We start from the raw sequence: 69,665 nt of genomic DNA, 5'->3' as shown, positions 1-69,665 counted from the left end.
CCACTATGTGATGGTTTTGGGGGGAGGGGGTTGGGTCACCAAGGGTGGAGCCACTGTGGAGGGATTGGTGAAGTGTCACTCGTCCCTTCCACAGTGCAAGGTGCAGCGACCAGGCGCCCCCTACAAGGCACAGGTTCTCACTGGACAGCCAGTCAGCTAGCGCTTTGATCTTGGGTGTCCCCACCGGAAGAAATGGATGGGTGTGGCTTGTGCAGCACTCAGCCTGTACCGTGCCCTTACAGTCTCCAAACGAGCCCCTAGCACTCCCTCTGTCTGTGTGCGTCTTGGCTCTGTGCCCCCTGAATGCCGGCCACCTCCCTCTCTCCTGGCCCCTGCTAGACTGCTTTTCAATGGCCGATTGAACACCTGCTGTGTGCCAGGTGTGGGGGACAAATGTGAATGAGATAGACCTGGCCTTGCCTTTGCTCACTACCTAATAAGGTAGGAGAGAAGAAACCCGGATAAGGTGTGATAGATGCCATGGAGAACATGAAGGGAGGCTGGGGCAGGCTTTTGGTACAGAGGTTACGTTGCTGCTTGGGATTCCCATTCCCCACGCCTGGGTTGGAGTCCTGGCTGCGGCTCCCGGCTCCAGCTTCCTGATAACACATACCTGGGAGGCAGCAGGTGATGGCTCCCACCCATGTGGGAGGCCAGGATTGAGTTCAGGGTTCCTGGCTTCAGCCTGGCTTGGCTCTGGCTGTTGTGAGCTTTGTGGGGAGTGAACCAGTGGATGGGGAGATCTTTCTTTCTCTCTCTCTCTCTCTCACTGCCTTTTAAATAAAATAAGCAAAAAATTTTAATAGCAAATGAACGGGGTGCGGATAGATAAGCAGCCACCCGGTGTGCTCCCGAGGGGTGTGTGAGTGACACGCGAGCTGCAGCTTTTCTGCAGGTCACCTGGAGCTTTGTAGGCCTCAGGGTGTGAGATTCCTCCAAGCCTCTCCAGCAGAGGGGTGAGGAGATCTGGTCCACACTGGAGGAAAATCCCTGAAGATCCTGTGCGGACAGTGGGGTCAGGCAGAAGTGAGCAGCATGGATTGGCAGGGCCAGGTGCACAGTTCCCGGCCTGGGGAAGGGAATCCACAGGCGCCACCCCCAGGATGGGAGCTGGGTGGGCAGAGAGGTGAGGGGCTGGCTCCCAAAGCATCAGGGGGAGGGTAGGCAGGCAGGCAGGAAGAGCTGGGCATGGTGACCACAGCGGCCGTTCAGAAGGGAATACAATCAGCTCTCCCTGTCTGGGAGCTCTGTATCCACAGATGCAACCAACCATGGATCAAAGCTGTTCGGGACAAAATCACACCGTGCTGAATGTGTAGAAGTCTTTGCTTGTCTTTACGCTCTAAACACTACAGCGTAATTACTGTACCCTCTACTAGGTAGTTTGCTGTCTCCCCTTAGGTTCCAAGACCTCCAAGGGGTGCCCCAAGCCTCAGATCCTACCTGCCCCACTGTCTCCTGTGTTTCTCCAACATGCCCCGTAATGCTGTCTCGCAGAACCAGTTCATCTGCGCTGCCATGGTTTGCGCCCTGGTGCTGATCTACTCTTGTGCATTGGGGCCACTGTTATAGAACCAGGGTGACCTGAACCCAGGCCCTGCAATAGCACAACCGTGGAGCTGATAACAGAAACTGCTACTGGGTCCCCGCAGGTGTGTGGTGCATGCAGTGTGGAGATGGAGCAGGATGGAGTATGCGGTCCCAAGCATTTGGGTCTTCTTCTTCTTCTCCTTATTTATTTATTTGAAAGACAGTTACAGAGAGCCAGAGGCAGAGGCAAAGAGAGAAAGAGGTCTTCCATCTGCTGGTTCACTCCCCAAATGGCCACAATGGCCAGAGCCAAAATGGCCAATCCAAAGCCAGGAGCCAGGAGCTTCTTCCAGGCCTCCCACGCGGGCATAGGGGTCCAAGCACTTGGGCCATCTTCTACTGCTTTCCCAGGCCATAGCAGAGGGCTGGATTGGAAAATGGAGCAGCTGGGCCTTGAACCAGCACCCATATGGGCTGCTGGCACCGCAGGCAGCTGCTTTACCTACTACACCACAGCGCCGGCCCCGAAGAGCATGCAACTTCCAGGTGTTGTTTATTTCTAGAGTTTGTCACTGTTTCTGGCCTGTGGTTGAGGGTGGGGAACAGACCCTGTGGGTGAGGTGGGTGCACACTGAAGTCACCTGGGGATGATTGGCAGGAGCCAGGAGGGTGGTCCCAGGCTCCGTGCCACTGCTGCCCTGTTTCACAGGGGGGACTCACCCCCGCGTGTTGGCATCTGCCAGGCCCTGGTTTCAGTCCCTGGCAGGTGCCAAGGGAGCATCGGATCATACAGATGAAGAGCTTAAGAAGACGAATGAGAGACCCTCCCCACTGAGGACACGCAGGGTTGGGTAGGAGGCTGCTCAGTGCAGGGCTCACACAGATGTGAACAGTGGGGGACTCCCCTTCCCTCGAGAGGCAGGAGGAGCATGGAGGAAGAGGCAGGAGTATCTGATAGGATTTCTTGAGGCTGTGAAGTCCATGTGGCCCAGCCTGAGAAAACCCTATAGAACCAAAGACACAGATCAGAGAATTGAAAAAATAAATAAATAAAAAGCAAGCAGTGCCCTGGGGACTGGGGTGGTGACACAGTGGCTTAAGCCACCGCTAGGGACTCTGGCATCTGATATCCAAGCAGTGGTTGGATTCCCTGCTACCCGCTGCTTCTGATCCAGCTCCCTGCTAATGCTGCTGGGAAAGCAGCAGAAGATGGCCCAAGTGCTTGGGTCCCTGCACCCACGTGGGAGACCTGGATGGAGTTCCTGGCTCCTGGCTCCTGGCTTCTGCCTGGCCCAGCCCTGGCTGTTGTGGACATCTGGAGAGTGAACCAGTGGATGGAATCTCTCTGTCTGTCTCTCTCTCTTTCTCTCTCACCCTGCCTCTCGAATGAATGAATGAACGAATGAGTAGGTAAATAAATACAAGAGCAGAATTCTTTGTATTTCTCGGTTCATGACAGGCACCACCCGCACTCTCCTCTCCTGCCCATGGTGCTCCCACTTTGTTCCAGTTTGCACAGAATCCTCGTGCAGCCCCGAGCTGCTCACCTCCGGTGTTTCTCCCCCACCTCCTTTCCTCCCAGAACTTTCGCAACAAGTGGGGAGGGGAGAAGCCGAACAAAGCAGCCCCCACTACGGAGGCAAGAAAGGCTGGGAACGCACTCGTATTGGAACAACTGTGGCCCCGGGGGCATGGCCCGAAGCCAGTTCCTGCAGCCCTGGGAAGTAAGACCCTCTTGGGATATCTTCTCCAGCCCCGTCTTCCTCATCCACCACGCAGCCATGTGTTCAGGGGAAGAGACAGTTGTGGGGGCCTCCTTGGCGCTGGCGTGGGGAGCTCTGGGGCAGAACAGTGAAGCAGAGATGGTCCGTGCCCGTGGGCAGCTAATGGCTCCCCGAGAGAGACAGAGAAGAAAGCAAACAAACAAACAAACAAAAACACTACAGGTGAGCTAGGGCTGCCAGTGCAGGGGTCAGGGTTGGCTCTGTCAGGGAGGGCTTTCTGGGGGAGGCCACAGGAACAGGGGAGCAGGTGTGACCCTGGAGCCTGGCGCATGGGTGAGGGACATTCCAGGCAGAGAGACACACGTGTACAACAGCTATGGATCTCAGCCCAGACACCCAGGCATGCCTGAAACAAGTTGGTTTCCCCAGCAACTCAACATCTACCCGGGTCCCTGTTCCACTGGAATTCCCCTGCCTCACCCCAAGATCATGGCCAACTGCCAGGGACGTTCCCCCTGTGTTGATGGGGAAGAGGCACAGAGCCCAAGAGTCCACTCCCAGAGCCTTCTGTGCCCACGGTGGCCCCTGCTGGGTCCTCCCATCCCGGCCTCCTCTGTGATGCTTTTTTTTTTTTTTGACAGGCAGAGTGGACAGTGAGAGAGAGAGAGAGAGAGAGAAAGGTCTTCCTTCTGTTGGTTCACCCTCCAGTGGCTGCTGCGGCCGGTGCACCCCACTGATCCAAAGCCAGGAGCCAGGTGCTTCTCCTGGTCTCCCATGCAGGTACAGGGTCCAAGGACTTGGTCCATCCTCCACTGCACTCCCGGGCCACAGCAGAGAGCTGGACTGGAAGAGGGGCAACTGGGACTAGAACCCAGGGTGCTGGCACCACAGGCGGAGGATTAGCCTATTGAGCCGCGGCGCCGGCCCTCTGTGAGGCTCTTATCCGGCTCTCTCAGAGTGATTCGGAGTCCAGCACCCCTCCCCCGGAGTCAGACCTAAGAGCTGAATCAGACTGCCACCGACCCACCCCAGCCTTGACCCAGCCCTGACCCGGGGGTCTTTCTGGACGCCCACTGAAGGGACTGCTCGGGACTCTGCAGCCGGGAAGTGCCAGCAGAGGACCTTGGCAACCTGACTCTCCACCCTGCTTCCAGACCCCCTTCCTCCACCTCTGCAGCCTCACCGAGGTGAGGAGACCGCGGTGCCCCACGTGCCCCGAGGCGGGACAGGAGCAGGGTGGCGCTGTCTGAGAAGAGAGGCTGGCGAAGCTGGGATGCCTCAGATAGTGGGAGATGTGGGTGTGCAGGGCGATCAGAGAGAACGGGAAGGGAGCCGTGAGGGAGGGGCTCCTTCGGAAGATGCTAGGATGGACACTGATGATGACAAAGGGTCAGCTTCCGTGTGAGCCGCACTCTGCTCTGTCCTTGCTGGCTATGCTCTGTGGTAGAGCAAGCTGTCGGCAGACAGACTTCCATCCCAACAGTGCCGCCAACCTCGCACGTGAGCTCTGTGATGACTTACTTTCTTTCTTTCTTTCTTTCTTTCTTTCTTTCTTTCTTTCTTTCTTTCTTTCTTTCTTTCTTTCTTTCTTTCTTTCTTTTTTTTTTTTCAGGCAGAGTGGATAGTGAGAGAGACAGAGAGAAAGGTCTTCCTTTTACTGTTGGTTCACCCTCCAATGGCCGCCACAGCTGGTGCGCTGCAGCCAGCGCACCACGCTGATCTGATGGCAGGAGCCAGGTGCTTCTCCTGGTCTCCCATGGGGTGCAGGGCCCAAGCACTTGGGCCATCCTTCACTGCCTTCCCGGGCCACAGCAGAGAGCTGGCCTGGAAGAGGGGCAACCGGGAAAGAATTCGGCGCCCCGACCGGGACTAGAACACGGTGTGCCGGCGCCACTAGGTGGAGGATTAGCTTATTGAGCCACGGCATCAACCTGTGATGACTTTCACTTCCTACCTTGACAGCAGCAAATCACGTGGCGACCGTAGTTTGAGAGTATGTGAAGGACTTCCAATGCTTTGGGCTCCTTTTGATCTGGCCCAGAGAAGAAGCCCTGGTGGGTTTCAAATACTGCAGTGTGTTTCAGAAGCCGGAAGGTGATCAGAGGAAACCCAGCCTGGAGAACTGACATGCCAAGTGACTTGTGGGAAAGGCACGGGAGGAAAACACTAGATATTTCGGCTTGAGCCTAATACTCAGGGCAGATGTAGCTGATTTTCTGGTTTTCAAACGGTTGCATTGCAAGGAAAGGAAATGTTGATGTGTTGTTTGAACTTTCAGTAGCAAATAAATGGGTATGTATAGGAACTTAGAAAAAAAAGACATGGTTAATATTTTAAAAATAAGAGCTTTCCACATTTGTCTAGGCAGATCACTTTATTTAGGGCATGGTGAGGTGTGTATGTGTGTTGGGGGGGGGCAGGAATAGGGGAGGAGCCTACCCGCTACACTTAAGTGCCGATCCCTAAAAGGTATTGTTTACAATGAAATATTCAGGGACCTCCACCTGCAGCGCCAGCATCCTATATGGGTGCCAGTTCGAGTTCAGGCTGCTCCCCTTCCTATCTAGCTCTCTGCTAGAGAAAGCAGTGGAAGATGGCCCAGGTGTTTGGGCCCCCACACTCGCGCGGGAGGCCCTGAGGAAGCTCCTAGTTCCTGGCTTTGGATTGGCCTAACTCCAGCCTTTGTGGCCATGTGGGGAGTGAACCAGCAGGTGGAAGACCTTTCTCTCTGTCTCTCCCTCTCTTTGTAACTCTACCTCTGAAATCAATCAATAAATCGTGAAAAAACAGAAATATTCAAATGCTAATTTCCAGTTGGAAACCAATGTCCTCTCCAAACCGGTTCCCTGTGCCCATGTTGGTTACTGGCCCGATGGCTCATCCAAGCCGAACAGAGCTGCCCCAAGGCCTTCGCATATGTGAATCCATCTGCCTGCCGAGCCCTCTGCCCCTCCTCCACCTGGAGACCATCTGCTCCCCCTTCGGATTCCCCTCAAGCTTTCCTCCTCCTGGAAACTTGCCCTGACCCTGAGCTGAGGTCAGGGCTCCCACAGTCCCCCGACTGTAACCCTGGCCGCTCTGTCATGGCACCTTGCTTCCATTTCTGTCCCCATGCCCGCGGCGTGGTTGACGAGGGCGGAGATCGGCCTGTGTCGGATTCACTGCCTCATTCGCTGGGCTCCGCGTGGCCCCTCCTCTTCAGAAGGTGGTCCTCTCCAGTCACTTCTCACTTCAAGCCCCTGTCCACGCCCTTCCTGCATTAAACAATGACACTGCTACCATAACAACAATATTTTCCTTTTAGAATTAAACAAATTTACATAGAAAAGCAAAAGACAATAAAACAACTGCAAATTCACCACCTCGGGCCCTCCCTCACGAAGATGTAGGGGCCGGCGCTGTGCAGGTAGCAGGTTAAGCCACTGCCTGCAGTGCTGGCAGCCCATATGGGCACCCATTCAAGTCCTGGCTGCTCCACTTCTGACCCAGCTCCCTGCTAATGGCCCGGGAAGGCGGCAGAGGGTGGTCCAAGTGTTTGGGACCCTGTACCCACATGGGAGACCTGGGAGGAGTTCCAGGCTCCTGGCTTTGGCCTGGCCCAGCTCTGGCCATTGCAGCCATTTAGGAGAGTGAACCAGTGCGTGCAAGATCTCTCTCTCTCTCTCTCCCTGTCACTCCACCTTTCAAATAAACAAATAAATCTTAAAAAAGATGACCTTTCTTCATGTTTCAGCTTTTTTCCTATGACTGTGTATTTTAATAACACCATATAGTGAACATATAGGGGTTGTAACTTTAGTATTCATTTAACAACTTATTAATATTTGTCCCAAATTAAAGTTAGCCCAGGCCAGCATCGCGGCTCACTTGGCTAATCCTCAGCCTTCGGTGCTGGCACACCAGGTTCTAGTCCCGGTTGGGGCGCTGGATTCTGTCCCGGTTGCTCCTCTTCCAGGCCAGCTCTCTGCTGTGGCCCGGGAGGGCAGTGAAGGATGGCCCAAGTGCTTGGGCCCTGCACCCCATGGGAGACCAGGAGGAAGCACCTGGCTCCTGGCTTTGGATCGGCGTAGCGCCGGCCATAGCGGCCATTTGTGGGGTGAACCAACGGAAGGAAGACCTTTCTCTCTGTCTCTCTCTCTCTCACTGTCTAACTCTTTCTGTCAAAAAAAATAAATAAATAAAGTTAACCCAATGAGGATCAACCTTGGGTCTTCTGCTGTAAGGACAGAGCAAGAAGGCCATGGTCTGAAGCTGGAAGGTCATGACCCCAGCCTCACCAGGGCCATGAAACACAAGGCAGTGAGACAGCGGGATGGCGCCATGTCTGTTAGACCTGCCCGGTCCTGCCATGGTCTTTGCAGCTGCACTGGTCCACACCCTGCACCCTGCCACGAAACACACTGATGCTGCCAGCATTTCTATTTGCAAGAGTGAGAGGCAGATCCAGGGCACACGTCCCAAGTCAGCTGGGAGACAAGTAGCTCAAGTATTGGGTGGACATCTATTTAACTTTTTAGCCAAATATTGAGTTTTAGCACCATTGTCACTTCTGTGCATATTTGAATGTTTACAAAAATAGTGCATTTTCCCTTTTTGCTTTATTCTCTTGTGCCTGGCGCATGGTCTGACATGTGGGTTAAACTGAGCTGGTCAGATCGTTGGTTGGTGCTGGGGGCCATCTCCGTGCACCATCTGCATGCAAGATAGAGTCTGTAAAAGGATTCTTTTCCATCCTGGCCCTGGCCCCAGCCTCAGCTCACCCAACTCCAGCTCCCCTGAGCTCCAGCCTGAGTCTAAACTCACATGGAACCCCAGCCCCAAAATCTCCTGATATGCTCTCTGCACCTGCAAGCTCATTCCCCGGCTTGGCTCCCAGAGGCATCTGCTGACTCGTGGAGGATGTGCAGGGGCTGGCGGAGGGCACAGAGGATTTCCAGCCTTTGGACCTCGCCTGTGAGCCAATTTCTTGGTCTGTGCCACTTCTCATCATAGCCACTAGATGGCGACCAGGCTCTCTCATCTAAAAGAAATCGCCCAGTCCCTCCCTGGCACAAAGAAGAGCCAGCCTTGGGACTGGAAGGCTCATGGCTCTATTTAAAGGTGAGGAAAGGGCCGTCTGCAGGAGATGGGGCCCTCTGCCAGGGTCATCCCCCCACCCTACCTCCCGAACCTCTTGGGCTCTTCCAAGAACCCTCTACCTGTCCGTCTCCCCCTTTCCTGAGCTAGGGGAGCCTGCCCAGGGCCAGCAAACAGCAGACAGCAGCATGGTGGCACCCTCTTTCAGTGAGAGTCGGTTGCTGCCGAGGGCAAATGTCTCCTGGACCTGGGCCCCATGGGGCAGCTCCTCCTCCATACCACTCCCTACCAGCTTCGTGGCTCAGGAGTGCAGGCCAACCTCTGCCCAGTTGTGTGCTGTGACCTCAGGCAAGACTCCCCCTATTCCCCGGGACCCCTCTGAACAGCAGCTCCAACCACAGAAGTTCAATGTGGAAAGAGCAAGGTCCGGTGTGAGGGACGGCTCCGGGATCCCATCTAGACAGCCCCGATCCCCTGCCAGAAGGAGCCGGGGACCGGTTGGGTGGGGGGATGGTCAGGGGGTGGGACCAGAAGAGGGAGCCGCGAGGGAGGCTGAGAGTGGATGGGATGGACAGACAAGGGAGGTTTCAGTGCTGGGGGTGGGGGCAGTTGGGGATCTTCCCCACAGCTGTGTGTGGGGTGGGTCCCCGGGTTCCTCCAGGTTCCCAGGTAGCCTAGTACTGAGGCCATGGGGGCCGTCTGGGGTGCAGACAGCCCCTGCTCTGCTCTGTTGCCGCTGCCGCAGGCCTGGCCCTTCCCACGCCTCTCCCACCTCTCCCGGATTGCTGGGTGGCCCCTGGGAGTTGAGTGAAAGTGTGACTTTCCCTCTGCAGCGGCTGAGGGCGGTCAGCCTCCCAGGCCCGGGGCCGCATTCTTGTCAGGGAGCCAAGACAAGCATGGGCGCGCAGGGTGGGGGGTGCTGGGCAAACCCTTCCCTCCTCCCCCGTCTGATGGCCGCTTGCTGGGTTCCTTGTGGGGAGGAGGTGTCTGAAGGCCAGGCGGTCCACCCTGGGTGGGGGTGGGGTGGGAACCCGGAGGAGCCAGACACTGCGTCACCTGCAGACACAGGCGAAGACCTCGTGTCCTGGGGCGGGATGGAGCCTACAGGGCTGAGATGGAGACAGGTCCCCCGGGGCCTGCGGGAAAGCAGAGCTAGGACGTGGCAGGGGCGGTGTGTGTGTGTGTGTGTGTGTGTGTGTGTGTAGCAGAGCCTATAGCACTTGTGACCACATCCCTGCTATCACAGGACCCCCCCAATGGGTGCCTGAAACTGCGGATGCTGCCCACCCCTCCCCGCCTTGCAGGGTTAAGTGGCACAGCGCAGTTTGTGCCCCAGAGGCTTCCTGTGCAGCTCTGCTCACTCTCAGCAAGGTCAGGGTGACTGCAAGATCTGATTGCGCGCACTGCAGCCCGTGACTGGCAGGCAGACGGTGTGCACGCGCGGAGACGTGGGACTGGACACAGAGTGGGGCGGAGCAGGATGTCACCCACTCTACTCAGAACGATGCACAGTTGAAAGCGCAGGCATTGGTTATTTCTGGATTGTCCCATTTAATGCTTTTGGTCCCAGGTAACTGGAACCGGAGACCGTGGAAACACGGATAAGGAGGGGCTGTGGTACTTAGCACCTAGAACCACAGCTGTTTCCTGGCCCAGTTCAGCCTGCTGGAATCCATGAGGAGGTTGACAGGCCTCTCGCCCTGAAGACCCGGAGACGGGGGCTCAGAGAGGGTGAGCAGCTGCCCAGGCCCCACAGCAGACCCCGGGTTCCTCTGTGTCCTTGGCTGGAGGGAACTTCCCGGCTCCACGCTAGGCTGCAGCAGCGTGCAAGCACCCGCTCCCCCCAGGGACTCCGCACGTAGCCCTCTGTGGGCCTGACGTCTCCCAGGAGGCTCCCTGGCCCAGATCCTGGGGTGGCGCTCACATGGGCCTCTGGAGGTGTGTCCCGCAGGCTGGGCTTGCTGGAGGCAGGGGAGCGGTTGTGCAGGGGGCAGTGCATGCCGTGTGGGTGGGGGAGCTGTTGGGGGGCTACAGGCCGAGGCTGAGGAAAGGGGCTCCTGCGGCACCGGGTTTTCATGCAGCCTCCGCCTCGGGCTTCTGGAAGCTTCTCCTGGGTGCGTTTGAGAGCCAAGGTCAGGTCTTGTTCCCATAGCAGGATGCCTGGAACATTCTTGTTTTCCATGTCTCCGTGTGGGAGTCCAAAGCAGCTTCCCCGAGCCAGGAGAGCAGCTCCCCTAGGGAAAAGCTCCTGTCCCCAGGCTGCAGAGGAGACCGTGTGTGCGTCAGGGGACCATGGGCGGCTTCTCTCCGCCTTTCTGGCTGCCCACTCTGGAGGGATTTCTTCTTCTCTTTGCCCTCCTTTCCTCCTCCCCTCCTTCTCTCTCCCCTTCCTCACCCTTCTATTGATCATAGGCCCACAGACAAGCTGGAGTAAGTAGGAAGAGCCAGTCCAAGGCCAGATCCTGGTCCCGGGGCTGGTGCTGTGGTGCAGTGGGTAGAGCCGCTGCCTGCGATGTGTGTGCCAGTTCCTCTCCTGGCTGCTCCACTTCTGATCCAGCTCCCTGCTAATGCACCTAGGAAAAGCAACAAAAGATGGCCCAAGTGCTTGGGCCCCTGCCACCCATGGGGGAGACCCGGATGGAGCTCCTGGCTCTTAGCTTTGGCCTGGCTCAGCCCTGGCTGTTGCAGCCACTTGGGGAGTGAACCAGTGGATGGAAGATCTCTGCCTCACCCTCTATCTCTCTGCAACACTGAATTTCAAATAAATAATTTTTAAAACTCCTGGGCCTACAACTCCCAAGCAGTGCCATTTGGGGCAGGGTCCTGCCCACTCTGAGCCTCCCTTTCCTCATCTGTAAAATGGGACCACCACAACCACTGATGGGTTGTTCGTGGAGTCAGTGACATCACAGGTGTAAATGTTCCGGGCCCAGTTGCTCTTGCTGAGGTCCTGGGGGAGAATTACAAACAGAAAGGGCAGAAATCCTTTAGCCTCAAAGAAGCCACACGGAGAAGGATGAAGTCACCGATTTTTTCGGGGTCTTGGTTTTCTCTTTTATGAAATGGAGGTAACCACGGGACCCGCTCCAAAGAGCTGCAGGGAGGATTTAAGGTGCATGCTGGAGACATGATCAGTTATCACCTTAGGGGAGCGCTGTCTACCTGGCAGGAACCCAGGAAGCGGGAGAAGGGGAGGCCTGCACACACACATCTGTCCACACGTGGCCTCGCCCCTCTGCCCTGCAGGGGCCACGGGCATTTGCACCACTGTGAACAGCCCTCGTGATGCCATTTCCACACACTTTTAAAAGTGCCCACAGTTGATGTGCCAGGGAGCATGGGCCAGGCATCGAGACGGGACACACATGGCCAGAAGCAGAGGCTGAAACAAATCGGCAAGTCCCACAAAGCCTTGCCCCCTGATCTCGAGCTGCCCTGCTCTGAACTCTACTTTCCTTCCGGGTGGGCTGGCTCTGGAGAGGAGGCCTGCATCCGGCTTGGTGTTGCGTCAGGTGTGGACATGTGACGGAGATGGGTCCCGATGTGAGTGAGAAGCCACCGGAGGCCGTCTGTGGAGGTTATGATCTCTCCCTCTCCCTGCAGCAGAGCCGAGAGATCGAGGACAATGCCCCAGGACCTCGCTGTGCAGGCCCTCCTGAAGCCACCGGGACTTGTGTGAGCCGATACCTTCACCCCCTCCCTTTTATTTATTTATTTATTTTTTTTTTTTTTTATTTTTGACAGGCAGAGTGGACAGTGAGAGAGAGAGACAGAGAGAAAGGTCTTCCTTTGCCGTTGGTTCACCCTCCAATGGCCGCCGCGGCCAGCGCGATGTGGCCGGCGCACCGCGCTGATCCGATGGCAGGAGCCAGGAGCCAGGTGCTTTTCCTGGTCTCCCATGGGGTGCAGGGCCCAAGCACCTGGGCCATCCTCCACTGCACTCCCGGGCCACAGCAGAGGGCTGGCCTGGAAGAGGGGCAACCGGGACAGAATCCGGCGCCCCAACCGGGACTAGAACCCGGTGTGCCGGCGCCGCTAGGCGGAGGATTAGCCTAGTGAGCCGCGGCGCCGGCCTATTTATTTATTTTTTAAGATTTATTTATTTAATTGAAAGGCAGAAAGTTACAGAGAGGCAGAGGCAGAGAGTGAGAGAGAGAGGTCTTCCATCTACTGGTTCACTCCCCAAATGGCCGCAATGGCCAGAGCTGTACTGATCCGAATCCAGGAGCCTGGAGCTTCTTCCGGGTCTCCCACGTGGGTGCAAGGACCCAAGCACTTGGGCTGTTTTCCACTGCTTTTTCCCAGGTCATAGCAGAGAGCTGGATCGGAAGTAGAACAGCTAGGGCTAGAACCGGCACTCATATAGCATGCTGGCACTATAGGTGGTGGCTTTACCCGATATGCCACAGCGCCCCCCCCCCTTACTCTTAAGCTGAGTTTTTCTTGAGTTATTTCAATCTCTTATGAACCAAGGAAACTAGATAAATATGGTCCTTTCTTCTTTATTTTATTTTTTAAAAACAAGTCTTGATTATCAGATGGCACCTATGAGCCTGTCCCCGGGCCTAGTGGAAGCAGGGGGCCTCAGAGGAAGGACACTCGGGTGGAAAAGGAGCCTGGGTTCTTGGGGGGGACTCTGCTCCTGCACAGACCTTGGAGAACGCGTGTAACTGTGCCGCTGACAGATTTGGCCTCACCTCTGAGGCAGGTCCAATCCTACTCCTACCTTGCAAGAGCCCTGCTTGCCTGGCCAGGAGGAAAACACTGCTGTGCAGATCCACACTGCGAATGCCGTGAACTCGTCTCTGTGGCTTGATGGATGCAGCTTCCCTTCTACTCCAGCACTGCCTCGCAGAGCAGCCTGGCAGCTGCTGCTCCACCCCCCCACCCCCCCCCGCCCCACCACACACACATTCAAGACGCCACTGCAAGGCTCCCGCCCAGAAATCTGGCCCGAAAGCCTGGTCTGGGGGGAAGCACAACCAAGCTGGTGAGCTTGGCGGGGCCTTATCTCCCCCTGGACTTGATCTGGGTCTTAAAGCACAATCAGCCTGGGAATTCCTGACAAAGTCCAGCTGGGGCCAGCTGTTCTCCTTGGTTTGATTTTTTTTTTTTTTTTTGCAAAGGAGGGGGATAATTTTTCCCCCTGCAAGGAGCAAGTTTAAATTAAAAGCCATACTTATTCATTATAGAAAATTTGGAAAACACAGGGACAAGAAGGCCCCACCAATAATGCCATCGCTCAGACACGGCCCTCGTGGGCATTTTACTTCTTTTCTGCTGGTCTTTCCAATACACAGGCAGGTTTGTCTATTTTTCCATCCTTGAGCCCAGAGTGTACGTGCCACTTTATACTTTGATTTTCCCACCTTATTTTAACATAGCCACGTTCCTGTATTCTAGACTCTTCCAGCAACTGTGGCTTGTTTCTGAGTGTGAGATGCTGTGCCGCGCACATCACTGGCCTGATCTTAATAAGGCTCACACCCATCACTCCGATCAGAAGCGATCAGGATTCCTGCTTTTCACGAGAGGGAACCGAGGCACAGAGAGGCCCCATGTCTCAGTGAGGGTGAGAGTCTATGAGCCACGCACATGTCTGCATCATGGATCAGTCAGTCTTTCTCTACAGGGACGTCTGTGGCTTGGGCCTGCCCTGCGTGCACCCTTCATCGCTGCAGCTTTCCCTGGGGAAGCAGCTCCCCACTTCCGGTGCACAGGGTTCAGCTGGGGGCAGGTGAGCGTGCCTCCTGGGTCTGGCCAGTAGAACCGGGGTTCCCTTGGTTTCGGTGATTGGCTCAGGAAAGGACACCAGATCTGAGGTGTCCTACCCAGGGACTGCTCAGAGGTGGGTGCACCTGCCAACTGTCATTCTGAAAACCTGCCTGAGAGTGGGGCCAGCATGCAAGAGGGCAGAGCGGGCTGGCAGCCACCAAATCCTGACGCAGACTGCCACTCCTGGATCCACTTACACTTGAGCCTTTTACCCCCTTAAACCTGTCCCTGTTGGGTTCCTGTCACTTGTGACCAGGAGTTTTGGTGAGGATGTTCTGGTCCTTGGACATTAGGGTTGCTTAGTGTTTTTTTTTTTTTTTTAACCATTATAAATACTGCTGTGATGAACATCTTTTAAGCTTAATATTGGTCAGAATTATTTCCCTGCAATAAGTGAGTTATTTGGTGAAGCAGCCCAGCACTGCCAAGGTCTAGAGGCATTTTGCCATTTCCCCAAGGTGACAGCGATCCGAGTCCCTCCACTCCCCAACAGGTGCACAAGTGTGACTATAAAAATGGAGTTCTGATGAGACTTTTTTAACAAGCCAAAGTTGTATTTGTTTTTTTAAACAGGAAAATTATGTTAATATAAAACAGATAAAAACAGACAAAAATCAGAACACACAACACACAAAACCACAACACACAAAGGCCAGTGCAAACCCCTCCCAACCCGCTCCTCTAAGTCTGAAACCCTTTATTACAGATCCCCGAAGATTAGACTGTATGGGAGTGGTCACAGCATTGAATCAGAAAAAGGAGGAGAAAAAAGGACAGATTTCCAAAGGCCTGTACACAGGTAGTGGGGCGTGGGCTGGGGGCCGGGCACCTTTTCACGGCAACATCAGGATCAGAATGTGGAAGAGTTAGGTGCTCATCACAGATTTCCAGAATCCACTCCATCTGCTGGTCCCCCGCCCACTTTTTAAAAGTTGTTTTACAAAGGATAAAAAGTGCACAGACACTTTCATAAGGCACCGATTGTTGTACAGGTCATTCCACTGACGACTCGGCTAAGTCAGCCAGACAGCGAAACACTGGGAAACGCTGGCAGGCCGCGTGTTCCTGAGCCGGTGGGTCCCCCTTGCCCCTACCCAGCTGGAGCTGGGGCAGGGGTGGGACCGAGAGTGGGAGGGTATGGCCTCTCATTCCCAACTTTGCACAACTCTGTTCTGAACCGGCATCACACACTTGGGGTTCTCCTGGGGCCTGAAAGCAGCAGGTGGCCCCCTCCCCACAGGGTCGCTATGGCAGGCCCACGGCCGCCCTAGGGGGCTCTGCTGAAGGCGGCTTGGGCAGCAGCTCACTGGCCGCAAGGGGCCCGGCACCTCGAACAAAGCATGCAGGAGGCTGTGGACCGGGCAAGCAGTCCCTGGGCACGCCCCAACATGGACCTAAGGCAACAGGAGGGCCGAGAACGCCCCAAGGACTGTGCCCCAAATATCTCATGAACCTCCTAAGGTTGCCATCAATGGCATCAGAGCTGGGGAAGTGTCCTCCTGCCCTTCCTCCCAGCACCCCACACTTGGTAGGTGCTCAGCATGTTTGTTGAGTGACTTTGTGTGTGTTATGGAAGAAGCGCTGTTTGACCAACCCTCCTGACCGCTCATCACGTGGCTTCCACTTGATGGGTAGACCTCTCCTGAGTACCGAGCACACGCTGGCCCGGGACCTCACACCACAGGGCCAGAGCCACGCTGATGAAATCTGTCCATGTCCTCTGCACACTGAGCTCCGGCACGGCTCTGTCATCCGCCCAGAACACGGCCCATGCTGATCAGTGTTCCGTGGGTGCTGAGTGGCTGACAAATGTGCTGCAGTTGGGGGACCTGCCACCCCTGCTAAACCCCAAAGACTCACTCGGAACACACTAGAAAAAGGAGCTTGTCTCCCCTTGCAAACAGCCCTGCTCACAGCGAGCAGTGCATTTGCTGGCATCCCCCATCCTGGCATTGCTGCTGACGCTCCAAGGGCACCCCATGGGCACAGCTGTTCCACGCGGGTGCCCCAGTGTAATAGAAGGTCCTCGGGCTGCAGCTGAGACCCCAGACAGCTCAGCTCCCCTTGGAGAAGGTGAGTACACACAGTGGACCTGAAGGCACGGACGTCTGTCCTAGTGGGGTGTGTGCAGGAGCGTGCCCAGGCTCCTCTGCGTGAGCTTCAGGGAGGAGGACTCGGTCTGGGGCTCTCTGGGACCCGGGGCCAGGCTGTGGCCAGCACGGAATGCGGCACCAGACTCCCAGCCCTGCCACCCCCGGGTGCATGACTATGAAGTCACTTCACCCGCAGAACCTCAGTGCCCCTCCCTACCACCCTTCTTCCCGACTCTAAGTAGCACGTTCTCCTACACCAGCACCTCTGATGGGAATGCACTGTCCAGTGGTATCTTACAGGCAGGGCTGGCTGCATCTTGTCCTTAGTGGCACGTACATTGGTGGCATTTTGTAATCAGCAATGTCTTGCATGGACTCGGAACGGCCCTAAGACCTGCCTCACAGGACTAATGCAGGCAGGCCCTGTTCTAGCCCAGTGCCAAGGCACGTAGTAGGTGTGGAGTTAACAGGTGGTCCCCCCCCCACCCCGCCCCTTCTCAACAGAGGTGGGGTTTGAGCATCTCCTCCTTAGCTCTGAACGACTCTGCTCAGGACAGACACCCCCTAACTCCTCTTAGAAGCAGGAAAGTTATTAAAGCAGCTGCAGAGCAGGTTCAACAGGTGACGGTGGCCAGCACACTCCTGGTTTACCCGCAGTCACTGGTTTCCTGGTGGCGGCTGTTCATGACCTTAGCTGAGACTCAAGGTGGCAGCTGGGGGTGGGGTGGGAGAGGGGGCAAACTGGCTGTCCCTGGAAGCAGCCCACCAGAGCCAGCGACGGTCTCCATGGGGCTGGGGGGGGAGGGGCAGTGTCTGAGGACCCTCCCAGCCAGGGACTTTGTCCACTTCCCCCTGCAGCCAGCACAGGGGGAGGCCCAGAGCTCCAGCTGTGCCCCCTGGGCTGCCCAGAATCCCCAGCTCTTACTCTGGCAGACACTGGAGTTCCAGGAGCAGCTCCTCCAAAGACCTGCTGTGAAATCAAAATGTGGGCACGCTCCCCAAATTCACCAGGGAAGAAGAACCCATCACAGGCTCCAGCCAGTCAAGAGAGCAGGGTTTCCTCTGAAGGGGAGGTCTGGTCAGAAATCCATGCCTACGCCCAGGCAGAGAAGCACAGCTCCGGCTCAGACCACCCTTGTGGGAGGCATCTCGAGAGAGCCTGGCCTGGCCCTGGGCACCCACCCCCTCCGCAAACAGCCAATGTTTGGTGCTTCATTGCTAACTCCCTGAATACCCTCTTCTCTCACCTTCCTCAGCAAGAGACGCACAGGTTAGGAATGGGGATAAAAATGCCCACTGCCCCTCTCCAGGCGTCCCCAGCCTTTGAGAATGTCGTGCTGGTCCTGAGGGCCCTTGCACGGGTCAGGTACTAGACTTCTGACTGCTAACTGAGAATCGGAGCGGTCAAAGCACTTCCCTGAAGGTGCAGTAAGGGCAGATGGAGGGTCCAGAACTGGGGGCTGGGAGGGAGGGGCAGGCCTGGATCAGTCAGCCAGCCCAGGCGTGTGCTGGAGCCTGCAGAGACCACAGGCAGCGGTGAGCGGGCAGGAGCAGGGCCAGCTTCCTAGCAAACATCAGCAGATACACCCAGCAAGGGGGAGAAATCCCAGCGTCCACATTTTCAGTAAAAGTCTCAATTGCTAGTTAACGCGCTTTTCAGGGAACACCCTGGTGACTGGCAAGGGAAGCTTCCTAAACAGAGAACCAGAACAAAGACCAGTGACCAAGCCCTGCTTCCTCTGCCTTCTGGAAATACCCACAAGTCCCTGTTGGCCAGGCCTGGGGTCACACTAGGAAACAGAGAGAGCCACATGCGCAGGAGCCACCTGCCTCTGGGAGCATCGCCCACCCCCAGGACAAGAAACCCTGCCTCCTGTCTGCTTCCTGGACACGGGGAGGGAAGTGACAAGATCCGAAAGCATCTAGACAAGTCAAGGTGCGGTGTGCTTATTACACTGTCTTGGGCGGAAGGGGCGAGAAGACCAGAGCTCAGCCACGCAGCAGCCACCAAAATCGCAGTGCAAGATGGCGCAAGAACCCACGACGGCGGATTGCCCCCCGATGTTCTCCACTCACCTCCCCCGAGGAGCTGCTGCCTTGGAGCTGTAAACAATGAGTTTTTTTTTGTTTTGTTTTGTTTTGTTTTTTGCCTCCCCTTAGAAACGCTGAGTGTCTCTTTTTTTTTCTATAGCATCCAAGGAGTTCTGTTTAGGTTCAAGCTTTGCTCGTTCAAAACCAGCTTAGGTCACGTTCAGGGAAAGTGAATGATTTCTAGTTACGCTAACATCTGGGTTCTGCATTGCACATTCCTACCTGTCCATCTCCCACAGCCAGGCTCCCTGCATAAAACACCCATGCGCTCTCGTCTCGCTCTGCGCCCCGCCTCCCTCACACACACTCAGTCCCAGCCCCAGAAATAAGCTTCGCACGGAGGATGCTGTTTCCCGGCTGCAAGGTCACCGAGGGACAGGGCACTCTGCCAGGCAGTTCCTGAGCTTGCTCTCGGGGGCAAAGCACTTTAGAGCCGGGGTTCAGACCCCCCAGGGCCTCATCTCCACGACTGGACGCCACTGGAGAGTGGCAGATGACACGGCCGCTGCCTTTGGACTCTCAGGCAGCCAGGGTGCTTGCCCAGCCCAGTGGGGCTTCACAAGAGGACCTTGCTCTGGCCAAGGCCCGGCGGCGGCGGCCAGGTTATGGCCTGTAGATCTTGATGACATCCTTGATGGGCCGCCGACAGATGGGGCAGCAGGCCCGGGCCTGCCTCTTGAGCCGCAGGCCACAGCTGTGGCACAGGCACATGTGTCCGCACGTGTAGATGACCGTGTCCACCTCGCTGTCAAAGCACACTGTGCACTCACTGTTCTTGCTGCCTGCTGGCTCCGGGGGCAAGAAAGCAGGGGACACTGGGGGGCTCAGCGGGGAGCTGGGGGCTGTCACTGCCAAAAGCAAGAACAAGACACAGGTTAGTAACGTGGTTCTCTGGTGGGCTCCCACGGGCCAACCCCAAGAAGGCTGTGTCACTATGGTGGAGCCGCTGCAGGGAGCACTTCTGGGAGGTGCCAATTTGGGTTCACTTTTCAGGATTCCACCCTCCTCTACGCTGCTATGATGCCAAGCACCAGGATCAATGCTGCCATTGTGCCCTTTGGGAGGCCATATCTAAGGGTCTCTCCTCCCTCCAATTGACAGAAGAAGATTCCTGCAGCGGGGAGGAGACCCCGGAAGGCCACGGCCACTGGCACAGCTGCAGGAGCCAAGCCAGCTGGCCCCACGGTGGGGGATGGGGGTGGGTAGCATTTCCTTACCCAGGGATGACTCAGACGCCGAGGAGGACTGGTTGACACTGAAGGTCATGTCTGAGTCGCTATCGTCTTGGGAGCCGCTAAAGGACCCGGATGGAGTTGTGGTTGCAGGACTGGACTGTAGGGTACCTGAGGGCCAGAGAGACTCCATGAGGGGCAGTGTGAGGCTGGCTCTGCCTTGCTAGTCCCCACTTGGTCAGCACTGGGTACCAGAAGGTCCCTGTGTGCCCCATGAGAGGACAGGAGCTATGTCACGGGTACCTGCTAAGGCCTGCACAGCTCCTGCCAAGCCCGGTGGACGTTGGTTCTTTGCTTGCCTGTCCTCTCTTCCTGCTCATCTCAGACACAGCACGAGCACGTCCTTTTGGGACAGGACTGCTGCCCCACCCCCCATGCATATGAGCCAGCCCAGCCCAGTGAGAACGTCCACTGCGTGGTCTCAACAGTGCTTTAGGTAAGGCTGCCAAGGCCCGATTCTGTCACTTTTACTAAAATTGTTGGGGAAAGACAGGACTTTGCCCGTGGGGAGGTGAGCCTGGCGCTGGCGGAGTCACCCTGCGGCAGGACCCCAAGTGAGAGTGAAGGCAGCAGAGCTGCTGAGATGTTGGTCCTGTCAACGCTGAGATCGGCTCTCCCTGAGTTCACGCCTAGACCTCTGGGCTGTGTGCACCCTACAAACTCCCCGTCTAGCTTGGGCAGTCTGGATGGGGTTTTGCCACCACACGCTGCCTGCTCACTCGTGCTCAACATGAGCGAGTTACCTTCCCAAGCCCGCTTCCGGTCAGGAGGGAGAGTGCTGGCTCCTGCCTTTCCCACCTGGAGAATGCCAGACAGGTCAGGTAGCGCTGAGGCTGCTGGGAGGCAGGAGTCGGGAGGGCAAGTCCCCTCCTCTGCACCTTCTCCTCCTGGCCTTTGGAGGCTTCATCCCCGTTTCTCCAGAGGTGCCGGGGAAGGGCCTGAGGAGGACCCTAGGCCACCTTCCCACAAAGCCCTAACAAGACCTTGGGCAACTCATGTCAGGTTGCAATCACCATTATGTCTGGTGGTCCAAAAAACCCACAAGAACAAGAGAACTTGGCCCAGCGCCCACCACTGGAGGCCTGCTTCTCCTCTGCCCTCGGGCAGCTACAAGTTACCACGGCCCGCTGATCCAGCAAGGGCCTCAGACAAGTGCTAAAGCCATGGTAAGCAGCCTGCAGCATCACTCTCTCTCCAGGGAAGGAAGCCGAGGCTCAGGGAGTCTGCGACCTGGCCAGCACCTTCGCGGCTGACCAGCAGGAGACTCTGGGGCTGCCACTTAATCTCTCTGTGCCTGAATTATCTTGTGGATGTAGAGAGTGGTTTCCTAGTATCCCCGGGGAGGATAAAACGCAGTGAGATGAACACCCGAGATGTTGACGGCCTTGCTATCTGCACCTGTTTTTTCCAACCCTGAAAACGGAGCTGCGCTCTCTGCAAAACTTCCCTGACCACCACCCTCCCTCGGCCACCGGGGGATTCAAAGGTCACCCATGCAGCTGTCTGGGACTGGGGGCCTGTCCCCTGTGCGCCCTGTCTGACGGCCCGGGTCTGGCCCGCAGCCAGTCACTTGCAGAGCCTATCAATGGCGTGAGCCAAGGCCAGAATCCCCTCCAAACAGCAGAGATCAGGCGTCCACTGCGCCATCCGGGGACAGTAGCTGAATCTCCTCTTTCTCCTACACCGAACACGCAGTGCATGTCACTGCCTTTTTAACAGCCCAATAGCCTCCATCAGAGCCACAGGAAGCCGGAGGCGCACCGCGGGGACAGGCACGCGCTCTCGGGGTGGGGACCGCTCTCGGGGCTGGCCCTCGGGCACTCACCGAGGAGGCGCAGCTGGCCCGCGGCGCCGCCGCGCACGGCAAAGAAGGCCCAGAGCGCCTGCGTGGTGTCGACGCACAGCAGCCGGCCGCGCGGGCGTCCGTTGACGCCCAGGAGCACGTCGCCGCCGGGCCGCAGCGTGAAGCTGAGCGCGTCGCCGCCGCTCGCCACGGGCCCGGCGCGCGCCACCACCCAGTACTCCTTGCGGTCGAGCAGCGCGTCGGGGTCGGCGGGCAGCTCGGCAGGCCGCAGCGCGCCCGGGTCGCACGACGTGATGCCGAAGGCCAGCGCGCCGGGCGCCGCCAGCCCCGGGCGCCCCACCTCCACGAAGAGGCTCTCGCCGGGCCGCAGCGGGCGCTCGCTGAAGACCAGGGTGCGGCCGCCGTCGGGGCGCGGCGCGCAGGCGACTTTGCGGTCGGCCGACAGGCTCACGTCGGGCCCGCGCGTGGCGTGGAAGCGCAGGTCGGCCTCGAGCAGCGCCGGCGAGGACGCGGGCCTGGCGCGCTCGCGGGGTCCGCACGGGATGGCGGCGGCGGCGACGGCGGCGTCGGCAGGCAGCGGGCCCGGGGCGCGGCCGAGCGCCAGGTGGCCCAGCTTGGCCACCACTTGGTTGTTCTCGAGCTCGTTGTTGTCGAAGTTGGCGGCGTCGTGGCTGCTGGGCGGCAGGCAGGCGTTGAAGCGGGCCTGGCTGAGGCGAGCCGGCGTCATGGTGTCTGCGAAGCCGCTCTCTGCGCGGGACAGGACGGGACAGGAAGGCGGCGTGAGTGCTGGGGGGCCCGCGCTGCACCGCCCCGCCTGCATCTTTGTGCTTACCAAGTGGGCCCAGATGCCCAGAACTGGGCTGCTCGTGTGCCTTGGTTTACCCGCCCTGGCACACGGGACCCTTCCTCCTTTGTCACTCTTCCTGCTGCCCTCGCCTGTCTCCCCTCCTCCCAGCCCTCTCCCCCTCCTCTCGCTCCTACACTACTTTCTCCCCCTTTTCTAGAAGGTGGCATCTAAAAATCTTTTTCTCTATCGCAAGTGCACCAGACCCAGACACTCCAATAAAAAGAGCACACAGCCTGTTTCTGTGGCTTGATCACGGGGCAGGGAGCGTCGTGACTGTCCCCTGCTGTTTCATTTCATTCTCACAACGGCCCTGGGACGAGTATTCTGTTTCCACCCGCCACGTAGCAGTGTGGCCACGAGCGAAGCTGAGGCACGGAGGGGTTGGAGGCAGCTGCTAAGGGGCAGAGCCGCCACCTGGACCCAGGCTGTGTGGCCGTAGCACACGCTCTGTGGCCCCTGTGGCCCCTGCCTGCAGGCAGGGCCTCGGCAGATGAATTTTTCAAGAAATCAGCGTGTTCTGTGGAACAAACACCTAGGGAAGTTTTTAAAACGGTTTTTGAATAACTTTTAGTGATAGGAAAAATGCTCTCGAATACTACGTATTAAAGCAGCAACACAGCGAGTGTTTATCATCCAGGTAGTAGTGGTCTTCCTACTTGGGTAAATCACTTTGTTTATTTTTTCGTCTCTAGCTAGACGGTCAGTCTGTTCACCACTCTTCCCAGGGCTTAGCAGAGCGCTCGGCAAACAGGCTTCATTAGGAATAGTTTATTGGACCCGTGACTGGATGAATGTATGAATGAAGTCTGAAAGCGAACAGTTGCCACAGCGAAGAGCAGAGAAATCAGGAAGAAACAGTTACTAAAAATATCCTGAAGATTTTTTTTTAGAGATAAAATATTGTCGACCATAATAAGTAAACAAGAAAAATGTTTCCCAGGCTGTTAAAACCGGGCCCTTCCAGCCAAGATTTTGTTAAAGTTACCATGTTAAATGTGTCATGCCAAGAAAATTCCCTCGTCTAATTTTCCAAATATGAAATGAAATAATGACCATGGTTTTTCAGACCCTGTGGGCCCTGGGCCCTGGTGAGATCGGCTCGTCACGGTTCACTTGAACTGTATTTACACCCTGCCCTGGGAACAGGGGGTGTTCCCCCACGGCATGTCCCCACACTGAGGTTTGCTGTCCTGCCCTGCGGCCCTGGTGCAGCCCTCTCCTGTCTCAGCCCCTCGTTGGGTGTGCTGGCCAGGAGTGTGTGCGCTTTGCCTTAGAAGATGTTTCCCAGAGGAAAGCCTGAGGGAAGAAGTGGATTTCAGGATTTCATTTGGTTCTTTTTTGTTTTTAAAATTTTTATTGAAAGGCAGAGACAGAAGGGATCGAGATCTTCCATCTGCTGGTTACTCCCCCAGTGGCTGCAATGGCCTCGGGCTGGGCCAGGCCAAAGCCAGGAGCCAGGAGCTTCTTGCAGGTCTCCCATATGGGTGCAAGGGACCAAGAACTTGGGCCATAGCAGAGAGCTGGATGGGAACTGAAGCAGCCGAGACTTGAACCAATGCCCATATGGGATGGCACTGCAGGCGGCAGCTTTACCCTCTACAACACCATGCTGGCATCTCTGTTTGATTCATTTTTAAAAATATTTATTTACTTGAAGGCAGAATTACAGACAGAGGCAGAGAGAGAGAGAGAAAGAAGTCTTTCATCCTCTGATTCACTCCCCAGATGGCAGCAATGGCCAGAGCTGAACCAATTCGAAGCCAGGAGCAGCTTCTGGGTCTCCCATGTGGGTACAGGGGCCCAAGGACTTGGGCCATCTTCCACTGCTTTCCCAGGCCACAGCAGAGATCTAGATTGGAAGTGGAGCAGCTGGAACTGGAACCGGCACCCACATGTGCGGCTGGCACTGCAGGCGGCGGCTTTTACCTGCTACGCTACAACACCGGCCCCTCCATTTGATTCTTTTTTTTTTTTTTTTTTTTTTTTGACAGGCAGAGTGGACAGTGAGAGAGACAGAGAGAAAGGTATTCCTTTTGCCGTTGGTTCACCCTCCAATGGCCGCCGCGGCCTGCGCACTGCGGCCGGCGCACCGCGCTGATCGGATGGCAGGAGCCAGGAGCCAGGTGCTTTTCCTGGTCTCCCATGGGGTGCAGGGCCCAAGCACCTGGGCCATCCTCCACTGCACTCCCTGGCCACAGCAGAGAGCTGGCCTGGAAGAGGGGCAACCGGGACAGAATCCGGTGCCCCAACCGGGACTAGAACCCGGTGTGCCGGCGCCGCTAGGCGGAGGATTAGCCTAGTGAGCCGCGGTGCCGGCCTCCTCCATTTGATTCTTAAGAGCATCTATGAGGCTGGCATTGTGGCATGATGGGTAGAGCCACCGTCTGCGATGCCAGCATCCCACACAGACGCCAGTTTGTCCTGATTGCTCGGCTTCTGATCCATCTCCTGCACCCACCTGGGAGACCCGCATGAAGCTCTTGGCTTTGGCCTGGGCCAGCCCTGGCCATTGCAGCCATCTAGGGAGTAAACCAGCAGATCTTGCTCTCTCTGTCACTTTGCTTTTTAAATAAATACAGTTCAAAAGAGATGGGATACACTGGGAGGGCACAGGGGACCCTAGCCTCCTGAGCGCTCACAATGCGAGTTCTTAGGAAAGCCTGCCCCCTGCATCTCCTGGGCTTCCAGTCTGCTCCTGCTGTGGTACAGAGGTACCTAGACCCTCCCGCAGTCCAACCCAGGGCCTCCCACTCGTGGACCTTCGGCTTCCAAACTGTGAGCTAAATAAACGCTCTTTTTAAAATAGGAAGACCGCCTTGGGGATTTTGTCACAGTAATGCGAAATTGACTAATACAAATATTTTTTTAAAATCAAGTTTTCAACTGATGTTGAGCACTGTGAGAAAATGCCCATGATACAACATTAAGTGAACAAAAGATAAACACTTGATTCTAATTTTATCAGAAATATATGCATAGAGTGCCATGGAAACGAATGCACAAGAAGATAGGAAGGAAATACGAAAATGCAAGGGTAGTTAGGAGGGTGCTTCAGAAAGTTCACGGGAATTGGCTTAGAAGGGAAGTTTATTCTGGTGCTAAAACCCTGAGATCTGTGCATCTTAGGAGTCTTCAAGGAATTTGTAAAAATGCGTATTATGTAAAAACTGGATTTAAAATTTTTTTGTGCTAAAACCATTCAGTTTTCCATGAACTTTTCCCCCTTATTTTTAAATTTATTTTTGTTTATTTGAAAGACAGGGAGACAAGAGAGATCTTCCACCTGGAGATCTTCCCTTCCCAAATGCCTGCCATAGCTGGGGCAGGGCCAGCTGAAGCCAGGAGCCAGCCACTTGATCTGGGTAATCCTAGATAGGCTGCAGGGACCCGATTTAGCCATCACTTCCATCACCTGTGGCCTCCCAGGGTGTGCATTAGCAGGAAGCTGGAGTCAGCAGCAGAGCCGGACTTGAACCCGGGTACTCTGATAGCGGGATGTAGGTGTCCCAAGTGCCGCTGTAACGGCTGCCCCGGATGCCTGCCCCTCCCGTGAGCATCTCAGAGTACTCTCCTGGATTGATTCTGTAATCAGGAAAAGCAGCATGTCCAACAGTAGACTAAAGCAAGCACTTCCTTGAAAAGGCGTTCTAGACAAGTGGTTGTTTCTGGGAGCCCCTTGGTGCGGTGCCCGTTTCCTGCCCTGCCCCATCCGTGCTGTCCTGCCAGGCCAAGCCCGCAGGGGTTGCCTCGCCTCTCCCTGGGCTTCTGCTTGCGTTGGGCCCTGCTCTTGCCACCACTCTCTGCTTCTGGCCCCCTCCATGGCACTTGTTCTTCCTGTCTCCTGTGGCCCCACCCAGGCCCTACCGCAGTGCCCGATGCAGAGCACAGCAGGTGGGGATGGCGTCAGCCCTTCACGGCTGTGCGACCTTTGGGGGGGGTCACTTCACCTCTAAGTGAAGCTGCCATAGAGTGACGGTGGTAACCCCACCAGCACCACCAGGTTATGGCGTTACAGAGGGTAACTCGGAGCGTGGCCCTGTGCTCCTTGGCCCTCAGCACAGACTCCACAGAGCGTGCAGAGCATCTGTGAAGTGCCCAGTGCTGCCGGGCACTGGGTGAGCAAACAGGTGACAGGCATGGCCCTGTGCTCCCACCCCAGGGGGAACAGCAGGCTCTAATGGAGCTGTCCCACTGAAAACCACAGTCCACCTGCAGCCAGTGTCCTGTGTGGCCCCTCAAAGTGGGTGTGTGTCAGCGGGAAGCATTGTGGGGGAAGGGGTCCCTCCAGGCCACAGGTGCAGGGAGTGACAGAGAACCCTGCTCTGTCACTGAGTATGGGGAAGGTGGGCTCTGTCTGCAGAGGCCTGGTGAGTATGGGGTGAAAGTAACCCTGGCAACAGGGCACAGCACAGGTTAAGACTGTTGGAGAGGCTGGGTTACAATGTATGTGGCAGGGACCCCTCAGAAAAGGTGGGGTCACCCCACTCTGTCCAACAAGCTGTGTGTCTACCAGGTATGGTCCCTGACTGAGACAGGCAAAGACAGCACAGCGCTGGCCTGGGCCTGACCCTCTGGGGAGAGCTGGCCAGCCGCAGGCAGGAATCTGGCACCACCGGGAGGCCGCGTCTCACCTGTGCCATGCCGGCAAAGCCCCTCTCCGGGCCTGATGAGAGGAACACAGCCATTTCCCTGGGCGCCTCCCAGATGCCACTGCACACACTGATGAGCCCCATTCGGCCCTCCCCACCGGCACACGTGGGGAAGTCGCACAATGGGAGAACCCCGAGGCTCCCAGAGATGCAGCGAGTCAGACAAGGTCTGATCCCGGGGAGACAGGAATGCGAGTGTAACCCAGGCTGCGTGCCTGCAACGCCAGCCCCTCGACACACGCGAGTCTGCCTGCAAAGCATAGTTGTTCTCCTTGAGCTCCTAGCGCCCCCAGCTCATGGACTCAGGCTCAGGCCAAGCTGCCTCGGGGGTGGGGGTGGGGGTGGTTTCTGTCTCCAGGGGAAGGGGGAGGCCCCAACAAGCACTGCACTACCCCAGTGTCCACTGAGCAGCCCCCAGGCCAGGGCCAGCCAGGCTGAGATGCCTGGGACAGGCTGGCCACCTCCGGCTCCTGACTTTACCTGGGCTACAGCCAGGATCTTCCCTTCCTCTCTCCGGTCAAGTACTTCTGGGGCTGGAAGTAAAGCGGCACTTATGCCCCGGGGCACCCATCTTTGTGTGAAGATGAACGTGAAGGCAGGAGGTACTGTGGACCGAAGCTGAAGGACCAACTGAGGCCGTGTGCCGGGGCAGGAGGGATGAGATATGCCGAGAGAAGGCACCAGAAGTGAGAGGAGGAACTGAGACTGAGCTTGGGGACAGATCCACCCAGTGGGCAGTGCTGTTTATCCATGATGGGGATGGCGGGGTGGGGGTGCGGTGGTGGGGGGTGCCCTAGCGTGGGATGCTGCTCAGACACTAGGGGCAGAGGCTGGACAGGCAGAGGCAGTGCTGGGGATACAGATTTGGGAGCCAGTGGCTTAGAGATGACATTCACAGCCCGGTGAGCTGCTGAGATCACCTGGACAAAGGGGTAAATAAGGAGAAGCCTTGTGGCAGTCTGCTAACATCTACAGTTGTTTTTATAGACTTCTCCACGTGCATGTTGCATTACACAATTTAAGACGATACAGAGGAAAGCGAGAGCACACCCAGGATCTCGACCTGGGGCTCTCCACACAGGCCGCCCAGGCAGGAGCAGGAGGAGCCATGGGGGAGGATGACCACCACGTGTTTGGGGATACCCAGCAGCCACAAGCAGCACCCAGAAGCTGGGGAGAGACCCTCTGTGTGCCCTGTGCCCAGCGGAAGAGCCTAGGGACAGGAGCTGGGCATGTGGCGCTGCAGGGTGAGCCTGGCTGCCTGCAGTGCAGTGCGGGGCAGCGTCCCTGGGCTCCGGAGATGAGCTGGAGAGGGCACTGTGACAGCAGAGATGGGCCTGCTGGGGGCACTAGTCGGGGGCTCAGTTCTGTGCTCCTGGGGATAATTCGGTAGAGAACAGAGAAAGGGGACAGATACTCTCAAGGTCTAAGAATAGGTAGAGGGGTTAGGGGCAGAGCTCCCTCCTCCTCTGCCCAAGGCAGACAGGGGCAGGTGTCACGAAGGAAAGATCTGGGTGTTGACTTGGGCTTGCTGGGGTGGCCCCTGCTCTGCTTTCCCAGAGGCTGCCCTCCTGCCAGCCAAAGATGACCAGACTGAAGGCAATGGATCCTGACTGGACCCCGCCAGTCCTGGCTGTGGCCTCGGGGTCTGCACCTGCAAAGTGGAGACCCATACCCCTGTGTCACTGGCCTGTGGGAGGACTCAGCAGGGAAGAATTGTGGAGTAACGATGCGTGGCCCCTTGCCAGGAGTCCTTAGTGGGATAGGCCAGCAGTCACAGAGTGGCGATCTCACCCCTGACTGGGAAAGGCCAATCCTTCTGGCAACCTGCCATGCAAATACCTTCCTGCTGGGGACGGGGAGGTGGGCACTGGCCTGGGCTCTTTGGAAGGAAAACAGTAACTGCAAAGGCCAGTTGTCCTGTGCCGCTGCCCACAGGGGCTGTGCGTGAAGCTATCTGCAGCCACTCCTCCCTGCCTGATGGGTTCTCGAGGCTCTCACACTGAGATACTTCCCAGGTCCCAGGCCAAAGTCTTCCCCCTCTACCATGGCCACAGACCATTTGGGTGGCCTTAGGCAAAGCCCTGCCTCTCTCTGGGCCTGTTTCCTCACCTGCAGCCTGGAGGGGTGCACTGAGCCCTCCACGCCCTGTGTGTAGAGGGATATGTTCAAGACTTTATCAGATCCCTTGTTCATAACACTAAAGAAAACCCTGACTCAGAAACACTGACAGTTACATGGCCTTTGCCAAGTTCTCTCTCAATGCCAAGTCTGCAAATGGGGGCAACACTGTTTTCTGCCTCAGGGCTCTCGTGAGGACGCCCCTGCAAGCTCTCAGCACTGGGGCTGGGCACCCAGTAGGTGCACAGTAACCGCTCTCAAAGTTTCTCAGCGCTTTCAGATAAGGGAAACGACCCTCTGGCGAGGCCCCCATCCTTCTTCCAGGGAGAGGTAAGGGCTGGGAGGGGGAGCCCTAACCCAACCCAATCATTGTCCCACCCCCTGGCCGTGGCCATGGGTTTGGAGATGGGTACACAACCCAAGCCAGACAGATGAGGCAAAGTCTTGTGACTACAACTAGATCGTTGGGAAAAGCCCATTTCCTTCTGCTGGATTTGTCAAGCTGGTGAGGCACGGGCCTGGAGCTGCCAGCCACTTTCCCTCTGCCCCACAGGGTAAGCTCGGCTGAGCATGAAGCCAGCGACGGCAACAGTGGCGTGAGAAATGAAATCCAACCAATAGACCCAGTGCTGCATCCAGCCAGGCCCAAAGCAGCTGTTCCCTGGAGTGTCCAGTCACATAAGACATGAGCTCCCTTTTGCATAAATGAGATTAAACGGGGCTTCTCTCATGACCAAAGATTTCTGACAATGCAGCGTGTAACGCCGTAGCCTGGGGCTGGCATCACTTGTTCTGCCTGACCAGCCTCCTACCGTGGGCCACAGGGCGGCCGTAGGGCTCCCACACTGTTGGCCCTGAGCTGCCTGGGAAGGGGGAGCAGGCTGCACTGGGGCAGTGTGAGGTCTGAACATGGGAGCCCTGGGAAGGGGGTGCCTGGAGCAGGAGAGACAACTTTTCATGTGCCACAAACTTCCCCTCCATTAGCTCATGTTACCTCTGCAAAGGAAAAGTCACTCTTTACTGATTATAAAAGCAATACAAGCCTGCTTGCTTTCTCTCTCTCTCTCCCCACCATCGGTGTATATATATTTTTAAAGTTTCAGACATATAAAAAAGGAAGTGAAGTTTACCCATCATCCCATGACCCAAGGATGAAAGTCTTCTAATCTCATTTCCCCCTTTTATTCACTTTTATGAACACTGTCCTGTAGCACCTGCACCTGGTATGTCCCAGCAACTCAGGCCTCTCGGGGACAACCACAGAGAGGGAAACTGAGGCACGGGTCTGCTGGATTCACTGACATTCCATCAGAATCTGCTTCTCCTTCCCTTCCAGGGGCGTCAAACACCACAAGGGTTCACAGCAGCTTGCTGAGTGAGCAAATAGACGGGGTGGGGGCAGTGGCAGAGCCCGGGTCTCCTCCCAGGAGTACGCTGTCTCATTCAGTCCTCAAAGGCTGCTGCCAGTTTACAGTGTACCAAACCCTCACCCACTTGCTGCGCCTGTCAGCGGCTGGGGTTTCTAAGCTGCTGCTTGGAGACACAGGCTGTGAACAGGCAGGGCAATGAGGCAGGACAGCACTCCCATTTTCCAGGAGCTCTCAGAGAGTCACGGGAGTTCTGGGAACCTGCACTTCCTGGAGGTGAAACTCTGGCCCATTTGCAGATGCACACGATATTTCTTAGCCTTCTATGTGCCAGGCACTGTGCTGATCTCTCTCACCCAGCATCTCTTGTAACCCCACTAACAAGCCCATGAGGTGGGCACTGCTGTGAACCCAGTTTACAGACATAAAAACTCAAGGCGTGGGGCAGCATTGTGGCAGACTGGGTTAAGCCACCACCTGCAGTGCCGGCATCCCCTATGGGTGCCGGTTCAAGTCCCAGTGGCTCCATTTCTGAGCCAGCTCTCTGCTATGGCCTGGGAAAGCAGTGGAAGATGGCCCAAGTGTTTGGGCTCCTGCACCCATGTGGGAGACCCAGAAGAAGCTCCTGGCTCTTGGCTTCAGCCTGGTCCAGCCATGGTCATTGTAGCCATTTGGGGAGTGAACCAGCAGATGGAGGATCTCTCTCTGTCTATCTCTCTAACTCTGCCTTTCAAATAAAATAAATAAGTATTTTTTAAAAATCACTTGCACAAACTCTCACAGCTACTAAACTTCAGAGCCAGAATTTTGAACCCAAAGTAGTCCGTTTTTGGGTGCCATCTGCGACAATCGTATTCAAATCCCAATGAAAAGACTTCACCCTACTCAGCAAGATCAAGAGTGGAAAATATCCTTAGTAAGCTAATATAGAAAAAAATGTGTGCAGCAGCCTTCAAATGTGCCTTAAGCAGCTGTAGCCTTTCTCAAAAAAAAGGCACAGAGAGGTTCTGTCACCAGGCCAGGGCCACACCGGGCAAGTGGAGAATCAGGAGGGGAAGAGGTCCCTGTGCCTCCCTGCTGCCTTCTGCCCTCAGGGAGGCGCTGGGGAGCCACAGCCTGCATTCGTGAACTGTCCCTCTGTGCCCTGTGTTGGGCGTGGAGGGCAAGGAGCCCAAGCTGGCTTTCCCTCAAAGTACAAGGCTCAAAATCCAGAGACAGCCCAACACTCAACTCTACATCCTGGGAATCTGCATCAGGAAACACCACTCGGTGATAAGAAGGAACAAGCTACTGATACGGCAACAACAGGGATGCACCTCACAAAGACTGCTGAGATAAAGAACCCACACACCAGTGCCTACAGACGTGTGAGTCCCCTTCGGTGAAGTTCAACAGCAGGCAAAATTAATCCACGGTGAAAGACCGGAACAGTGGCAACCTCTGTAGAAGGGCGGGGGTTGACTTGGGAAGGGCAGTGGGAACCTTCCTGGGTTACAGACAGGTGCACAGATCCGTGCCTTTCACTGCAGGGAATTTACTTAGAGGGCTGTGTCCTGACGCCCTGAGGAACCTGTCCCGTCCCCCAGAGGTTGAGGCTGGGTTGCTTCAGGGGCAATGTGCAGGTTCAAGGGCTAAGAGCTCAGACAGGAAACAGAATAGTACAGGTCCAGGTTTCCCTTGGGGTGGAGAAATGTTAGAGACAGTGGTGATGGTTTCCAACTGAATGTCACTCTACTGTACCCTTTAAAAGGGTTACTTCCATGTGCATTTTAATTCAGTTTTCCAAAGAGCAAAAATATCCATCAGGTGTCAAGACAAGGGCGTGAGTTCTACTCCCCCTGAGTTCTCAACATCAAGACTTCAGCACCAATGGCTGCCTCCCCGGTGAGAGCCCAGTTCCTCCTCATCCGCCTGCCTGGTGAACGGGTGCGGGCCTGGCTCTGACTCCCCTGCCTGATGGCTGCTGGCGGGGCAGGCGCCACACAGGTGCCTGCAGCAGACCCAAGTTTGGCTGCTGAGTGAGTACACCAAGGGATGAGTGAGCAGGTGCCTGTGTGAACAACCACATAAGTACATGCGGGAATGAGTTCATGAATGGGTGAGTAAATGAACAGAGTGAATGAACGAGTGAGAAGCAAGGGACGAGTGAGAAGCAAGGGACCCGGAGGAAGGGCATGGACGCCAAGCCAGCCCTTGGGGGTTCCAATGCTAGCTTTGCAACACAGGGATGTAACCCCTCTGTGCCTCAGCTGGCTCATCTGCCCATGCGGGAGGCAGGCTGCCTGAGAAATCAATGAGCTGCAATACACAGAGAGCTTGGGCAGCACCTTTCAAAAGAAGCCTTGAGAACATGGCTGTGAGTGATAAAGGCGCCCTAGGACCCTGCCTGCAGGGGGCAAGGATGGGCTGGGCCACCCTCCCCCTCCAGCGGCCCGAGACCTACCCAGCAGCTGCACCTCATCCGTAATGCCGTACACGTCAATGAGCGCCCACAGCGGGCCGCCCACGGCCACGCCGCAGTGGAAGAGCACGGGTTCACCATCGTTGACGCTGTAGAAGACGCGGCCGTGGCGGTCCACCCAGTAGGCCAGCACTGTATCGCGCAGCGCCAGGTTCTCAGGCAGCGCCTTGGCCCAGTAGCCTGGCCGCGTGACCAGGTCGGGGCACGCGTACTTGGGGATGTCCTGGACGCTCATGAGCGACGGATCGTGCACCGTGAAGCCGAAGCGCAGCGCGCCGCTCCAGCCAGGGCGCACAGCCACCAGGCGCAGGCGCACCTGTTCGTACAGGCGGATGGGCCGCTGCGTGAAGGTGACGCCGTTGCAGAAGCTGTTACGCCGCGTGGCGCGGCGCGAGTGGCCGTCTAGCCGCACGTTCTTGCCCTTGGCCTGCGCGTGGAAGCGCGGCGCCTCGCCCAGGACCGGGCGCCGCTCGGGGCCAGGGCCGCAGCACGGCCGGGTGGCAAGGAGGCGCGCCGGTGGGCTTGCATCTGCAGGAAGAGACACACAGCGCGGTTAGGCCCCTGGGGACTGCTGTGGGCTCTGAGTCCACTTCTGGTCATCATTGCCCCTTTAGAGCCCACCCTGGCCAGACCAAAGCCAGACCTGGCCAGACCAAAGCCACAGCCAAGTCACTATGCACACCCTCAGACCTGCTCACACCAGGGAGCTGCCACAACAGGGCCCAAGGACTTCTCCATCCCCACCCAATCCCTCCGAACCTACAGGGCCGTCACAGGCCATCTTTGGGCTACAGAGTCCCTCTACAGGGGCCCTGGGATCTTGGCGGGGGCTGTGGGGGGTGGGAGAGATGGGGCAGTGGGCTGCGGCTCCTGGGCAAGTGTTGTTGAGAAGCAAGGTCTGCGGATGCTACTGAACTCCAAAGCTGCTAACAAAGTGGATGGAGATCCTAGAATACTACTAGTGCATGCACAGTCCACCGCTGCTGAGGCTCCCAAGCAAAACCAAGCTGACCAAGCCACGCTCTGTGACTTCCTCTCCCCCTGACTCACTGACAATGACAAGCAAGGCTGGTTTTCCTAGGACACACACCTTTGGGAAGCCTGCTCCGAAGGACTTGGGGCCCCTGGGCTGGTCTCCTCCCAAAGCATCCGGACCCAGGTGGCCCAGGCCTGGGTGGGGTGGGCAGCCTGGGAGGCAGCAGGGTGGGCAATGGCTTCAGGAGGCACTGTAGCCCACTCACAAACAGCAGCCAAGGACAGTGCTCATGGCAACTGCTCACAAACCACAGGCCAGCCGAGGCGCACAGCGAGATGAGCCACAACCTCCCAGGGAATGAATGAGAGCCCCCCGCAGGGATCCACCCTCCCACACTCAGCCGGGTCTTGCACTGCGCTCTGGGCACACCAGGGGCTGATGGGAGCTAGGGCAGGAGAGAACAAAGAGGAGGACGCCATGAAGAGGCAAACAAGGCACAGCTCCGTTCCCTTGGCCCCAGGGGAAGGAAGCCCCAGGCACGGAGGAAGGACATGGGGCAAGGAAGCTCAGAGGTCCCTCTCCAAACAGAAGCCACTGACCCACCCAGGACAAAATGCTAGGAATAAAGCCAAGGTCCCACATGAGATAAAGGAGCCTAAGGGACCTCGGTCACTGAGGAGATGCTGAGTGACTGTGTAGTGTGTGCTGGGCACCATGCCTGCCCCTGGGAACACAGCCGTCACCAAGACAGGTGGAGCTGACAGTCCAGCCGGCAAAGTCAGACAATGAATACAACACACTCGGCCTGGTGGGATGCACTACGGAGAAAAATGCCGCCATGGAAGCAGGGCAGAGACAGGTGTTCCCTTAGGACCCCAAGGAGGGCCTGTGACATTTCAGCCCAGACCCGGAGGGAGGGAGAGACCATCAGGGTAGTTGGTGGGGGCGCATCCCAGGCAGGGGGACCAGCCAGAGCAAAGGCCCTGTGGTGGGAGTGTGCTGAGGTGGTGGAGAAAGAAGGCAGCCAGTGGAGCAGGCAGGGGGTAAGCAGGCGGAGAGAGGAGGGAGATGCCGTCAGAGCTGAGACCGGTGTGAGAGCCTGTGGCTGCTTGCTTTTTCTACAACCATTTTACTCTGAGGGAGGTGAGCCACTCTGGCAGGCCTGGCACAGGGAAGGGGCAGGGGTGCTGAGGCCACTGCATGCAGAGTGGGCTGCTGGGGAGGTGTGGTGGGCAAGGAAGCTGGAGGCTTCTCCAGGGCACAGGGGATGTGGCTCCGGGGGCGGGGGGTGGGACGGTGAGCTGGGGGTACATACAGGTTTATTTTGAGACTTGGAGGCTTTAATTCAGTTTTTTTTTTCTTTTTTGACAGGCAGAGTGGACAGTGAGAGAGAGAGAGAGACAGAGAGAAAGGTCTTCCTTTGCCGTTGGTTCACCCTCCAATGGCCGCCGCGGCCGGCGCGCTGCGGCCAGCGCACCGCGCTGATCCGATGGCAGGAGCCAGGAGCCAGGTGCTTTTCCTGGTCTCCCATGGGGTGCAGGGCCCAAGCACCTGGGCCATCCTCCACTGCACTCCCTGGCCACAGCAGAGAGCTGGCCTGGAAGAGGGGCAACCGGGACAGAATCCGGCGCCCCAACCGGGACTAGAACCTGGTGTGCCAGCGCCGCTAGGCAGAGGATTAGCCTACTGAGCCATGGCGCTGGCCTTTAATTCAGTTTTACAGAGAGAAATAAAAAAAAATCCACTATATTTGCTTTGGATATTTCAATTATATGCCATGGATTAAACCATTCTCAGTGGCCTGGTTCTGTACCAGACACTCAGGAAGCAAGGCTGGGGGTGGGGGGGATGTAGGGATGGATGCTGGGCGCAGGTGCACGTCCATTTCCTCTTTGAGTCCCCTGTGCCCAGCAAAGTTCAGCTACTGTATTATAGTCAGAACAACCCAGAGATCACTTCCTCCAACAAGCCCATTTTACAGATGGGAAAATGGGCTAAGAGAGGGAAAGGGGCCTGCCCAAGCACAGGGTCAGCCAGGCAGGTAGCTCTTCTGACCGGGCCATGCCTGATGCAGGGAGACAGAAGTCAGAAGTCATTTTTACCCAAGGAGAGTGAGGCCCCAAGCACCACCTCCCAAGGCTTGGGCCATGAGGAAGGTCTCCCTCCAACAACCTCAGTCACCTGGGCACCAGCTGCCTCCACCTGCCCTCCCTCCATCCCTCCTTTTCCAGTTACTATGCCCTAGTTTTCCTCAGAGGCCCAGCTTCCCCCAGCTAGTGAGCTGACTCCACTCCAAAGGTAGCCTTCGGGATGTGAGCCAGGCCCCTTGGATGACTTGGGGTTTTCGGCTAGCGAAGCCCTCTTTTGCTCATAAGCCAGGTCGAGCTGGGTTTCTGAGGCTTACAACCAAAGCTGTCCTGACCGACAGACACACCTTGTATGCAGTGAGCACAAGAGGGACACTGCCCCTGGGCCAGTCACTTGCCACGCGCTTCCTCACTTAATCCTCACAAGGAACCCCAGGAGGCAAGGACTGCTGTGAGCCAGCCCACAGAATTGGAGCTCCAGAGAGGCTGAGTCAGGGCCCAGGGTCACACAGCTGGTGGCACCCGGGCCAGGCCTCTGTGCCGCCTGGACCTGTCATTTAAACCAGTTTTCCACAGGCCCCCTGCCCTTGGACAACTAACATGGGATGGAGAGAACGGCTGGGCCACTGCATGCAGAGTGGGCTGCTGGGGACGTCAGATAGGGAGGCAGGAGGCCACCTGGGGATGCCCTGCACCGCTGGGCAGGCCCGCCAGGCAGAGAGCTGCACCAGGCAGGCAGCAGGCAAAATGTCCACTCATTCAGTGCTTCACTCACTCGACATTTCTGCAGATCCCACACCCCTGGCTCTCATGGAGACCAGGTCTCCCCAGTCACAGCTGAGTACCCAGTGATACAGGGCAGGCTAGGCTCTCAGTACTCAGGAGCTACAGGGGCCTGGAGGAGGCCCCCGGCTTGGCCAGGGACTGGGGGTGGTGGTGATGCCTACCCAGCCGGCTGTTGAGGCAGCAGAGAGGAATGCTAGGGGCAGAGGCAGGGGGAACTGGAACTTGTGGGGAGGGTAGAGCAGTGGCATGGGTGCAGCAGAGGGTATGCCCTGTGGCTATCAGGGGCGAGGGTGCCACAGGCATCATAGGGACCAGGCTCAGAACACATGGCACAGGCAAGAGGAGCTGTGGCAGGGCCTCCAGCTGAGCAGGGCCACGGCCAGGCCAGTGCTGCCTGTTAGGGAGGGATGGACGCAGGCCTCACAAGCGTGAGACGACCGGCTGGCTGGAGGCTGCCGCAGACAGGCAGAGCCAAATGGGTGGTGGAACCGTCACCCAGGTGTAAGTCAGGGGCAGCCCACGGACAGCAGTGGCTGTGGCTTTGACCATGCCACTCAGCTGCACTGCGGCTCCCTCCCAGTGCCCAAACAGGCCAAAGTCCCCTCCGACTGGCAGAGTGCCCAGACCGGCCTTACTTGATTGTTTTTATCTCCTTCCCTGTCACCTGTATTTTCCCGCCTCATCTCTCCATCCGTGTCTTTACAAAACCTGGCGAATCCCCAGCAGCTGTTCTGTAAGGGCTGTTCACAGACATCAGGGGACTGGGGCGGGAGACACGTGGCCCTGGTCCCCGCAAACCCTGCTACCTGTTAGTGTGACACACGGCCAAAAGCCCACGCAGCGTGCGTGTGTGCTGTGAGCCGATTCCCTTCAAGGGAACAACGGATATACACCCTACTTTTCTCCTCACACAGGGGCCAGGGCCCGGACATGAGACAAGGAGAACCAGAGTGAAGCCCTTTCTAAGAGGATGCGTTATTTACGCAAGTTGGAGACGCTGAAAACAAAAGAACAGCAATAAGCAATCTCGAAGTGGTAGGCGGATGTGTGCGTTTAGCTGGGAACGGGGAGACCGGCTGCTCCCCAGAATTGGAAAGTGGGAGGTGGACTCATGCCATCCCCACCCCCACCCCCGTGGGGATGTCCATGGCAAACCTGGGTGTTCATATTTAAGTCGCTGCCACAGACATGCGCTGGCCACGTGAGAGAGCAAATCCCACCCTCCACGTCTCTCCAGGTCACACCCCACCTCTCACTGCGTTTTGTATTGCCTCCGCGCACGGGAGAGCCTTTGGCCATGCTTCCCGGGGTGCCAGACCCTGGGTCAGATTTTGGTAGTCGTGACTGCAACAGGTTCTCAGCGCAAATGCTCCCCTACAGCAGGACTGGGTCTGTTTTCTAGAGACAAGAGAACAGAGCTCTAGGTGGTAAGGACACTTCCTGCAGTGGCAGGGGCAGCGGGGAGGTGTGGACCCAGCTCTGTGGGACCCTAAACCAGAGCGCCTCCTCCTGCCCCTCTGCCCTCCACAGGCACCCAGCACCGTGCCTTGTCTTTCCTGGCTCAGCATGGCACTCAACAGGCTCTCCCACACGGCTTCCTACAGAGTATTCTTTGTGTCTGTAGAATATTCCCCTACTGTGCCCCTCCTGGGGATGACAGCAGCTGTGCCCCCAAATGGCTGAAGGGTACAGAGGTTGTCAGGGCCAGAATCAGACTGACACCCTGTCAGTGCCAGCAGGACGCCCCAGACCATGCCCGGGGCCACCTCCTATGGCCCTGTCCTTCCATGTCAGGTGGAGGTCGGAGGCCTGCTGCCTCGTGTGTGTGTGTTTGGGGGGGCCAGGGTGCTGCCACTGGCTGGTGACCCCTCTCATCTTCCAGGCAAGATCTGGGTCCAGGGACTTCAAGAACAAGTTGGGGAAGGGGATCCAGCAGAGACCTCTGCAGCAGATGGGCAGAGCTGGAGCGGGGATGGGAGGAGGAGGGCAAAGCTGAGAGGTCAGGCAGGGGACTGGACCCTGGCCAAGTCGGTGTCCGTCTCAGGCTGCTGGCAGGGGTGACAGAGTTAAGACAGACCCTAGTCCAAGTGCTGGCACATAGTAGATGCTCAGTGAACGGCCACTTCCCTTTCCCACGGGGACCGTCGCTGAGTGAGCTGCTTGCCTCCATTTTGCCCATTTGTGTTTTTTTTGTAAATCTTGACTTCAGAGGTAGCTAAGAAGAACACCAGCTTGAAAGTCAGTCAGGCTCAAGTTTAAACTCTATTTTTATCATTTGCTCCCTGTAGTCTATTTTTCTTTTTAAGGATTTATTTTGTTTGAAAGGCAGGGTGAGTGAAAGAGAGAGAGAGGAGAGAGAGAGAGAGAGAGAGAGAGAGAGGAGAGAGAGAGAGAGTCATCTGTCCATCTTCTGAGTCACTCCCCAAATGTCCACAAGAGTCAGGGCCGAGCCAGGCTGATGCCAGGAACCTGGCCCTCCATCCGGGTCTCCCACATGGGTGGCACAGGCCCAGATACCTGGGCCATCTTCTGCTGCCTCCCTAGGCGCCTTAGCAGGGAGCTGGATCAGAAGCGGAACAGCCTAGCCTTGAGCTGGCACTCTGATACGGGATGCCGGCGCCACAGTGGGGGCTTAACCCAGGGCACCACAATGCCATCCCCGCCTCGTGTGAGCTTGGGGGCTGCACCTCACTTCTCTGGACAGCCCCTCCCCCCCGGACCTAGAAAACAAGTCATAGACAGCTCCCACTTGCAGGGCTGCCGTGGGTATGGACAAGGCCGACTCGTCCGACCCACAGTGCAGGTGGGGCACCTAGCAGGTGCCCAGTGAACACCTACTCCCTTCCTGCCATCACTTTAGCGATTCCGCTCCCTACCCCCTGCTCAACACCGCCTGTGCCGCTGGGAAGCACAGTCTGGGCGGTTCTCCCGTGGCAGGCTCATGACCTCGGCCAGAAAAGGCCTCTTGAAGTCCCCGGGCTGCTTCCCCTTGATGTCCAAGGCCACAGGCCTATTTTTAAGCCATCTCAGCCGTGTCCCAAATGTGCACCACACCACCTCCTGAATGGTCCTCACTCATCTCCCCGGCCCAGGCCTTGCTTTGATCTAAAAAGAGCCAGAGGAAAGGGCACCCCCCGGCCAGGAGGTTGGTGGGGAAGCAACAGCCACTGAGTCCCTGGCATCCAGCAGGTGGCGTCGGGCCTAGAAGCCACTGGGCAAAGGGGCTTGCCCACTGGGACACCGGCCTGTGCTGCCTGCCCTGCTGGCGAATCACTGCCCCTGCGTGCGCCTGGCCCATGCCTTCGTTGATTGGCTTTTGTTTTCAGGATGAGCCTGCTGGGGAGTTTTTGCTGACCTTGTTTCCCTGACAAGGAAGCCAAGGCTCGGGGGGACCATGCTGGTGTCCTCCTCCCACCCTCCTCAAGGTGGCCACTTCTAACCTTCGGCCGGGGCTGGGGGACAGGGGTCGTGGATGCTGTCAGGAGCAACAGTGCTTTGTGCAAGGCCTCTGCCCCTGGAGACAGCCCTACACCCACATCCAGCGCTCTACTTCCCGGGCCTCACTGCCGCCTCCGTGCTCAGACTGTGGACCTTGAGTGAGAAAGTTCTGGTTCCAGTGACATTGGCCCAAGTCCAAAATGCAAAACCAACAGGGCAGGTGTTGTGGCCTAGATGCTGCGTGCAGATGCCCGCATGCCAGGTCGGAGAGCCCGGGTTCCAGTCCCAGCTCCACTTTGAACTTCAGCTGCTTGCTAATGCCTACCCTGGGAGGAGGCAGCAGTGTTGGCTCTAGTCCTTGGGTCCCTGCCATCTACATGGGAGAGCTGGATGGAGTTCTGGGCTCCTGGCTTCAGTCTGGCCCAGCCCTGGCTGTTGGTGGGCATTTGGGGAGTGAACCATCAGATGGGAGCTATCTCTTTGCCTTTTGAATGCAATAAATAAAAAGTTAAAACAAATCAAAATGCAAGCCAAGGCTGTGGGAAGCAACATGGGGCGTGTACTATGTAAACACGTGTGTGTGTGCGTATGTGTGTGCGCGTGCACACAGGCATGCATGTGGCGGGTTGAGCTCTAGCGAGAGAAGGCAAGGCTTCCCGCCACACCAGGAGCTCAAGGCAGTGGCCTCCTTTCCCATTGGTGGGTTTAAAAGTGGGCTGGATAAAAAAAATAACCGCTTCCTCCCCTCTGCCAAACAGGGCAGTGACAGGCGCCCTGTGACAGGCGCCAGTTTCCCGGGACTTTGCTCTGTCTCGGAGGCCTGCTTGGCCAGCACCCTAGGTGGAAGAGGGCCAGCCTGGGCTGGAAAGCGACCTGGCTCCCCTCCCCTGGGCTCTGCAAACAAAACTGGCAACAGCTGCGAGGAGGCCCCAGAGGGAGGCCAGGGGCCGGGCGGCGAGGCGGCTGGGAAGCAGGCTAAGGGACAGCAGCCTGGCTGGGTGGGCTCTGAGAGTCCCCAGGGTGAGGTCATCCCGACACCCCCTTGAAGCTGCTGAGCCGGAGCTGGGATCCCCATGCTGGCTTCCACCCTCCACTGGGCCCCTTCAGCACGCTTGGTTCTCGATAAAGTGACCCTGGAAACCCCAGCTTCGCAGGCCAGGGCCTCTGAGGTGGAGAGAGGGGGGAAGTGCCCGCACTCATTCCTCCCCAAGCACACCACTTCCTTCCTAGGTGACACGGACACAGCTTCTGCTCTGTGCCTGGGCCTGCGCTGGCCACAGTGGGGCTCACGCTGACCGGCCTCACACTGTCCCTGCCCCCAGAGCCTGGGGTGGTGGTGGTGGGGACAAGCAGACACCCCTACCACACAGGGTGCTCAGCACCCAGGGCCGGGCTGCGGGGCAGCTGCTCTGCAGCCAGAGGACCAAGGGCTGGGAAGTGTATTTCAGGCAGAGGGGACGGCACCTGCAAAGGTCTGGAGGGGAGAGAGTGTGCACTGGGGGCACTGCCAGGAGGACGGAGCAGAAGGGAGAGGGGTGAATGGGGCGGGAGTCGGGGGCTACAGCCCTCAGGGTCTTCAAGGCCATGCATGGGAGTTTAGAGATTCCGAGAAAACTCTAGGGGGCACTGAAGGGCTGGAAGCAGAGAAGAAATCCCCGTGAAATCCCTGGAGAAGTAGCTTCAGCCCCGGGGTTTCCTTTCTTCCCTGCCTGCCTGCCTGTCAAAATGACCTGGCAGAGGAGGCGTGAGCAAAACAGCCCAGGTTTTGAACGCCGCGACCAACGGCTGGCGTGGGGCTGCTCTGCGCGCCTGCGTCTCCTCCAGGCGCTCCCTGGCAGCTGCTGCGTGCGCTGAGCTGGCGCAATCTGCCAGACCTGAGCGTCTCCTTCCCTCTGCCTTGGGGGATAGCTGTACCCACTCCACCCCCCCAGCCTGGGTGATGCCCTTCTGGCTGGCTGATCTGAAACCCAGCCCCAGGCAAGCACCTGGCAGGGCCTCCCAAGCAGTTGGGCCTTGGAACAGTGGGTCCCCTGGCCCTGCTTTTCAGGGTGCAGAGCCTGCTGGAGGAGGATGGGCGCCTGGAGCCAGGCACTGGGCAAGGTGCGGGCTGGCCCCAGGGGCTCGCTCACATGCTGACCTGCAAGGCATAAGGCTGCACTCGGGACACAGAGCTCAAGCTACCTCCCGGCAAAGACGGTGAGCCAGGGCCCTGCTCGGTCTCAGGAAGGAAGCTCTGGCTGGGGGCGGGGCAGGGCTGGGGTGGATGTCATCAATCAGCTTGTGTGGAGCTGCTCCAAGGCCACGGTCAGGAGGAACTTGGGATGAACAATAAGCAGAGCAGCTAAAAAAGGAAAGTGGGAAAACTGATTACAGGGGCGGGGCAGGGCGGGTGGAAGGGGGGGCGGAGCCCAGCGTCCCTGAGGTCTGAGAAAGACTTGGGGGTGGGGCATGATGGGGGAGGCGACCTACCCAGGACATCTATGGGAGCCTCCCCCCAGCGCCGAGGGGACACTCAGAGAGGTGCTGAGGCCACGCAGCCTGGATAGAATGGAGCTAGCGTTTGAACACAGCCTAGCTCCTGGCTCTCGGCTCCCAAGGACAGAAGAAGCCAGCCCTGCAGCGAAGGGACAGAGCATGGTGCTGGCACACAGTAGGTCGACTGCATTGGTTTCCTTCCCCCAAGAAGCAACTCTGATATCAGACTGCCTCTCCCACTCTGTGCCCCACCCTGCAGATACTGCTTCCTCTCCTCCCTCCCCTCACCCATCACCGGGGCTTCCTCCTCCAGGGCCTGCCGGGCCCCAGAGAGCAGGTGAGTGGGGACAAAGATGCCCGAAGGAAGCCTGCACGGACCTCTGCCCCCTTCCCCAAGAAGTAAAGGGAGAACACTGAGAAATGACAAACCCTGGAGCCCTGATAAGAGTCGCTGTCCCATAGGCTGCGGTGATCTGAGAGCCCTTGGCTCACTGGGACCTCGCTCCAGCCCTAGGATCCCATTTCACAGATGTGGACAGTTGGCCCACACAGCTAGAGAGCTTGCCCCAGGTCATGGCACACCCAGATAGCAGGGTCGGGATCCACTTGGATCTGAGTCCAGAGCCCAGGCACACTCAGCTCTCTGCAGACGTGACGGGACTGCTTGGTCCCCACCTCATGTGTTGCAGTGCATGTCTCCTGCCTGGAGCCCCGACCGGGGGCTGGGCTTGCACTTCCCATGGAATCTCCCGTTCAGCCCTCATCGCAACCCCGAACCCCAAGGGGGTGGGAGCAGCCATCATGACCCCAAAGACAGGAAATGGAAATGCAGAGTGGAGAAGCAACCTGCCCAGGGCCACGAAGCTCACAGAGGGTGGAACCGAGATTCGAACCCGAGACTGCCTCCAGAGCCAGTCTTTCAGGGGCCAGCCAAGCCCCGATCTGTCCTTGCTGCATGACTTGTGCAAGGCTCCTGTCCTCGTGCTTCCATCTTCTCCACGGGAGGTGGCCCTTGTGGGTCCTGGGTGAGCGTGTGCAAGGACAGAGGCTCCGTGCCACTGCCAGACACATGGGAATTCCACGCTGCCACCCCTGCCCTGGAACAACCCAGCAGCCGCAGGAAAGGGAGCGCCATGAGCAGCAGGAAGAGCCGCCTGGCTGGCGTGGAAAGTTACCGAGCAGCCCTGGCTGGGAGACACCGGGACAGGGTGCCCACCCACCTCATAAATCCATCATCCTCGGGGCAAAAGGAAAGAAACCATGTGCCCAAGGAGTGCAATTATGGTATCAACAGCATGCGATGTTCAGGATGTCAACAAAATGCACCTTCTAATAGCAGCAGGCATCCTGCCGAGCGCCGCTAAGCCCACACACCCCCGCCGCACCCGCTCCCCAGTGGCTTACCCATTACAGAACCCTCTCCTGCTGCCTGAGGCGGGGCGGGGGCTGGATTGGAGCCGTGCTGAGCCCCGGCCATATCAGGAACGAGAGGAGAAGGCACGAGCGTGGCCGTCCCAAACCCCACTCAGAAGCACCTGCTGCGGGGGCTGAAAAAGCGCTAAGGCTGGGACGCTGGGGCGTGGGGAGACACCAGGGCTGAGGCAGGTGGCTTCCTTGTTCTGTGCCTCAGTGTCCTGATCTACGAAATGGGCCTGAACCCCACCGCCATGCACAAGTGGCAGGAAGACTGAGGGAAGATGGGACAAACAGGGGATCGGAAGAGTGCTGCATATCAACCCCTCAAGACCCCAGGGTCAAAAGGCACCTTAAGGGGCTATGAATTCATCTGGGATCCACCAGATGCTCTGGTGGCCTTTGCCACACCTGTGAACCTCAGTGACATGCCTGCGACAGGTACCTCCTCCCCATTCCACGCCCTGCCAGCCCCCGCAGTTAGAAAGTCCCTCCTTTGACTGAACTGCCTCCGTGTAGGGATGTGCACACACTGGTCATGGCTGTGGTTGGTCCCTTTCCCATCGTATCTGCAGGTAGCTGTCCCACTGTGGCGGTCCCCTGGGGACTCCTTGCTTCCCTGGGGACAGCCCCGACTTCACTTTCCAGAAAGCCCTCGGGACATCAGCTGTCCCCGACCTGCTTTGGCAAGGGGCTGAAGCTCTGCACGCCAGACCCTGGGGTCCCTCACAGTCTCTCTCTGTCTCCCTTGGGAGCACCTGACCCCTGCTCAGCATGGAGCCGGGCCAGGACTCGGCCCAGGTGGGAAGGACTCGGGCTGGAGCAGTTACCAGCTCAGCCGATAAGGACGGTACAGCGCCCGGGCAGGATGTTCCGAGGCTGTCACACACCTGTGCGCTTGCTGACTTACTGGGGGCTGCTTGGAGCCCCGGGTTGGAAGGCAAGGCTCAGGGCCAGGGGGTGTGGGCCGCATTGGGACATCTGCCAATGGGGGGTGGCGGAGGCAGACAGTGCCGGGATTTTACCCCACAGACCCATCAAGAGCCTGTGTTCTGGTTGGGCAGGAGGAAGGCGTAAAAAGCTCAGCCACATCCCTTCCCCTGTAGGGCAAGTGGTCCAAGGCCATGTCCACCTTTTGAGTTCCATCGTCCAAGGCCTGGGGTGAGGTGGGCTAGGCTGGGGAATGCACCCCTTCCACAGAAGGCTTCACTCTGGTGGCAGGGACCTGCGAACAAGAGGAAGCCCCAGGAAGCCCCAAGGCAGCATGGGGGAGGGGCTTGGGGCCTGGCAGGCCTGGGATGCGACTGTGCCCTGGCCACTTCCTGGCCACCTGACCCAGGGCAGGTCTTGTGACCCCTCTGAGGCTCATCCTGGTGATTTAAATGGCATGAAACAGACAAGGGACTTGGCAGGGGCGGGGAGGGGCAAGCAAGCCCAGGCTCTGCCCACCTGCAGCACTGCCCAGGTGAGCGCCGGCTACCTGTGGGCAGCTGCTGGGTGTCCCCCCTCTTCCCTCTCTGCTTTAAGCCCTAGCCACATACCTGGGCTTCTGCCCTTCTATTTTAAGTGCTCAGAGAGCATTGCAAAGTACAGAAAGCCCTTTGGTCCAAAAGAGGGCCCGAGCCGGCTGCTTGTCCTGGGCGAGATTAAACAGCCTGTTCTAAGGAGCCCTCGCCGTCCAGCTCTGGGAAGATGCTCCGCCCCCTGCTGCCAAATGCCCTCTGCTATCCCAGTGGGGAGCAGGCCGGCGGACAAATCCACGCCTCCTGCCAGCAGCCTGGCCTGCAAGGATGCTTCTTCCACCCCCTCTACTGCCACCACTGCCACCACCTCTCACACCATCCCCACTTGCTCGGGGACCCCCAGAACACCACAGCTCCCCAACATGTGTCCTGCTCCACCTGCTGTAGCCTTTGCACACAGAGCCCCTCTGCCTTGAACAGCTTCTCCCATTCCCTTCTCCTCACTGAAGTCTTGGCTAGAGAGAGCACACCTCCACCAGGAAGCCTTCCCAGCATCCTTCACCACTCACTGTCACTGGTGGGTTTCTCCCGCTCAAACTGGACTCACTGAGCCCAGACTGGGTTCCCCAGCCCAGCGCGGGGCCCAGCCTGGGGGCCTGGTCAACACTGACACCTGCAGAGTGTGACCTGCAGACTCCTCAGGAGCCAGGAGTCCAGGACAGAGCCCAGGCACCCTGGGAACTGCTGACAGTGCACAGGAAGGGGGCGCCTCCCACCCAGGCCTGGGGTTCCACACTCACGGGCATCTCTCGGCCAGAGACCCCAAGGGCAGGCCTGAGGCCAAGCTGACCGTGACAGCTACCGTCCTGGGCACCTGCTCTGCTCCACTCAGTTCCCATCACCGCCAGCAGCGAGGGAGCTGCCCCGGCCTCCCCGCTTGACGGTAAGGAAACCGAGGCAGACGGCGGCCAGGAACCCTGGCAGCCCGACTCCAGCATCTGCGTTCTAGAGCGTGGTTCGCCTGTGGCCTCCGACTCTCCAGCACTCTGCCAAGGCCCCGCAGAGACAAACACACCGACACTGCAGCACACACAACTCACGTGCAGCACACACACAAGTGCACAATGGAAACAAGAGGATAGGAAGCAGAAATACTACCGAATGAGTACATTCCATCGCTTTCTTTCTTATTCCACTCTGTGTCACTCAGGAGTGTTTTCCAAAGCCAGTCGTGACCCACGGCAGGCAGCCCGCGGCGGGGATAGCAAGCCTTGCTTGGGGCATTGGGCTGCTCCCTCTCCTAGGTACGGGGAAGCAGTACCTGTCAACTTGCCCCAGCCTATGAGAGCACGTGGCTCCCTTCCACCAGGGCCAGCTCCAGCAGAGCCATAGGCACTGTCCCTTGTACCCACAGCCGCACCCCCAGGGCCTGGCACACGACAGGTGCCAGATAGGTATTGATAGCCTTGCGATGACTGAGTCACAAAAGACCCTAAAGGCAGGCAGAGTGAGATGACATTTGGTTTGGGGAGGCAGGCACTCAGTTGGGCTTTCCTTCTAATGTCACCTACTCCAGGAAGTCTTCCCTGACTCCCAGAGCTGGGGTGATGGGGGTGGGGGTGGGGGAGAAGGGAACAGGAAGAGGGTAAAAACAGAGGAAGGCCCTAGCTCCTCCAGGCTGCAGGCTCGCCGCTGGGGCCACACAGCAGACAGACCCCCATCCCCTCTTCCTACTTCCACTGTTGCATGGCACCAGTCCTCAGCAGTCCTGTAGCCTCGCAGCCCTCACCTGGGAGCCGTGGCCTGTGTTGACAGCCACACGGGCTTAAGGGCTGTCGCTCTGAATGGCTCAGCTCTGCTCTCGGAATGATTCTTAATGACCAGGTGGGAGGAAGGCAGAGGGACCAGAGCGGGCAGAGACAGCCCAAGTTAACTTTACGTCATGATTTGGTGGGGAGAAGGAGGAAGAGACGTACAAAGAGGAAAGGGACTGCCACTGCCCTCACTCCCCACGGCCCAGCTGGGGACTGGGAGCAGCGGGTCTGACCCATGAAGGCTCCTTCCCTTGGCTGAATGGAAAAAGGCCTGCACGGGCAGGGTGTCTGTGAGTGTGGCGTGTGCCGTCCCTGTGCCCGGCGCAGTGTTTGTCAACTGCCTGTCCAGGAAGACTCGTTCTCCCCCTAACATCCTGTGTGCTTTTGTCCTTTACCGCTCGGAGCCTCCATTTGCTGCCCTGTAAAACGGGCACAAACATAGTCCCCTTGAAAGGGCAGTTACAAGGCTGTAAAACAGACAGCCCAGGGCTTGGCCCAGAGCAGGGTCTACACATTTTCCTCGCGCCAAATACTGGGACAATCGATGGTTGCGATGGTTGCGTTAACACTCAACAGGGCTGTGGGCTCGGCCAAGCATGGACCAACTTAATGATTAAACCCAGTGGGCAGTTTGAATCCAGCCTCTTCTCCAACCAGAACTCCAGGTGAGCCCCAAAGGCGCGCAGAGAAAGGACTGGAATGTGCTGCGGGAGAAGGGGACGAGTCCCTCCTCCCGCCCACCCCTGTCCTGGAACACTGGCCTCTCCACAACCCTCACCAGTTTACACTTCTTTCTCCCTGACTGAACCTTGATTAAGGCCAGTGGAGTGCCGAGAAAGGAGCATGTGGCGCTAGAAGTCAGACAGACCTCGGTCTTTTAAGGCCCAGCTTTGCCACTGCCTAACTGTGTGAGTCGGGGCAAGTGTGTTAACCTCGCTGTGCCTCAGTCTTCTCATCTGTGCAATGGAGAAGAATGGCTTCTGACTTTGCAGGACTGAGTCGCATCGGGTAAGACACACTGCAGGAGCTGAATAATGCAAGTTCCCGTGCTGACGCAGGCATGAATCCTCTGAAAACACGGATGGGCTCTGAGCGGGCTGCCCTGCACTGATGGCCAAGGACCTCCCCTTTCTCTGACATTTCCTTATTGCACAGTGAGGCAGGCCATGTGTACCACGGGACACCCAGTAAGTGTTATCTAACCTTGACGTGGGAGGCTACGGCATGTCAGAGGAAGAAGGCAGGACTTTGGAGCTAACTAAGCCTGAATTTCAATGCTGGTGCTGCCAACTGTGTGGGCTGGGACAAGCCAGCTGACCTCTCTGATCAGCCTTTGTTTGCCATCTGTAAAATGGGATGAGCATCCCTACCCTGCAGGACTTTTGGGAGAATTCAACTCATTCATTCGACAAGTGCAGGTGCCTTCAAAGTTCATGGGGAAATGGAATCAAAAGATAAGTTGATTTTGGTACCAAAAAAATTTGAAATCCAGGCACTGGTTTTGCATGGTATGCATTTCCCATGAATTTTTTGGGGACCCCTTGAAGGCACGGATTTCAAAACATTCTGTGGCAGAATAGACCCATCTTTTACTTCCCTGCTCTGTGAACTTCTTGAGGCACCCACATACCCCACACTAGCCCTGCTCCAGGCGCTGAACAGACAGCGTGAACAAAACAGACCGAACTCTACCTGGGCGGGGGGGCCGGTGCAGGCGATAAATGGCTGACTATACAGACAGTGAGTCACACGGGGTGACACAGGCTGGGGAGAACTGTGAAGCAAGACAAAGGGGGGGCAGGGGCAAAGGCAGGGCCCACCTGCAGCAGACACCCAGGGGAAACAAGAGGGGAGCCCTGCGGAGCTCCAGGGGAAGAATGTTCCAGAGAGAGGGCTCAGCAAGCGCAGGAGCCTGCAGGAGAAGCGGGCTGGGCGTGGAAACGAAGCCACACATGCAGGAAGCCTGGCACGGAGTCCAGGTGCTCAGCAAATGCCAGCTCTCTATTTCAAGGCCCACAGAACGAACCCCACGCATGTGTCCTTTTCCTGAGAGCGAAAGCACCAGGATTCTACAGGGCAAAGACTGAGCCAAGTATTCTGAGATGCAGGCAACATTTGTGCTCCACCACCAGCCTCTGAGCCTCTGCCAAGCACCAGGCTCCGAGCTGGGCAACCATGGATACAAGATGATCAAGACGTGGGCTCTGTCCTCAGGGAACCCCAAGGAAAGTCGTGGAGACAGGTGATGACGACAATGCACTGTGGTCAGATGAACAAGCAGACTTGAGAAGGTATCCAGGTAATGCAGCAAAGGATGGGACTGTGGGGTGGTCAGGGAAGGCTTCCTGGAAGAGCAGACAACTGAGCTAGATTTTGAAAGATGGACTAGACAAGAAAGGCTATTCCAGGTATGGGAGGCATCACCTGCTGAGCACTGGGATATAAAAAATGGTACTGTGTGTGCAAGAAACTGGTCACAGATCAGAAAAAAAAATATATAGGGCCCCTCATGTTCTTGGCACCTGCAAGCTGATACAGCTCAGGAGTCCCTAGCTGACCCCTTCCTCAAATCCAGTGCAAGCTACAAGGCACAGACAACAAGTATGAACGTCCCACCCTCTGATGCTGCAGCACAGGACAACCCACCTCATAATCCCACTTTATAATCCCACCCCAGGGCAGCCCAGGCCACAGAGCCGGCGCCCAGGGGCATGAGGACCACACAAGTCTCTGGCTGTATTTAGCCCACCTGGCGACTGGCTGGCTGCCCTGTCACTCATCCCAAGGCTGACCCACAGGTGGGAGAATGGCTTTTTTTTTTTTTTTTAAACTAGAACAGCATAAACATTTCTTAATGAAGAAACCAAACAAGGGCCCTGTGCTGTAGTGCCTGAGCCCGGTGTCTGTGTGGCCTAGGAGAAGATCCGCTGCCCACGTGGCCGCCATCCCCGGACACCTCCTGGCTGGCTGTGGGTGGCAGAGGCCACCCTCCAGCCAGCAGATCTGGGAGCCAGTCCTCCCTCAGCCACTGGCTGGCTGGTGACTTCGCCTCCCTGAGAACTTGGAAGGTTCAAGTGCACTCACCCTAAACTTGCCCAGAAGCTTCCAAAGCAGAAAGTCTGCGCCTTTTCCACATGCCGGCCTTGGGAACCTCGAGGGCTCCCCCAAGCACCACCCACCACAGTCCCCTCCAGGGGGAGGAAGCATTTATTTATTTATTTATTTTTAATAATTGCATGTAAAGCCTACAAGCACAGGCTCTGTGGGAGGTTAGAGCAGAAATGGGGCCATGTGTCCCTCTCCTAAAACCTCATCCTAAATTTGCTGCACCGCTGAATAGCTTCCCCACCGAGCAGAGCCTCTGTACTTCACACACACACACACACACACAGAGCTCATCTTCCCCTTTCCCCTCCTCCCCACCCCCAAGGATGCTATGCATGCCCAACCCTAATCCAAAATACAAGATGATCAAGACGTGGGCTCTGTCCAAAATACTTCTGAAGACTCAAGGTATGGGACTGGGGGACAGGGGTACACAGACACAGGTACCAATCGTGACTCTCTACCACCTGTGTGACCTTGCACAACTCACTTCCATCCTTCTGCCCTTCAATCTCTTCCTTTGTAAAACTGGGATAGACACTGGGACAGCCAAGCCATTTTTCGGACTGCACAGAGCCCGGCGGGGACCGGGTCTCTTCCCCGAATCGCAGGTGCTTCCCAGTAAAGCCTCCTCTGCCTCCCCACTCCCACCCCATCTCTGGATCCTCTCACTTCATGCCCGGGAATTCTGGGTTGGTTTTAACTAGGGGGCGATGCGCTCTGCTACAGCGACTCCCAGGGGGCTAAAGGAACCCGCCCCCTCCCCCCCCCCCAGTTGAGCGGACACCAGAGGGGGGCGCAGCCGGGGTGCGCGTAGGAACGCGGCTAAGCCCAGGCTACATGGGCTACTGGGGCGCTGGCCGGCTGGAAACCCGGGGACCCCTGCGAGCACCCCTGCCCCGCAACCCCCGGCCTCTGCCGTCTTGGAGCAACCAGCGGCTTCTGGCCGTCGGAAGCCCGGCTCCAGTCACCGCCCGCCCGGGGTGCCTTAGACTCGCTCCTCAGCTCCGTCGGGCTGGAACAAAGGCGGGGGTTGGGGGGGGGGCGGCATCAACCCCCACCCGCCCTTGTGCTGGCATGGCCCAAGTCGGGAGAAGAGAACGGGGGTCCCCAAGGTAACCAGGACGCGGTGCCGCCCTGTCAGAGCGCAAAGCCAAGCCACGGGGCGCGCGCGGAGCCGGGTCCGGGCGGCACCTTAGGCTCCCGCCCCGGGAGCGTCGAGGGCTCCGAGGGGCGTGGGGGTGGCTCTCCCGGAGGAGAGGACAAGCCCGGCGCCCACCTCCCGGGCAGGGCTTCCCGGCGCATACCTGGCAGGGTCCTGTGCACCGTGTTGCCCATCGCGGCTTCGGGCGCGAATTTCCGCGGCGGCGGCCCGCTCCGGGGCGCGCGAGGTTAACGCTGGGGCTGGCCGGGGGCCGGAGCCTGGGCCGGGGCCGGGGCTGGGCTCGGGCTCCCGGGCATCTCTGCTGCTCAGGCGAGCAGGCGGGCGGTAGCTGGGGTGGGCGCCGGCAAGGAGGCGGCTGCGGCGGCGGCGGCGGCAGGAGGAGGCGGAGCCATCGGCCCGGGCTCGCCGGCTCCGCCCCCGCCTCCAGCCGCCTCCAACCGTGCAGGGGCGGGGCCGCGGCCGCCGCATCTTTTGAAAGTTTGCACCGGGCGGCGGGAGAGGCTCGGCCGAACCTCCCGCCCTCGTCGCTCCCGCGCCCGGGCCGGGAAGGCGCGCTGGGCAGCTGGGTGCCCGCGTGGAGCCAGGCCGGTCGGCCGTGGCCTGGACTCCAAGGAGTCCTACTGTGCCCCCGGCAGTCTCTCAGACGCAGTACCCAGGCAGGCCACGCCCCAGCCCCCCGGGGGATGCTGGTGGTGGGGTCGGGAACGCGCACACAGGTGGGAGGTGGCCTGAGACGGTGCGAGAGCTTGGAGACGGAGCCGCCAGGGTGCACGGCGTGGGGATGGCGACCTTTCCACTCCCAGCCTCGTGCCTGCGAAACCTCGGCACTGCAGAGATTGTGCCGAGGGAACCCCTGGTCATTCATTCACTCAGTCCTTAGCACTTACTGAGCACAGGCTCCATGCCAGGTGCTGGGCTGGACCCTGCGGGTACAAATAGGGTCCCCGCTGTCATGGAGACGGCGCTAGAGGCGAAGACAAACGACTCAAGCCAGGAAGAAAATACAAGATCTGAGTGGTAGGATGATGTTTAGGGGTCAGGGAAATCTGGGGGGCAGGTAAGCTCCAGCTGATGCCCCACAAGGGCTTGCCTGTGGGAAGAGGCGAGCTGAGAGAGGGAAGGGCATGCTCATTCATTCATTCACTCACCCCAAGGGATTTGCTGAGTGCATCTGTCCAGGCGCCGGGGCCTCAGCTGGAGTAAAGACTTGTAGTCCATGCTCGCTGTCCAGGTTTCATTTTATAGAACGAAACATTGAGGCGCTAAGGTGCAATGCTTAGGCGAAGAAGACTCACTCCTTAAGATCTTAGAAAATTTGTCATTATGTCCACTTCACAGATTGGGGCATTGAGGCTCAGAGAGTAGAGGAGAGAGGAGCTTAAGCTGGCAAGGGGCAGGCGAGCCTGGGGCTCTCCCAGAGTCTTCTGCCCAGGGGATGTGACTCCTTGCAAGGGCTGTCCTTCTCAAGGTCAGCTCAAAGCCTCCATTTCTGGCAGCCCTTGCCTGCTCTCTGCCACGCCCTGACTTATCTGCCACGTGGCCGAACAGAAGGTGGCCTTGTATTTGAGCTACTGATGTCCGATACTGCAAGTGTTTCTCAGCGCCTGAATGTTGAACCCCAAAGCTCTAAGTGGGGAAGGCACGCTCGCCAGACGCACCGCTGATCCCGTGTGTTAGGGATGCAGATGGGGTGGGCACGGTTATAAAAAGAGCCGAGGGGATTTACTCAAGCAGAGCAGTGCGGAGCCCTGGGAACTCTGTGATGGCAAAGGTGGGAGGGTGTTGCCACCAGGCCTTTTAGAGGTCTTTTTCAGGGCACCCTTGTAAGTGGCCATATTGTGCAGGTGCACCCGGGCAACAAATGAAGCCCCCTCCTGCGATGCAGACGGTACCTGAGGAACAGATAGCGTCGGGAGTGCCTGCCCTGTGGGCTTGAACGGGCTGCATTTTAGCATCTAGATCACTGGGAGTAAGATGTGTTCTGGCAGAAAGCTGTCTCCCCCCACACACACACACCCCCCACACACCCCTACACCCCGACGCAAGTGTCAAAGCTACACAGAAGATTTTGAATCAAATAGTTTCTTGAGATTTGAAAGTAGGCAAAAACAACTTTTTCAAATTAGTATTTGATGTAACAATGACTTGAATGGTTTATCCAGCTAAAGGGATAAATATTGCAGGTGGAGAGCCAACTATTAAACCTCTAACCCCCCAACATGCAACAACTGCATTGTGTGAGGAGAACAGGGATTGCCCTTGACCCTTAAGTTGCATTGCCTTCTATTCAGGTAACTACGGTAGTGCTTACCCTCTGTGGTCCTGCTGCACTTTGTCCTGTCCCTCCCTGGCAGCCTGAAAGCAGGTGTCACCTTTCTGTGCTCTCCAGGGCCACATGGGGAGCTCCTGCAGGCTGGAGTCTTCTGTGGCTCCCCAGTGCCCAGCGCAGGGCTGGCAGACACAGGCACTCAGTACAGCTTTGATGCAATGACTCAGAGATGCATTGCTCGGATTTGAGAGAAGACAGGGAAGGAAAGAGGGAGAGAGAGGAGAAGAAAGGGACGGAGGAGAGAAGGAGTTTGGATTGATGGTAGCCCTGGAATCTGGAGTGATCGTGCTGGCAAGTGCGGGGAGAGTGACACACATCACAGAGATGTAGCAAAGACAATGTAGTGTTTAGGACAAAGGAGGGGTGTGCAGCTCCTGTGCATGCTGATTAGAGCATTCTAGAAGTCTCTCTGGTGCTGGGTGCTGCACTTGAGCTAGGAGACAAAGCTACTCCCCCAAGGTGGGGCAGGTGGCCCTGGGAGTGAGGGAGATCCCTGTCACAGGAGGAATGCAGACAGACCGTGTGATTCCCAGGGTGGGGTGGCGGGATTGCTGCGAGGGGCTCCCTGCCCTGTGTGTCTCTGAAAGGCTGCCTCCCAGTCCAGCCTGCCACTGAGCCGCGACCACGCACTTGAGATCACCAGAGCGAGTGATGGTTCAAAGGCCGTGAGTCTCGTTGGCCCTGGAAGAGCTGCAGAAAGCACTCCCCATGTTTATTGCGTGTGTGCCAAGTGGATCTCCTGGGATGTGCCCCCGCCCCCAGTTGCTTCCCCTGGCTTCCTCTCTCCCATAAACTCCCCCCAAAAAAGCCACTTGCTCAGTGAGGAATGGCTGTGTGCAGATGTTAGGGGGCCCAGGGCCAGGCACTGTAGCTGACAGTTTGATAGGGAAGGGAAGCAGAGGGCAGGATTGTGAGCCCTGAGCACCTGCTGCACCAGAGGCTCCCAGCACAGGTGTGCCAGCTGACTTTCTCCATCCCCAGATACTTGCGTGGTGCCACACCCAAGGAGATAGGCCCTACCACCTGCATTTTCCAAGGAAGGTCAACCAGTCACCTGCCACTGAGGCTCTTCAGCTGCAAAGAGGAGTCAGGATTTGAGACCAGGTGTGTCAGTGTCCAAGCCTCGTGCTCTTGACTGTGTCTCTCGAAGTTAGAGAAGACAATTCTGCCCAGGTGCCAGGGCAGGAGGGCAAGGGCACAGGGGTTGGGGAGAAATGGCTGCGGGGTCTCAGATCCAGTCCCTAAAGACACTAGAGGGTTCCAAAGGGTCTGGGGGATGGGGCAGGAGAAGGGGGCGATCCTAGGCAGCAGCCTCCCTGCATAACTGCTCTTGGACTTGACCGCACATCCAGAACTGTGTGGACTACACCACCCTCCTTGGCACCAGTCCCTGCCCTTGGGTTGCAGGGGCCCTGGGTGGGGCTGCCTCTCTTGATTGTGCTGTGTTGGTGGAGCCTCCTGGCAGTGGGCAGTGGGAGGGCCCTGGCTGAGCTCCCTAAGCACGGCTCCCTGAAGGCATGCCCCAGCAGGTCCTGCCTCAGGCAACAGTAGTGTCAGGTGCACCTCGTAAAAGGGGTGCACCTTGAACTCGGGGGTGGGTGCCCACTGCGGACACCTCAGTGAGCCAATCCCTTCCTCTGGGTTTTTTTTTTCCCTAGCTTCCTACCCTCGGTGTAAGAACCCACAGTCCAGGCAAGAGTCCAGCCACATTGCTTGGTTTTAAAATTGCTACATTGCTACAGGAAGACTGCTTTTCTACAGACCCTCCCTGTTAAAACCCTCCAGTTTCTAAACCTGGCGATCTTCACCTACTAAAGCAAGAGTGCCCACCACATACGGGACACCTGGCTGTACCCTTGGCACCGTCTGCCCGCGTGGTCACTAACGCAATCCCCTTTTTGCAGGAGATGGAACTGAAGCTCAGAGGCAGAAGGGAACTGCCAAGTTCGCACAGTGAGGAGGAAGCAGGCTCCAAGTGATAGAGCTGCTGGCTTGAGGTGGCACAGCAGAGAGCCAGGGGTCTGAATCTCCGGCTTCAGAGTCCCTGCACGTTGTATGTTGCCTGCAAAGAGCAAATCACGTTTAGACGGCACAGAATTGGGCAGCACTGTACCTGGCAGCCAAGGCAAAGAGGGAAAGAAGACTCATGCCAGTGTGCTCCTTGTCCTGTCTGCTTGCAGGCGCGTGCTGGCTCCTGGAGCCAGTTCCAGAGGGAGTTGATCTCAAGTGTGGCAGCGGGGCTGACCGGACGGGACTCCTTTTTGAGTCTGCCTGAGACACATCAGCAGTGTTCAGATGAACATGTGGCCATCGGAAAAAGGCCAAGGGCAGACATTTTCCTGAAATCCAAGGAAGACGTCTCTGCCAGAGGCTGGGGTCATGGGTGCCCCAGATGCAACATGTTCACAACAGAGAGACAGGGCTTAGAGACATGGAACACATACCATGGGCATGGGCCAGAAGCCTGGGGTGGGAGCTGAGTTAAAGGATCAGTTTATGACCCAATCATTTGCATTCCCTGTGCAAATAAACGTGACACATTAATACTTAACACTTATTAGTTCCAGGTGCATTCCAAACCCTTTAAGCATATCACCCTTGCAGCAGTGCCCATTTTATAGATAGGGAAAGTGAAGCCCAGAGAGCGTAGGAAGCCTGGTCACAGTCACATTGGCAAAGAACAGTGTGGCCGAACGTGTTAGGCTCTGATTGACTTAATCTGCAGAGCAAGCAGGAAAGGGAGGGAAGGGTTACGGAGCTGCCGCTCAGGCCCTTGTGTTGTCCACTCATTTAATCCTCATCTGCTCTTCCAGAGTTGGGGCTGCTATCTCCGTTCTACAGTGCACGCCTGGAGGCTCAGAGAGGAGAAGCAATCTGCCCAAGGCCACACAGCGAGGCATGGCAGGACCAGAACTCAACACACTCTGACCAGAGTGTGCTCTCTACTTCCTGGCCCCTCAGAAGTAGCTAAAAGTCTGCAAAGGCTGCAGCCCACACAACCTGGAGTGACTTGAGGGCAGGCCTGTGCTGACTCTGCTGGGAATCCCTGGCCTAGCCGTGGGGTAACTGTGGAGCTGTGGAGAACCTACCCCAGGGCCCGTGGGCATTTAAAAAGTCTGTGGGGACTTAAGAAGCCAGTTTAAACCCCAGTTTGGCTAGTTACTAATGGGGTGACCTTGACCTCTCTGGCCTCAATTTCCGCATCTGTGAAATGGAGCTGGGAAGAGTCCCTGTTTCCTAGGGCATTTGGGGGAGAGAGGGTGTGAGAAGCAGTGAAGGGCTGCGAGCTGGGATGGGCTTCTCTTCCTCTCTGCATGTCCCCTAGCCCTTGCCTGTTGGAAATCCGTTCCACGGCAGCGGGGGCCAGATGGGGCCTGGCAGGCTGGGCCTGTGTCCTGGTTCTGTTTCCCGCCTGGGTGATTTCAGCCTTGGAGGCTGTCCCGCCTCCTTTGTAAAAAATGCAGAGATCACCTGCGAGTCCAGCCAGGTGCGCCAGGTCTGCCGTGTTTTGGCCCTGCCACCTTCTGTAACAGGCTGGGCACCTGCATCGGCCGGCTCTCCAGAACAGCCGGCTGGCTGTGTGTCCGTGCACTGACTCAACCTCTCTCAGCGTCGGTTGCCTCATCTGTAGAATGGGGTTGACAATAATACCTATTTCACAGGTGACGTAAACTCATACTGAGATGATTGTGAAAAGCTCTTGGCACAGAGTAGGTGCTCAATTAATGGATGAATGAACTGATGGAAGAATGGATGGATGCCTCCCAAGGGCAGGGCCTGGGCTGACCTACAGATTATAGGGAGCAGGTTAAAGGGCTGGGCTCTGGAGCCACACTGTCTCTGTGTCCATTGTGTAGCTTTCCTTCCATCTAGCTGAGTGACCCTGTGCATGTGACTCAATTTCCCTCTGCCTCACTCACTCTGAGTGTAAAATGGGCTAATAAGGCTGTTAGTCTAGGGCTGGCTCTGTGGTGTAGCAGGTAAAGCCACTGCCTGCAGTGCTGGCATCCCATATGGGCACTGGCTCGAGTCCAGGCTGCTCCACTTTCAATCCAGCTCTCTGCTGTGGCCTGGGAAAGCAGTGGAAGATGGCCTGAGTCTTTGGGCCCCTGCACCTGCGTGGGAGACCTGGAAGAAGCTCCTGGCTCCTGGCTTCTGGCTTTGGATTGGCGCAGCTCCGGCCATTGTGGCCAACTGGGGAGTGAACCAGCTGATGGAAGACCTCTCTCTCTGCCTCTCCTTCTCTCTGTGTGTAACTCTGACTTTCAAATAAATAAATAAATAAACCTAAAAAAAGAGTACTAGTCTAGAGGATTGTTTAACGGATTCAATGAGAGAATACATACCCAGGACTTAGCACCATGCCCGGTCCAGGGTAAGCGCCCAGCAGTAGCAAGCTGAAGTTATTACTAATATCATGAGGCCAGCTGCTTGGGGAAGGGGCACATTTCCCCCAGAGGAGGACAGGATGGGGGTGCAGGGGGAGTCCAGAGGGGCAAGTTGCCTCTCTTGTCCCTGAACACTACATCGTCTTCACGTCTTGGGGTAGTCCCTGAGCTGAGTGAGGAGCAGGGCCAGGGCTGGTGGGGGTCGGGGCCAGGGCCAGGGTCTAGGTGAGAAGCAGTCACGGCCCTGGGACGCCTTTGTTTCCTTGAGGTCTTTGGAGCCACTGCAGCTGCCCTGAGCTGGGACTCACCCAGGGCCAGAGCACCCAGGGACCACAAGGGCTGCAGCAGGAGGCCAAGTGCAGGATCCCAGGCTGGGCAGGGTTTGAAGCAGAGCTGAGGCCCTGGGCAGCTGGGACATGGGCGTCTGTGAGCCACCTCCTTCGTGGGCCTCAGTTTCTTGCCCAGGCAGGGTCTGTCCACCAGGTTATTGGGAAGAGTCCTCGAGGCCAAGGGGTGCTGGCCCATGGCCTGGCGCAGAGACTGACACAGAGCGGGAATCACCATGACTATCCAAGAAAGAGAAAGGCAGGGAGCCCTGTCTTCACTCTGCACTGAGAAACTATGCTCTTTCTCTAGGCTCCTGTCTTCAAAATTTAGGTTTAAAATTTTCTTTCGTTTGATGAGAGAGAGAGAGAGAGAGAGAGACTTCATGTGCTCGGTGGACTTTTCAGATGCTCTCAACAGCTGGGGCCAGGCCAGGCCAGGCTGAAGTCAGGAGCCTGGAACTTCATCCGAGTCTCCCCTGTGGGTGGCAGGGACCCAGGTACTTGAGCCATCACCTGCCTCCCAGGGTGTGCATGAGCAGGAAGCTGGAACCAGGAGCAGAGCCAGGACCAGAACCCAAGTACTGTCCAATGGGATGCTGCGTCCCAAGAGCCACCTTTACCCCGGCACCAAACGTTCGTCTCCAGGAGGCCCTCTTCACTCATTCTACTGACGAGGAAACTGCAGCTCAGGGTCGCAAGCATCGTCCTGGGCCAATGAGAGAATGCAGAGCCCTGGGGCCTGCCCTGGGGACTCCACAGCCAGATCCTCTGTCCCAGGCAGCAGCTGCTAGGCCACGAGGTTGGAGCCTGCTGGAGGAGGTGGGAAACTCCCAGGGAGCCAATGGACTCTGCCACCAGCCTGGGTGTGTGAGCAGAGGCCATGTGACTTCACGCCGCAGGTGCTATAACTGTAAGCTGGGGCAAACAGTAGAACCAGTCGAGAGGCCTGGGGGCATTCACACGGCACCAGGCAACAGTGGGTTCCCAAGAAACACACATCGTGTGCCACCAGTGGCCGGGGAGGGGTGGAGGGAAGGAGGGGAGGTGCATCAGCGGGGACCCGACAGCAGCTGCTTGGGAGAAAGGCTCAGGCGTCCACTGCACAGTGAGTGACTGTGGATGATGGAAAGGTACCATAGGGTTTGAAGAAGCTAGAAGGGAGGTTTTAAAGTGTTTTCGCCACAAAGAATTGGCGAATGTTTGAGGAGCTAGGTACCCTGATTTGAAATTATATAAGGTATATATGTATGGAAACATCAGATGCCCCCCAAAATGTACGTTTTTATATGCTAATTAAAATTTTTTTTATTTATTTATTTTTGACAGGCAGAGTGGACAGTGAGAGAGAGAGAGAGAGAGAAAGGTCTTCCTTTGCCATTGGTTCACCCTCCAATGGCCGCTGTGACCAGCATGTTGCGGCCGGCACATTGCGCTGATCTGAAGCCAGGAGCCAGGTGCTTCTCCTGGTCTCCCATGGGGTGCAGGGCCCAAGCACTTGGGCCATCCTCCACTGTCCCCCTGGGCCACAGCAGAGAGCTGGCCTGGAAGAGGGGCAACTGGGACAGAATCCGGCGCCCTGACCGGGACTAGAACACGGTGTGCCGGCGCTGCAGGCGGAGGATTAGCCTAGTGAGCCGCGGCGCCAGCCAAAAATGTTTTAATATAGAAAAGAGAAACTTGTGCTGCATGGGCTGTGGGGTCCAGCTCCAGCTATGAAACTCCTCGTGCTCTTCTGTTCATATGTCCTGGGGCTCGGATCCTCCTGCGGGAGTCTATGCTGAGGATGCTGTCCTCATCACCGAGGGACAAAGCTTGTCAATGGCAACGTGTCCAAGCCCAAGGTCAGAGACAGCGCTCACTCCAGGTAACTGCACAGGTGAGCCCCGCAGTGCAACTACAGAGCTCCTGGCTGTGATGTGACCCAAGAGTTAAGCAACAGTGTGCGGCTTTTGTCTTCTTACTTTTTATTGATGTGCTTGAGAGGCAGGGAGACACCGAGAGGCCGAGCAGAGCTGTCCTTGCTGGGCCACTCCCCAAATGCCCACAATGGCTGGACCTGGGAACTGGAAGCTCCATCCAGGTCTCCCAGGTGGGAGGCAGGGACCCAGTCACTTGAGCGCTTCCGGGGTCTGCACTAGCAGGAAGCTGGAGTCAGGAATCAGAGCCGGGTACTGACCCCAGCCGCTCTGGGAGTGCCTGCCTTGGTGGAAGCCTTAGGTTTTAATATTAAGGGAGAAAGGCTGAACACAGAACTATATGCAAAGTGATTTCGAGCTTATAGAAATAAAAGAAGCAAATACAATAGTGTATAGAAATAAGATGAAGGGAATCACAACAAAGCATGGCCAGTGATCATCTCTCAGTAACAGAAATTTGGGTGATTATTTCCCCCCACTCTCTTCCTCATGTTGGCCATTATTAAATATTCTATAATGCGCATGTATAAAACTTCCCCAGGAGTGGGCTTTGAGGCACGGGAGGTTAAGCCACCGCGTGGGATGCACACGTTCCATATCAGACTGCCTGGGTGGAGTCCCAGCTACTCTGCTTCTCACCAGCTTTCTGCTAATGCTTGTCAGCATGGTCCAGCCCCAGCTGTTCTGGTCAACTGGGGAGTGAAGCAGTGGATGGAAGATCTCTCTCACTCTCTCTCATGTTGCCTTTCAGGTAGAGGAAAGTAAATGCGTATTTTTTTTAAAAAAATTAAGCACTGGCAGAGTGGCAGAGTGGGTAAAGCTGCCGGCCTGCGGTGCTGGCATCCCATATGGGCACTGGTTCGAGTCCCGACTGCTCCACTTCTGATCCCGCTCTCTCCTATGACCTGGGAAAGCAGCAGAAGCTGGCCCAAGTCCTTGGGTCCCTGAATCCATGTGGGAGACCTGGAGGAAGCTCCTGGCTCCTGGCTTCAGATCGATGCAGCTCCAGCTATTGCAGCCATTTGGGGAGTGAACCAGCAGATGGAACACCTCTCTCTCTCTCTCTCTGTCTCTCTCTCTCTTTGTCTCTCTGTAACTCTGTCTTTCAAATAAATAATTTTTTTTTTTTACAAAATTGTAACAGTTGAACAGAGTAAACCCTTCAGGGGCCAGGACAGTGTGCAAGAGGGCAGGTGCTGTGGGGACATCCCCAGGTGGAAGGCAAGACCGCATCTTAAGAAACGCCTGGCACCAAAGGCTTCCTTCACCATCTCAATCAGCTCAGGAGGGACGACGGCGGCAGTGGGAGACTGGGCTCAGCTGAGTTTCTGCCTGACCGCCCGGCTGACTCGGCCACACCGCTGGGTGGAGAGGGCTGGCTCCGCCATGCAGAGACAGGGTGGAGTTTGCAGAAGACACAAGAGCAGACTGCGCAGCTCCGAGATGTGGGGGCGATTTTGTTTCAAGCACACGTCTGGTACACAGAATGCTGGGAATCACATCCCTCGCTGCTGTTTGCATTTAGGAGGAAAACATTCAGAAGCCAACCAAAAATGTGACTGTGTTTCCAGAATCCTCATGGGGGTTGTGCGCACCCCAAATTCGAAGACCCCCTTCTAAGTGGGTGACAGGAGTGGGCTCTGATGTGTGCAGGCAGGAAGGGCTGGAGGCGGGGAGCATGGGCAGAGGCCTGGAAGTCGGGCTGTGCAGGGAACAGGGTACAGAAGGCAGAGGAGTGGGTGTGTACGCTGCTGGGGAGACCTGGAGGGCCACCCCTGGGGGCTCAGGCTTGGGGACAGGGGAGCTGGACACAGCGCAGTCAGCAGGAAGAAGAGGTGAGGGGCTGGGCGCCCCTGGAGAAACAGGTGCTGGAGCAGGTGTAGGGGAGAAACGCCCAGCGAAGGGGGGCATCCCTGGACCCTCATTGTGCATGACCACAGCCCGTGAAAAGACCCAACAAAGCACGCCCCCCAAGCTAGCAGCTGCCTTGGAAAGGCCTTGTGCACCTGCCACCCCCCCATACACACCCTCCTCCCACTCCTGCCAAGGCCTTCCAGCAACATAGGCCCTGTCCTCACCAGATTGGGGGGGGGGGGGACGCGCAGAAGCAGGAGACTGAAGACCAAGCTGCTACCCAGCCTGGGGACCGATGTTGATGGGGGAGACTTCATACCAGCCCCACCTAGCCTGGGGACAGATACTGGTGGGGGAGACTTCACATTGCCTCAACCCAGCCTAGGGATAGCCTGGGGACAGATGCTGGTAGGGGAGACTTCACACTAGCCCTATCCAGCCTGGGGAATGTTGATGGGGGAGACTTCACACTAGCCCTATCCAGCCTGGGGAATGTTGATCGGGGAGACTTCACGCTGGCCCCATCCAGCCTGGGGACAGACACTGGTGGGGGAGACTTCAGACTGGCCCCACCCAGCCTGGGGACAGATGCTGGTGAGAGAGACTTCACACTGGCCCCATCCAGCCTCGGGAATGTTGGTGGGGGGGACTTCACACTGGCCCCATCCAGCCTGGGGAATGTTGGTGGGGGGGACTTCACGCTGGCCCCATCCAGCCTGGGGAATGTTGATGGGGGGACTTCAGACTGGCCCCACCCAGCCTGGGGACAGATGCTGGTGAGAGAGACTTCACACTGGCCCCACCCAGCCTGGGGACAGATGCTGGTGGAGGGGGACTTCACACTAGCCCCATCCAGCCTGAAGACAGCCTGGGGTCTGGTGATGGAGATGTCAGATGCTGGTAAGGGAGAAGACACACTGGCCCCCGGGCCACTTTGTCCTAAACGTGTCCTTCAGAAAGTTGTCAATACACAGGACAGTGGTTACATAGATAACTGCAACTTCACATGACGCCAGTGTCAGAGAGAAGCCCACCAGGGCTGTTGTCAGTCCTGTTGCAGCCTGCTCGTCATGTGGGCTTAGCCTCTTGCTGCCTCTTGTCCAGGCCTTCAGACCGGATGTGCATCCCAGCTCCACTAGTGCTGTGTGACTTCAGACACCTTCTGTACTTCTCTGAGCCCCACTCATTTCCTCTTCTGTTCAAGGAGGCTGGGAGTGGTGCCCATGTCAGATCATTCAGCAGTGTGAATTCCCCTCCCCCGTTCCTCCTGCGCCAAGATGGGTGTGGCCTGTGGGCAGGAGAGAGGGACGCTGGCCACTGCCCTCCCCCACTCTGAGGGCAGCTTAGGTCCCCGCCCTGAGGAAGGGCACCAGGCAAGGAGCTGGCTGCGTGCGGAGACAGCAGGTGACGCCACTCGAGGCCCAGTTGTGAGGTGGGAAGAAAGCAGGTGACTGTGGGGGGCAGGGAGCCCCCGACATGGGGAATGGCAAGGGCACCGGGGAAGGAGGGGAGGGTCATTTGTGAATGACACGGCGACCTGAGGCCAGCGCAGCTTACAAAGCAAAGAAACTGGTTCAACCCCAAAGTCTTTCTGACCCCAGAGCCTGCAGTGCCCCCCCAGCTGAAGCCACTGCCTGGCACTCCTCCCCAGGTGCTCCTCCCTCCCTGGAGACTGGGGGGGGAGGGGTTCAGGGCCTCTGGAGCCTCCCCCAGCTTCCTATCTGCCCAGCCCCCACACAGGAGCCAGTGCCTTCTGACCTGACCACTGCAAAGCCCCCTTCTGTCTGCAGGAAGTATTTAAGGACTTGACCCAGGGCCTGAGCTTGATCCAGGAACAGTTGCTAAATATTAGTGGGTGAATGAATGAATGAGCGGCCAGATGAATGGCAGGGGTGCCCAGGTGTGGGTGACAGTGTGGAGAGGGCTGACTGGCAGGAGGTTGAGGAAAAGGGCAGAGGAGACAGCCAGAAGAGGGCTGGATTCAACTGTGCCTCCTTTAGCCTTCCTGCCTGGGCCGGCCAGTGTGCAATCTGTAAAATGGGCCCATCAGGGTCTCCCTGAGCAGGGTGCTCACTGGGCCCCGAAGGCCCCTGCCCCATCCTGACATACAGCAGCCCCTGGGATGGGTAGATCTGCTTGCCACAGAGACCTCGGCCTTGGCACCCAAGCTCCCGTCCCTCTGCAGCCTGCTGGATGGACGCTGACAGTCCCCACATGCAGGGGCTGGAAGCAGACTCTTGGACCCCGCGTCCCAGCCCAGGGCTCCACAGGGGAGACGGAGCTAGACTCAGGCCAGGGATTCAGAACGCAAAGAGCCCAGTCTCCACACACACTTCTGTAGTGACTGCCCAGCCCCCAGGCCAGGCCCCCACCCTGGCCTCGGTCCTGTCACAGGCAGAGCCCATGCAGAGCCGGGTCTCCACTGCTCTCGGGCTCCGCTGCTCAGCACGAGGTGGGGGTGGGAGGAGTGGGGCCGGTATTTCAGGACCCATCACAGGCAAACAGACTGAGGAACCCCCTATTTTTAGCAACCAAGCTGCACGTACCTGTTTCTCCCCCACCAGGAGCCAAAGCTCCAATAAACATCCTTTCACGCCGGCTCGATAATTCCTTAAATAAAGCAGCTACATTTTGGCATCCCCTGTGCTTAAAATATATGCTCCCTGGATTTTTAATATCACACGCGGTCTGCATCATTTTAACCCAAGTGTATCAGCTGTTGACTGTCTCATTATGTGAATCAGTGTTTGGGGAGCCGGGGGAAGGGGAAGGACAGATCGGCAGGCTCGGTGGGTGTTGCGGGGGGTCCCAGGGCTCAGTCCTGGTGGTCTGCAGCAGGGACTGGAGCTCTTCTGACCCCCTCCCCCAGGAAGGCCCTGCAATTACTGAGCTAGGTTTCCACCATGCTCACGGCGGCTGAGTGTCCCTAGGGGTATCCTCCTGCAGGGTGGAACCAAGCCCTGTTTCTGACCTGCCCACAAGGCCCACCCTGGTCTGGCTCCTCAGATCTCTCCACCCACCTCCCGCCACACAAGCCTGTGCTCATCGTGGGCCAGACACACCAGCCTTATACTTTTTTTTTTTTAACACACTGAGCTCCATCCAGCCTCAGGTCCTTTGCACCTGCTGTTCCTGCCTCCTCCTCCCCCAGATCCCCTAAGTGGCTATAACGGATCCTTAGGGTCTCAGCTCAAGCATTGCCTTCTCAGAGAAGCCCCCAAGCCCTGCCCACTTTAAGCAGACTTGATCTTCCTGCCCCTCCACCCTCTGCCATGGGGCCACTGGAACTATTGATACAGTGACTTGTTTAGGGCCAGCCACAGGAGGGCAGGGCATCCCCTCTGCCTTGTTTGCCGAGGTTGTCTTTGGAGCTCACGTGGCACACAGTAGGTGCTCATAAGCATCGATGAAAGGAATGACTACGCAGCCCCTCACAGCAATCCTCTGCAAGCTGCGCCATTTCTCCTGCTCCAGAGATAAAGAAATGGGGGCCCAGAGAGGGCAAGGGACTTGCCCAAGCTCACACAGCCTACACATTGGGACCCACAGCCCCAGAGTGGGTCTGGGCTGAGGATGCAACCCTGAGGCCAGAGCCACCTTTGCTTCTCTGAGTTTCAACCATGCAAGGGATGGACCGAGAAGGGCTGCGTAGTGCTCTCCTAATTAGCCTGTAGGCTCCATCAGGCAGCGAGCAAGACCTTTGATCACTGCCCACGGGTGATGCGACAGGCGACAGCTCCACCCACCAAGACAGTGTGTCATCCGGGGCGGCAGCTTTTACAGGGCCTATCTGTTGCCACAAAGGGCTGCAGCAGGAACCTCCCAGAAATGTTCAAGGTGACTCCCAACAGCTCCCACCAGCACAGAGGGCAGGTGGCTCCCACCTGCTGGGTCCAGTGTCACACAAGGTGCCTCCTCATTCTCCCCCGAGGTCCCCCCACGCCCCATGACGCTGGGGAGTGGGTGCTGTCCCTGTACTATGTCTAGCCTCCGATGCTGCCCATATCAGAATGCATACGGGGCTCACACCCACGGGGCTGTGAACCAACGTGACTTGCAGAATCTGTGGCTCGTGACCACAGCCCAAAGTGCTCTGTGTGGTTCCTGGGACTCTTGGCCTTTCTGCAGCCTGTTGCCTTGCCTGGTCTTGGCCCCGATCACTTACAACCCCCGCTTTGGCCCCTCTCTAGCCCCTAGGTCCGTGTCTCTGCTCTCTCTGCCCTCCAGTTCATTTGCCACTAACTCACAGTCCCTCTACAGCTCTCTAACATCACGGAGGAGTGGCCAGTCCTCCTGGGCCTTTTGTCTGCAGCTCAGAAGGTCTTCATACATCCAGGGCAGCAATGGACTTTTGTTCTCTCCAGCAGTGCCATAGTTAGGATCCCCTAGGGGCTTCTTCCTGTGTCAGGGACTCTCACTGCGCATGAGAATCACAAGGGAGGCGGCAGTGCTGCGGCGCAGTGGGTAAAGCCGCCACCTGCAGTGCCGGCGTCCCAGACGGGAGCAGTTCAAGTCCCAGTTGCTCCCCTTCTGATCCAGCTCCCTGCTAATGGCCTGGGAAAACAGCAGAGGATGGCCCAAGTACTTAGATCCCTGCATCCGCATGGGAGATCCGGGTGAAGCTCCTGGTTCCTGGATTTGGCCTTGCCCAGCACCCTTGAGGCCATTTGGGAAGTGAACCAGCAGATAGAAGACCTCTCTCTCTCTCTCTTTCTTTCTCTCTCCTCCTCCTCTCTCTCTCTCTAACTCTGCCTTTCAAATGAATAAATAAAAAAATGAATCCCAAGGGCCAAGTATTAGAAATGCAGTCTCCTGGGCCCTGCCCTTCGGAACCTTGCTTCTGGGAGCAGGAGTTTGGCACAGCTGATGAGTCACCAGGTGGGACTCCCACACCCATATCAGAGTGCTGGTGTGAGTGCCGGCTCCTCTTCCAACCCCAGCTCCCTGCTAATGTGCAGCTGGGAGGCAACAGATGAGGGCTCAGATACCCGGGTCCCTGCCATGCAGGTGGGAGACCTAGATCAAGTTCAGGTTCCTGGCTTCACCCTGGGAGTAAATCAGCAGATGGAAGATCTCTCTCTGTCTCTCTGCCTTTTTTTTTTTTTTTTTTAAGATTTATTTATTTGAAAGGCAGAGTTACAGAGAGAGAGAGTGAGAGAGCAAGAGAGAGAGCGAGATCTTTCATTTGCTGGTTCACTCCCCAATTGGCCACAGCAGCCAGGGCTGGGCCAGGCCAAAGGCAGGAGCCATGAACTTCACCCAGGTCTTCCACATGGGTGCAGAGGCCCAACTACTTGGGCCATCTTCTGCAGCTTTCCCAGGCCATTAGCAAGGAGCTGGATCAGAAGTGGAGCAGCCAGGACTCAAACCAGTGCCCATATAGGATGCTGGTGCTGCAGGCTGCAGCTTAACCTGTTGCACCACAGTGCCAAACCTGTCTCTCTGCCTTTTAAATAAAATAGAAAAAAAAAATTCCTTCTGTTGGTCTGGGTGAGGCCCTGGGACGTGCATGTTCACAGCCCGCTCCGTGATTCTGCCCAGTGGTGCTGCAGAGCACGGCTCTAAGGCTCCTTGGCCCACAGGTGGCCCGAGGCAGTGGCTGCCTGGGAAAGGCCCAATCATCGCCCTCCTGGCTGTGAAGTGAGCAGGCCGGATGACAACAAGCACTCCTAAATCAAGTGCACGTGCAGACGGCGCAGCCCCTGATCCCATGCCGGCCGACTGACCTTTTCATTTCCACTCGAGTCACAAGTCACCCCCGGGGTCCCCCATCCCTTAGACTTGTGCAGTCACAGGGTAAGAGCCGGCTGTCTGGGTGCCAGCGTCCAGGCGGCCAGCGGAGGCTTGGGCTGTTCATCCCGCTGCACACACGTGAGGGCTTCCAAGGATGATGCCTGCATGTGAAGGGAGGCGTTACAGGTGGGATTCTGGGGCCTGCAGCAGCTGCCGGCAGCAGGTGCAGGTGGGAACAGTGCTGGTGGGGAAGCTCCAGGCACTTACAGACTTCCCAAACAGTGCAGGGAAAGGGAGCTAAAAGATGCAAACAAGCATTGCAGCCCATGCACCGCCCCCCCCCCCATACAGATTTGTGCATGCTTTTGGAATTCTCCTCGTAGGCACAAAGGTCCCAGGAGGTGATCTGTCAAGGATTTAGAGAAAAAGAGACGGCCCTGGGCCTCCCCCGACCCCGAACACCTGTTTTCACAGCCTCACCTCACGTTCTCACTGCTCTCCAAACACAAGGCTGGGGAGGCAAGTGGGTGCCTGGCTGGGGTGTTAGGGAGCCACAAAGGGATGGCGGGTTGGTGGCAAATGGGGACAGAGAGAGCAGAGATGTGTAGTCTACTGGTGCCCACAGGGAGCCGCGGCCCAGCTGCAAGGCGGTAGCTGGGGGGACGAACAAACACCCTGCAGTCTATACCTACAGCTCCTTTGCACCCTTCCAGGAAGCATGAGTGGACGTGACAGCCGACGGGAAGCCCGATGGAACGTGCCCGCTGGAATGCCCGTCTGTTCTCTCTGTTTCCCAGAGGACAGGACGCCGGCGGTTCGTTTCTTTGCTCTCAGCCTCAACTTATGCCTTTATAAAACAGGTATCAAGTTACACATGTTCTACAGGCTGGATGGAAGATCTGAGGAGGAAACAGGATGGGCAACCCCAGGATGTGGGACAGTGAGAGTGAGGGGTGGGAACTGTCAGGAGCGCCGTTAGAAAGAATGAGATTGTTATCAAGTCTACGTGAGTGGGAGGTACAGATGAAGCAGAGGGATAGTGGAGGAGGAGGTTGATTTTCCTTGAGGCTGTACTGTTTGGTTGTGGCCCTAGTGCCCTTTGCTTCCCTAGTGAGCCCGATCGCAGCAGTGCATCCAAAGGTAGAGCTAGCTCTACGCACATGGGAGTTCTTTTCCCTCCCAGCAGCACCTGGCATCTCCTCCACACGCATTGGATCGTGTCACACACACCTGCTTCAGACAGGTACGTGGCTCCCGATCGCCTCCCTGTGGCCCCTGAGCTTGGAGTGGCCTGCCCGCTGCTCCTTCTCCCACTTCCCTCCCCTCTCCTTGTTCTGTCTCTGGATCTCTGCCCTCCAGGCACCTGCTCTTCATCCATCCCCTGCCCCATCCCATGCCCTCCACCCTGCGCACCCCGCAGACATCAGGGGAGCCTCGACCTTGCACCACTTCCTCCCCCACCCCCCGCTCTAGGCCCCTGTAGCCCGCCCCAGTGTTCTCCGTGTCATCTTTCATGGTACATGGGCGCACAGATCCACGAGGCTGTCGGACGACTGCCTTTCCCGTGGTGTGTGGTGAGCTCACGCAGAGGACAGCTGCAGCCATCTGCTGTGGGCTGCGTGTCTGT

General features: G+C 57.4%; 1 protein-coding gene across 1 annotated transcript; it reads right to left on the bottom strand.

Moving 5' to 3' along the window:
* Positions 1 to 18,300: 18,300 nt before the first annotated feature.
* Positions 18,301 to 51,814, bottom strand: NEURL1B (neuralized E3 ubiquitin protein ligase 1B). Its single transcript, XM_017341583.3, has 5 exons — positions 51,635 to 51,814; positions 32,753 to 33,298; positions 21,347 to 22,072; positions 19,507 to 19,632; positions 18,301 to 19,137 (listed from the first exon to the last, which is right to left on the bottom strand). The coding sequence occupies exons 1-5, from the start codon at positions 51,663 to 51,665 to the stop codon at positions 18,893 to 18,895; spliced, it is 1,674 nt and encodes a 557-aa protein (XP_017197072.2). The 5' UTR covers positions 51,666 to 51,814; the 3' UTR covers positions 18,301 to 18,892.
* Positions 51,815 to 69,665: the final 17,851 nt, after the last annotated feature.

Source organism: Oryctolagus cuniculus, chromosome 6 (assembly GCF_964237555.1).
Source record: "Oryctolagus cuniculus chromosome 6, mOryCun1.1, whole genome shotgun sequence".
Lineage (NCBI taxonomy): Eukaryota > Metazoa > Chordata > Mammalia > Lagomorpha > Leporidae > Oryctolagus > Oryctolagus cuniculus.
This window is presented reverse-complemented; position numbering and strand designations above follow the sequence as displayed.

Coding starts and splice junctions, on each gene's coding strand:
- NEURL1B (XM_017341583.3), bottom strand. CDS start 51,665: ATGGGCAACACGGTGCACAGGACCCTGCCAG. Junction 33,299..51,634: donor GGTGCACAGGACCCTGCCAG/GTATGCGCCGGG, acceptor CTCTTCCTGCAG/ATGCAAGCCCACCGGCGCGC. Junction 19,633..21,346: donor GGGCCAGCTGCGCCTCCTCG/GTGAGTGCCCGA, acceptor TCTGGCCCTCAG/GTACCCTACAGTCCAGTCCT.